This window comes from Pseudocercospora fijiensis (genome assembly GCF_000340215.1).
Source record: "Pseudocercospora fijiensis CIRAD86 unplaced genomic scaffold MYCFIscaffold_10, whole genome shotgun sequence".
Taxonomy (NCBI): domain Eukaryota; kingdom Fungi; phylum Ascomycota; class Dothideomycetes; order Mycosphaerellales; family Mycosphaerellaceae; genus Pseudocercospora; species Pseudocercospora fijiensis.
This window is the reverse complement of record NW_006921541.1, coordinates 183790-255006: the sequence shown is the minus strand read 5'-3', so window position 1 is coordinate 255006 and position 71217 is coordinate 183790. Positions and strand designations below refer to the sequence as shown.

Sequence of the window (71217 nt, the reverse complement as noted above, 5' to 3'; positions counted from 1 at the left end):
GAAGACTATTTGTTCTAGAAGGTAAGAAGCATTAATATCTCCTTACGATTATATACTTATTAATTTTCTAGGTCCTATCGATATACCCTCGTCGCCTAAACGCGTAGATAAATATCTTTAGAGGCTAAAGGGCAAAGGTAAAGCAAGCTAAGTATAGGGAGACCGTAGCGAGAACGAGATATCGGAAGAGTAAGGCTCTCCGTAGTATATACGAAGGAAGGGGGTTCCTCGGAAAACAGTACCGAAAAACAAGAAGGCTATAGATAGATAGGAGAAGGCTAAAAAGAGTAGGCGGACGAAGACTATCGCGAAGAAAAGTTATCTTTCTATTAAAAGAAAGGGAATAAAGCAGGACTCGACGATAAAGAAGCGGCGCTTTAAACTAGATACTATTACCCTTCGCTAGATCCGGCTTTTCTAAAACAAAAGAGGGACCGAGCTTTTAATCCCTAAGACTCCCTTCTAGCGACTCGTCCGAGAAATTATATTAGATTTTCGGTCTAGTATACGATTTACGGCTAAGGCGATTAGTGCTTTTTAGGAAGCTACGGAGGCATTTCTCGTAACCGAGCCTAAGCTTTTAAACCTCCTTACTACCTATACGAAGCGGGTTACTCTTTAAAATAAAGATATATAGCTTCTAGCTAAAATTCGGCGTCGGTTTATAGCGGATTAGTTGGAAATTGTATTTAGTCGTTAGATTAACCTAAGAGGAGGCCTATTTTCGTATCCTTTTGCCGGCTATAGGTGCCGGCTATATTTCTGATTTTATCTCCGCGCCGTCCCTAAATCTAAGGTACGAAGTAGAAACCTAGCGCTCTATATTTACCCGGCTATTATAGAGACGAGCTATATTTAGATTAGTTTCTTCGTATATCGCGATCTAGCGAGTAGTAAGCGAAAGGGCGATAGAACGTTTATAATACGTCTCTATTTAGACCTAAAATATAAAGGTCCTAAGGAGCCCTAGCATCCTAACTATAAGGAGATTCTTTAGTATTAGTACTTTAATCCTCTATACTACGAGGTAGATAGCAAGCCTACGAGAGAGAAACTTTAACGAGAAATTCTCTATAATACGTAGCGCTATTATATAGCTATAGATACGTACTAAGTCCGGCAACTCGAAGAAGAATTAAGATAGCGTATTAGCGACCGAGGAGGAGATCGATAGTATACTAGTAGAGTCGAGGTCTTATAAGCGAAGTATAAGATAATATAGGCTCTTAGTTGTATAGAGTAACGTACTATATAAATAACTAGGCGTACTACTCTTATTTACTTACGACCTATATCCTAGGATACTCTTCTCGTACTTTTTATACTCTTTTCTAATACCTTACCTATAATCGCTCCGCGATAACCGAGTAAATGTAAGCTATAGGATTTCCGCTCGGTACCTTAGCCTTCGAGATACGGCGGAGTTGATTCTCTATAATACGTAGCGCTATTACATAGCTATAGATACGTACTAAGTCCGGCAACTCGAAGAAGAATTAAGACAGCGTATTAGCGACCGAGGAGGAGATCGATAGTATGCTAGTAGAGTCGAGGTCTTATAAGCGAAGCATAAGATAATATAGGCTCTTAGTCGTATAGAGTAACGTACTATATAAATAACTAGGCGTACTACTCTTATTCACTTACGACCTATATCCTAGGATACTCTTCTCGTACTTTTTATACTCTTTTCTAATACCTTACCTATAAGCGCTCCGCGATAACCGAGTAAATATAAGCTATAGGGTTTCCGCTCGGTACCTTAGCCTCCGAGATAGGGCGGAGTTGAATTTAGAGCGATAGCCGGCACTCGTAGCCGGCATATAGAGACGGTAGTAGGCCTTTTCCTACTAAATAACTAGCTTGTTTAGTATAGCCTATCTAATATTTCTTATATTTACTAGCAATAGGCCTAGGTTACTTATAAGATTACTATAGCTAGTAAAGGCATTACTAAAGAATATCTATACTATAGTAGGATACTATTATTACGCCGGCTATTTATTAAAAGGAGGCTTTCGCCTATTACTATACCGGCTATATATACCGGCTATATTTCAAAGTCTACCGTACCTGCCTTTTTTAGCCGTACCTGCCTTTTTTAGCCGTACCTACCTTCTTTCCTTGCTCTAACGTTACTATAATGTAGGCTTACGCGAAGCTTACTCTATTACCTAGCGATACCGCGATACTACCGCTATATTCAACCTTCGTATCGATACCTATACCTCTACGCTCTATATCTACTACCTCCGTAATACCCTCGCTCCGCGCGCGCCTTCGTATACCTTCGTAACGCACTTTTTTCCTCAATTCGACGACTTTTATAATAGCGAGTCTACTTAACTAAGTTACGACGCCTTATAAGAAGGGACCTAGTACTTCTACGGGTCGCAATAAGACCGGAAATAGTAGAACGAGTATAGTACATTAACTTAAGAGAGCTGCTACTACTACCGCTAGCTCCGGTACTAGAAAGGGCGTCGCGAGTAAGGCTCCGCGTAAGACAACGGCGGGCAAGGCTCTACGTAAGACGATAACTAGCGCTTCTGCTACTAGTAGTAATCGTGCGAAGCGTCGATAGCGCCTAGGAAGTAAGTCCTATTTATAACCGGTAGCGTAGCCGGCAGCGTAGCCGGTAGCGTAGCCGGTAGCGTAGCCGGTAGCGTAGCCGGCATTCTTACTGTCTTTTTACTAATCCTTCTTTAGCCGTAGCCCTCCGTTAGATTCGGTAGTATTAGAAGAGTTCTAAGCTCCTAATCCGCAAAGCTCCTTTCTAACGACTTATTCGCGAAATTGCCTAGGATTATAGAACGGACCTTCGCTTCTAAGCCTCCGCGATAGGCGCCCTTTAAGAGGCTATAGAAGCCTACCTAGTTCGTATCTTCGAATATATATTTCTCTTCTACCTCTTTTCGGACTATACTAATACTATTTTAGCGGTTAACCTTATAGCTATCTACGCGAAGCGTATAACGATTATAGACAAGGATTTCAAAGCACTCGATTAGATTCTAAAAGGCTAGAATGTCTATATTCGAGACGGTACTAGATAGGATAGATATTCTAGTAGGAAGGATATTCGTAGTATTATCTATAAGCTTTTCTATATACGAAATAAGCCGCTGTTATACGGCGCTGTATACCGCGCTCTAAATACTCTCTAAGCATATATATATAGTATAGTATACTTTATTAGCCGTATAGAATAGAAGTCTCCTAAAATCCCGTTAGTACTAAGGAGTAAAAAGGCCGGCTACGCTGCCGGCTACGCTGCCGGCTACGCTGCCGGCTACGCTACTAGGTTTTTTAAAGAACTAAAAGAAGATAGACATTCCGGTTAATTTGTATTAGTTTAGATTTTTATAAAAAGAAAATAGGGAAAAATAAGGAAGGTTGAAGAGCCTAATAGTTATAGTTATAGGCACTATCCCTGTTTTCTAGAGCATATTATATATCTGCCTTCGCAACTCTACCTAATACTCCCTCTAAATATCCTTATACTCTACCTACTAGAAATTCAACTAGGTACCTAGACCTGCAGCTACCTCTATATCTTTTACTATCTTCTATAGGTTAAAGGCCTCTTCTATAGCAGCCTCTACCTCCTTATATAATACGAAGTTACTACCTGCCCTACCCTTTATATCTCCTAAATAACTAAGAGTTCTAAGGAACGAACTAGTATTCGGCCTTAGTATAGCGAGTAACTAGTAGAACGTTCTATAGAGCTGCCTTATAGCTCTTTTGTATACTGTGCCGATACCGAGGGAGGAGCTGTCCTAGTACTTAATATTATCGAATAGTTCGGTAGGAAAGCATTAGAACTTCTTAAGGAGGAGGACTTCTAGGGAAATCGATGAGTTCTACCTAGATCTAGATAATAATATTCTACCGAGCAGTTAGGGAATTGAATAGCGAGCGAAAGAATAAAATTCATACCTAATAAGTACAGTTTCTAAACTGAACTATAATAGCTTATATATATATATGCTTTTAATTAGTTAGTGCCCTTAGCTAATTGTCTATAGATTTAGGGTTATATAAGTACCTTCCTATAACTGAAAAATGCCGGCTACGCTACCGGCTACACTCTCGTATCTTATAAAGGGCTTGCTTCGAGTTACGTAGACATTCTTATACTTCTAATAAGTGCAGTTTCTAAACTAAACTATAATAGCTTGTCTGTATATATGCTTTTGATTAGTTAGTGCCTTTAGCTAATTGCCTATAGATTTAGGGTTATATAAGTACCTTCCTACAACTGAAAAACGCCGGCTACGCTGCCGGCTACACTCTCGTATCTTATAAAGGGCTTGCTTCGAGTTACGTAGACATTCTTACACTTCTTAGAAACCGATAAATTCTATAGTTCGAACCAGCTACTCTTATAGTTGCTTAGCAAACCAACCTAAACCAAACTAGATCTTCGGCTTAGCAAACTAAACCAAACTAACCCGAACTACTACGGGGTCTAACTAAACTAAACTAACCCGAACTACTACGGGGTCTAATCGTAGAAGCCTTTAAGTATTAGCGCTACTATCTCGATAGTGCTTAGTATACAATTTAGGTCTGTATAGACTATAACAACCTGCGTAGTATTACTAAGATTATAAGGGTTATAGGTCGACAGGCTAGATAGGCCGTCTACCTCGCCGGGATCGATTTTAATATATTATATCGGCTAGGCGTAAGTAACCCTACTAATAGCCTACCGAGGCGACCTAATTACGATAGCGAGACTTAGTATATTAATTTATTATTTCTAATCCTATAGTATAAGATTGCTATAGCTCGTATTATTAATAAGTAAGCGTAGGATAAGCGGACTTCCGGACCCTACGGTAGCAATAAATACTATAGCGGAGTTGTCGTTCTTCTAGTACGCGTTAGAAAGGACGTAGATCGCTCGAGCTATAACGACTCGATTAAAGATATTGCTATCTATAGCGATAGCACTATAGAAGAGGTTATAGTTATTCCGGCTGCTAGTACTATTAGATATATATAATACGTACCTCGTTCGATAGTAAGGATACTATTAAATAACCTTACAAATAGGGATAATTAATCGTTTATAGATAAGCTATTACGTACTTAGCAGAGGGACGCCTTTGCTATTAAACGTATTAATAAGCTTGTAAGTAGGCGAACGACTCGATCTAGTAAGAGTAACTAGTCGATCGATAATAAGGGTTACTTAAAGTTTAAGGGCAGATACTATATCCCCGCTAAACAATCGATTAGATAAGAGCTTTTAAAGCGGCACTATAATAGTAAGCTTGCTAGTTACTATAGTATAGAGAGGTCGTACGAGCTACTATCGCGTATATACTACTAGCCGAATAGTAAACGGTATATAAAAGAATATATATAGACCTATATAGATAGATAGATATTTCATTTGCCTGTTGTAGTGCCTTTCGGCCTATGTAGGTCTGTTTCTATGTATTGTTTTGGGTAGGAAACCAACTTAGTTAGTAAAAACCTCTCTCCTGTCCTATTTATAAGTGTTAATCTTCCTCGTTTCCTTATTTTCCTTCCTCTAGGGTGCACTAGTGTTATAGTTGTTACCCTCTAACTACCTTGCCTACTGCCCTGCCCTTCTTTCCCCCTCTTCTTCCCTCCTTCTTATCTACTCCTTAGTTTCCCTTGCTAGTACGAATTGTTGTACAAATCCCTGTTTAATAATCTACTTTACTATCCTCTTTAGGTCTTCTTTGCTCTAGATTAGCTTATCGTATTCCCTTTCTATTGCTTTTAGTCTCTAATCACTTCTACCTTCTAACTATTAAGGGCAGACTAGCAGCATATACTTAGGGTTCTGAGATTAGTAGCTATATTAGTAAGCTCTGCTTTCAATTCCTAAGACGTTTCTTCTAAATAGGTAAGATCTAAGTCTAATGTATTTAGATCTAATTTAGATAGCTAGGCTTGCCTCGGCCCTATTTAGGTCCTTATAGAGCTAGTAGTTATATTGACTAAATTTGATTAGTGCCTTTAGGGTTCCTAGTCTGACTTGTGTTTTGTTCTATTCCTGCTCCTATAGGTGTTTAGCAATTGATTCTGCTAGGCTTTGTTTCTCTCCCTTTAGCTTATCTTCTTTTAGCCTTGTATTTAGTCCCTAAAGCTCTTTCTCTAGCATTTCTCTTGTTAAGACTCTATATTGCTCTAGGTCTTTAACTTTCTAGGGAGTCATTTGTAGTCTATCTCGCCTCCTAGTCCTAATGTACTAGGCTTTTATCTTGTCTAGTACCTTTTAGATAGTCTATTAGGCTAGGTATTCTATTGTCTTTACTGCATATTAGTATCTTAGTCCCTTAAAGTATTGTTTAACTAGTAGGATCCCTAATTCTATTTCTACTACCCTTGTTAGTATAGTTTTATATACTCCTAGGATTTTCTTTAGGCTTTAGGTTTAGGACCTGCTAACTAGTTGCTTAATCCTCTTTAGTGTTTTCTCTTAGGCTATCTATATCTGTGCTCTATATAGCATTACTAGCTTGACAATTGCTTTGTATATAACTTTAGCTTTCTCGAATGTAGCCCCCTATATAGAGGCTATAAGCCTATTAATAGATTATATATTAGTATCTGCCCTCTGCTTTGCCTTCTTTACTTGTAGTCCCTAATTCAGTTTTGGATCTAGCTAGATCCCTAGTACCCTAAGCTCTACTAATAGTTAGGTTTTAAAGCCTTAGATAGTAATTGATTGCTTTATATTGTAGGTTGATTTAGCCTTACTAAAGTGGATAAGCTAGTACTTTTCTAGGGCGAATTTTGCTCTATACCTCCTTGCCTATTTTTTATATTCCTAGTGCTTCTCTTCTAGGATCTTGCAGTTAGTTTCTGTTGTCTTAGACTAGGCTAGGATGTTTGTATTATCTATAAACCCTAATACTAATATGTTTTTTGATTCTAGGAGTAGGAGTAGGTCTACTATAAAGATAAAGAAGAGGATTAAGGAGAGTGTTAATCCTTAGGGGATTCCCTTTTTAGTTAGCATTAGGTCTAATTTGAATTTGCCTAGAATAAGCTATATTGATCTTTCCTATAGGAAGGACTAGATAAATTAGACTATCTAGTTTAGTATAGCTTTCTGTTTAAGTATATATAGGAGCCTTTTATAAGAGATATTGTTAAAGGCTCCTAAGATATCGAGGGAGAGGAGGGTTGCTACCTAGTTCTAACTATAGTACTAGATATGCTTGATCTGTTCTGTAATTAGTTCTATAGCTGTTAGTATTAACCTCTTCTTTCTTCCTCCTATCTAGCCTTTAGGAAGGATGTTCCTTTCCTCGGTAAAGGTTATTAGCCTTTTAGCGACAATTTTTTCTAGTACCTTGCCTATTATATTAAGTAGGGCTATTGGTCTATAGGCCTTAAGCTATATATAGTCTTCCTTCTAGGGCTTCCTTAGTACTACTGTTAGGGACTTCCTAAATAGTCTTAGGTAGTATCCTAGTACTAGGCTTTATAAAAAGATATTAGCTAGTGCTAGGGCTAGCCCCTTCCTATATGCTTTTAGAAGTTTGTTGTAGATCTTGTCTTCTCCTAGTGCCTTATTGCCTAGAATTTTCTTTAGGATCCTTTTAATGGTTTCGGGTTTAACCTAGGTATCTCTTAGTATACCTAGCAGTAGAGTCTCTTATTCTTTCTCCTTTATGTCTAATAGGTCTGCTTGTACTTTTTTATAGAAGAAGTGTTGGCCTAGGGCTCTTACTTTCCCTTCTATTATAGTCTGCATTTGTCCTTGTTAGTCTATAATGTCCGGGAATTGTAGTAGTATATCCTTGTCCTGTTTAGGTCTCCTTACCTATTTAGCTATCCTCTATATCTCCTCTAGTTTCTTTATAATCATTCCTATTATAGATCTCTATTCTTATATCTTGTCTTTCTTAATCTAGATCTTCTTTTCCTAGTAGGCTTTGTTATAGTTGTCCTATGCTTCCTAGGTATAGGTTTATGTCTACTGCCTCCTAGCCTTCCTTGCTACTTTAACCTTCCTTATATACTTACTAGTCTAGTATAGCTGCTAGTATAGTAAATGTTTCTTTGCTAGAGTATGCTTCCTAGCTACCTGTTTTAGGATTCCTATTAGTTCTTCTACTGCCTTATTAATGTCCTCTAGCCTTAGTAGGTGCTTTGTTAAGAGTTCCTCTAGTTTTAGGTCCCTTTCTAGTTCCTCCCTAATCCTGCCCTATTAGGCACCTTTCTAGTTAAGCTTCTCCTCTAGTTCCCTTTCCTAATTAGCTTAGACATTCAGCTTAATCTATACCGGGAAGTAGTCTAATAATTCTTCTAGTTCCTAGTTAACCCTATATCTTGTAATCCTATTCCTAATCTGATATAATATAAAGTATAGGTCTAGTGTGCTACTGCTTCCTCTTGCCTCCTAAGTAATCAGTCCCTTTAGGATAACAATTTCTATTCCTTCCCTCTCTAATATGTTAATTAGTCTTCCTACTAGGAAGTAGTAAGCTAGGGTAAAGTCTAAGCCCTAGAGGGGGTAGTAGAGGTTGAAATCCCTAAGTAGGATTTGATAGGTATTCCCCTAGATAACTCTAGGTAGTCTTTCTAGGGTTTTTAGTTAGGTACTGCTTCTTGAGTCTAGTAGTGGGTTGTATATATAGTAGACTTAGAGTGTACCTTAGGATGTCTCTACTTAAACTAATATTAGGTCCCTATCCTCCTATAGTATAGCCTACTAGGTTTCTGTATCTATCTCCTTACTAATATAGATGTATGTCCTTAGGGCTCCCTAGTTGTAGATAATTGGGTAGTATCTTAGGTCTTTAACTATTGCTAGTCTCTTTATATATAGGTTGAGCTAGGGCTCTTAGATTGCAATAATATAATGTTCTTTTAGGTTTAGTGCTTAAAGGAAGCTCCTCTATACCTTATCTTTGCTCTTATTGACATTGTACTATATAATGTTTAGTAATGTTGCAATGTTTATTAGGTTTTATCTATTTCGTTTCCCTATAAGTTTTCCTTTAGTCTTCCCTTACTTTAGACCAATATTTAACTAAGCTTTATCTACCCTGCTTCCTTTCCTACAATATTAAGGTATCTTAGTCTCCCTAGCTGCTAGTAGCTCTCTTATGCTAGTGAAGCCCTAAATGTGAACCTATTATCTTACCTAGACCTCTTTTATAGCACTTAGCTAGGTTGCTTCTATACCTAGCTGCCCTAGCTTGTTATGTATCTTTTTAGTATATTGATTCTAGCTTCCTTTGCCTTCCTAGCTGCCTGTATTCTTACTAGGCATTCCTTCGCCTAAGAAGGGTGTCTTTTAGTATAGTATATATATCTTGCTTCTCCCTTGTATACTTTACATTCTTTAACCTAGTAATCCCCTATATAATAGGAGCAGGTATCGGTTGTCTTTGTATACTTAGCTACTAAGTATCTATAGTATTAACATTTGAAGCATTGCATTATCCTATAGTTGCTTCTATATATCTCTGTTTCTAATCTTTTAAAGTCCTAGAACAACCCCTAGTCTAGCACTATATTAGCTTACTCTACACTCCCTACCTAGATAATTAGGGAGGACTGCTTCTTAGTCTCTTCGATTTTCCTTTTAATCTATACCACTTTTATAATCTTTAGGCCTAGGCATATAGCTTGGTTTTGTCTCTATAGGCTCTTAATATCCTATTCTTCCTTGAAGCTTCTTATTATACTATAGGCTATAATTATGAATTGCTATTAGGAGACCTTTGCTGTTTTCCCTATCTTAGTTGTCTATTCTTTTTGTGTTTCTAGCTTCTTTTTGTCCTGCTCTTGTGCTATAAACAGCTTAATTACCCCTTTGCCTTCGTTCCTAGCCCTAATTACCTCTTTAACTGCAATTCTTTCTACAATCTCTTTCCCTATAAGTCCTTAGATTTCCTTTTGCTCCTATAGGTCCGTAATGTAGACTCTAACTACTGTCCTCGGGGGTTTTAGCGCCTCCTAACTAGCTACTACTGCCTAGGTACGGTAGTTTAGGCTTATCTCCTATTGTTTCTTCGTAATCTTTGCTACGACTGTATTAGCTACCTTTGTAATTACGTAGCTTGCCTAGTTGTAGATTGCTTTCAGTCCTCTAAGGAGTTCTAAGATTATTATCCTATATGCCCTCTTAGGGGTTCTTCTATCTTCCGCCTTTAGTACCTCCTCTACCCTCGTATATAGTGCTTTCCATTCGTCCTCCCTTCCTTCTTAACTATCTTCCCTTCGTCTCTAATTGTTCGCTGCCATTCCGTAGGACCTTTCCTTCTTAGACTATTATAGACCTATATAGTATACTAGCGTATTAAAGCACTAAAGCACTTACTATTTAGCGAGTTGTCTTTACTTCCTATTCTAAAGAAGCTATTTGTAGAGCTTATAATAGACTTTATTATAGGCCTTCCGCCTACTAAGCGTAGGGGTAGCAAGGACGTCTTTAATGCTATTCTTATTATAGTAGATCGGTTTACTAAAGGCGCTCGATATATCCCGGCGCGGAAGGATTAGACTACTATTAATATAGTAGAAGCGCTATAGAATAATATCTTTTGTACCTATTAGGGGACCCCTAAGGGAATAGTGTCTAATCGTAGATTAATACTAATATCGCACTATTAGAGCGAAATATGCCTATAGCTAAGACTAAAGCATCGGCTATTAATAGCCTTCTATCTATAGACTAACGGTTAAATAGAGAGGCAGAATACTACCCTATAGTAGTACCTACGCAGCTATGTTAATAAGAACCCTAAAGACTAGGTTAACCTACTATAACCTACAGAATTCGTATACAATAATAGCGTACACTTATTAACTAAGGTTTCACCCTATATAGCTATAATAGGCGAAAACGCTGCCTTACTATAAGACCTACTAACGCTCGAGGCCGAGCGTAAGGAGAGGGAAGCGCGTTAAGTACTAGAGATACTAGCGGCAATAGAACGTATCTAGAAGATGCGAGAAATCTATACTAAGATAGCTAAGAAGCTAACAAAGGCTTAAGAGTACTAAAAGACCTACTACGATAAGCGCTATATACTAATAACCTTTAAGCAAGGCGATATAGTTATACTTAGTATAAAGAACCTCCGTATCCATAAATACCTATTACCTAATAGCAAAACAAGGCCTAAGCTCGCACTAGGATATATTAGCCTATTCCGCATTCGAGAGGCTAAGGGTATATAGGCTTACTAGTTATAGCTCCCTCCCTATTATGCTGTCTGTAATACCTTCTGTATATCCCTCCTTAAACTATACTACTAGCGCGAAGGCGATAAAGCGCCTACTAAGTTAGAAGAAGTCTTAGCCGATAGTAAAGAGCTATAGTCTATAGAGCGTATACTAAAGTATCGGACTAGGCAAAGCAAGAAGGAGTACTTATTAAGACAGCAAGGCTATTTACCTAAATAGGACTTATAGGAAGCTAAAGGCTCCTTTAAGGATATAACTAAGTTGTTAGATAAATATTAGACTAGTATAAAGAACAAGAAGAAGGCTAAGGGCCTATAATATCGCTAGAATCGCTAGAGAGACCTAGGATTAATGCTACCCCCGGGGTGCTGTTAGCCAACCAACTAGAGGCAAGCAGTTATTAGCGAAGGACAATAAGGCTATACTATAATAGCGAACGCGTACCGAATGTTAACAAGCGCGCTATACGCGTTAATTAATCGCCTGCTCTTTTAAGAGCTTTACCTCTTTACCGGCGTATCCTATAAGGCTCTTCTCTTAATGCCTAAACCCCCTCTTATTCCTAAGTCCTATCGAGGCCTCGAGGCCTATACGGTCGGCAAGGCGCGCGCGTAGCGAATAGTGCTAGCAATAATAATAATAGCGTCGTAGTACGAGCTAGCGATATACCGGAAGACGGCGCGGTCGTATTAGTAACAGTATTGCTAGGTATATTGCTAGTTAAAGAAGGAAATAAGGAACAAGGTAAAGTTAGCGCTAATACGGCTAGCACCGCTATTATTAATATTACTTATTCGCCGCTATTATTAATATTACTTGCTATCGCTACTATATCTATAAAAACAACCTTACCTATACTACGGCCTAAGGCCGGAACGCACTATATTAACTAGGTTAAAAGATTAAGCTATTCGAAGGGCTTAAGGCTTAAAAGATTGAGCGATTAATAGACTAACTAAGGGCAAAAATATAGAGCTAAGCTAGCTAGAGTCGATCTTACGGACAATAAGTTACTCCTCGATCTTTCTAATCCTTTAAGCGAGGCGAACCTTAACTACTACGCTTATAATAGCCTTTACCTATAGAAACTAGACGAACTGTGTTTTAGAAAATAAGGTTAATAATTAAAGGCTGCTAAACCTAACTAATTAGGGCTAGCGAAACTACGAACAATAAATAGCCCTCGTAATAATAAGAATAATCCCTCGGAAACGAATATTGCTAGGTCTTTTAAGAGTAGACGCAAAGAACTCGAATAATATTACTTAGAACGGAGGTAGTACTATAATACCTCGTACGTCTACCTATTATAGTAGGGAAGACGCGCTTATATTATAATTAGTCGATAGCCCTTAATTCTCGTAGATATATATTACTTTATTATATACAAGGATAGCGCAGTTAGAGTTAGATATTATATTAGAAGGTAAGGTTTAATATAGTTATATAATTAGGTAGTTAAGTGTTTAATTTAGCGCGGACTAAGCAGCTTATTAGACCTACTAAGTTAGTAGCGATAGAGGTTAAGAATAGAATATAGACCGGCTACGAGGGCGCGGCCTTTAGAAGGGAAGCGTATATTAGGACTATAGAGGCTATATATAATTAGTATATAACTATGCCGAGTAAAGCCCGGGTCTTAATACCTTAGGTAGGGCTTAGCGCTTAGCGTTAGGCTAACTTCCCTACTTTCCTCCCTCTTCTCCTAGATCCTTATCGAATACTACTTATACCTACTACTACCCTATCTACCTGCTAATATACCCTTCTTACAATTATACTACTATTACTAGACTCGTAAGCGGCCTACCTATTCTAGCTTATAAAAGGGCCTAGACGCTCCGAGGTAGGGATTTAAGTACTACTAACCTACTTAGAACTCTATATACTAATACTACTATATAACGATTCTATACGTAGTTTTCCGATTTCGCGTAGGATATATTATAATACTATTACCGAGACTTAGTCTAATAGTAGAGATAGTATTAATATAGAATCTAACGATTTACCTAGTAGTATATCTATAGACTCTTCCTAAATTCCTAACCTTACCCTACCTATATAACGCGAGCTTAAATACTAGTTTCTATAGTAATAATATATACTATTTCCGCCTAATACTATTCCGTTTAATAAGTAACTATACTAACGAGAAGTGCGTCTTTTACGTATCTAAGAAGTATTCGATAATCTATCTATATAGGACCCTAGACGACGGCGTACGGTTTAGCTCGTAGCTTAACTCTTTATATAATAAGAATAGTAATTACGACGACGATAAGAAGAACAGATTACTATACGAAGAGACAAGTACAGACGAGCCTATAATATATATACGGTCGAAAGAAGCAATAGAACTAGTACCTTCTAACCTAGAAAGGACCTTCTAAATACTACCTCTGTCTACTATTTCCGAGCCTTATATTCGTAGGAAAACAGTTCTACCGAGGCTATTAATCGTACTAAAACTAGCGTCTCGTAATACTAGTATACCCGCTAAGGGGGGTTAGTATTATATAATAGAGAGTATTAAGAAGGACTAGTCGCCTATAGAGGCGCGCTGCGCTAGAGATACTAGCTACGGACGTAAAGCTAGCTTCTTCGTATAAGCGGAAATCGACCGAGGGCAAAACAATAAGAAATAAAACCTATAAAACATTATCTAAACCGGTAGGATAATAGCGCCGATTTATCTAATAAACCCCCTACTAAGCTATTATCGATATCTAATAGTATTATTAAGTTAAGAAATCGTACTTAGAAGCTAGCTCGGGACGCCGACTAACTTCGCGTATACCTAAAGTAATACTAACGCTAAAGCTACGAGCGAATAAAAAGCCCTTTAGCGTAGATCTTATATAGGTCGTTTAGTATCGATTATACGGCAAGTAGTATAATATTATAACTATAAATAATATACTAGAAGATAATAGTATAGACTTTATCTACTCGAGGCTAAATAACAATAAAATAGCGTTGTTAATATAGAAGGTTAAAGATAGAGTAGCCTTATAGGTTTTTTATAGAAGGGCTTAGTTTATAATAATAGCTAGGCCGTATATTTACTATCTACTATATACGGCTATCTCTACCGAAGTACTTAAAGACCTTCTATAGTATTATCTATAAGCACGACTATTATAAAGAGGTAGCTAAGTTCCTATGCTATTACGCTAATACTAATACTTACCGTATAATTTAAGTCCTTAAGAGCTATAAGCGCGTTGCTATACCTAATCGACTATCGACTCTACTAAATAGTAATTAGTTTATTAAGATTAATAGCAATCTGCTAGAGCCGCTATAAGTAGCCTCTTAGGTTAAGAATAGCTAAAAGAATACTAATAATAGGACAAAGGAAGAATACCGTAAAGACGACGAGGTATTCTCGATAGTATTTAAGCAGTTTAAATATAATAATTACTAGTACGATAATAAAAGGTTAGGTCGTAGACTCAGCTATTATAAGCGCCGTAGAGTCTATTATAGTATTATAGGCTCTTACGTAAAGGAATTTGCTAATATAGGCTAAATAAATAGCGGTCTTCTATACTATATACCTATAGAAATTGCCGACAAGGTTATCGCTTCTTATAAAGAATATATATAGGCTAAGACCGCCGCTTCTACGAAGAATAAGGCTTCTTAGTAATAGTATACAATCGATAGTCTTATAGGCGCCCTTACTACTAAGTAATATTAACTAACTAGTAATAGTAGTAGTAGCGAGTCTATCTTACTTATAGCCTTACTTTAGTAGTAATAGTAGTATACTACGATTAAGACGATAGGGTTAGCTTCGACGTCTATATCGTAGTAGACTTTATAGTAGTAGAGACTATATAATAGAGAGTAAGGTAGGAATCCCCTAGAGATACAAAAGATATATCGAAAGTATTAAACTTTCTATAACTATACTTTCGATCGTATTAGGCTATCTATAGTACGCGAGTTACTATTACTATACCCTATAGGTACTAGTACTATAGAGTCGGTATTAGAGTACGAAAATTTAATACCGAACTACGCTACTTATTAGAGGCTATACGTAATTGGTATATAACTAGCTCGAGTAAAGCTAGGGTCTTAGTGCCTTAGGTAGGGCTTAGCGCTTAGCGTTAGGCTAACTAGCCTACCTTCCTCCTTCTCCTCCTAGATCTCTATCGAATACTATACTAATCTACTACTACTCTATCTACCTACTAATATAACCCCTCTTATATAGTATTTAATCTACCCTTTTAGGGCAGTAGCTAGATAGTCCTTATTTTAAGCTTTTAGTAGTATAGCTACGAAAACTATCGATTTAACTATATTACGCCCGATAAACGGGACCTATACGTACTACTCTACTAAAACAACCGTACTAATTATTAAGCAAGGCCTTCTATACGGCCTATTATACTAAGTTAATCGTACTAGGCCGACATCCGCTAATTCCGCTGTATCCGCACTGTAAGGGGCTACGGTATATTATTAGTATTACCCCTTATTATAATAGCCGGCTTATTACGAAACAATAATAACAACCGCGGCGCCGCTAGCAGCGCTAGCAATAACAACATTAGTAGTATAGTGCCTACCGATACTAAAGAGCCTACTAGAGGGCCTACTAAAGAACCTATAGTTCTAGGTAATAATCTAGAATTGCCTATTGGCGACATTCTTAATGGCATTATTAATCGACGATATAGCTAACTAGCCTTTAGCCCCTAGCTAATAGCGAGACTTTAAGAAGCTACTAAGAACAGGCTTACTGCCTTACGTTAAGAACAATAGCTAAAGGATAACCTCCTCGAAATTTATCGCCTTTAGGAAGCCCTAGCAACTAATACTAAGCTAATAGCAGGGCCTTCCTTACTATCTGTTTTAGTCTAAAAGAAGGATGCTAAACTTAAGGACTATACTGTATTTAATAGCTCTAGTCGAAAACAATATAACGACTATATCCGTAACTGCAAGCTTAATTAGCGAAACGCACTAAGGGCTCTTCTAGACGACTATTCGTTAGTCGTCTATGCTATATAGTATATTAATAGAGACCTAAAGCGCACCTAGGATAACAATTTTAACTCCCTTAATAATTAGACCGCTATTTAGTAGTAGGACTATAAGACTATTATACTAAATACCCTTAGCAACCCTATATTGCGATAGTAACATATATAGGACTAATACCTACGTACTAAACAAAAGGCCGACTAATCCTCTCGGTCCTTCGAGGCCTATTTAAGAACCCTTAAGGATAACTTGCTAGCTAACACCGACCCTATCTAGATCTCCGAAATACGCCCTAAATTAAGATAGGAATTAGTCCTTAAATTAGACCGCCGCCGTGTGTTCGAATAGGCTAATCTAATACGCATTTAATTTATAGTCGAAGTAGAAACAGCTAAACGAGCTGTCTAACTTTAGTAACGACTAGAATCGAGGATCCGACTAGCTAGTACTAACCGCGGCAATCGTAGTGCCCGTAGAGGCAATAGCTAAGGGTCCTACTAACGCAACAATACTAACAATAATAGGAATAGTAACAATAACCGTAGAAGAGGCCGTAGCCGGCGGCTATATAGAGGAGGCCGTAATAGGGGCTATATAAGGGGCTCGTATCCTTATAACGCTAACCGCTTAACTAACAATAGCAGTAGCTATAGCAACCTTCCGACCGGATTAAAATGCTTTAATTGTAATAGCACTAGCTATCTACTAGGCTAATACGACAAACCTAGGGATTAGGCCCGAATCGACCGTACTACCGCTAAGTACCGAAAGCACCTTTTAGTAGCTAACGCTACCCCTATAGGCTAACCTTCGAAAAAGGAATAAGCGCCGCACTAACTGTTAGCCTTATACGGCGTAAAACCATCGATATTGTGCTAGCTATTACACGCACCTGCCTTATATAAGACACCTAGGGCACTAATTATAAAACTAAGGTTACGCTAGATCTAGGAAACTTAGTTAGTGCCCTTATTAGCTATCGCCTAGCTAAGCAATTAGACCTTCGACAATTATATAGGGCTAACCTACTAACCCTTGCTTAGTTTAATAACGCCCGGCACTTAACCTATAGGGCTTACTATATTCCTATAGTTCTAAGAGACGACCTCGGCAACGAGCGCTTGCTAAATTTTACTGCCTACGTAGTAGACATAGACAACCTTCTATCAATATTATTATTAGTAACCCTATCCTTAAGCAATACGCCGTAGCTATAGACCTAGGCAGCTAATAGTAGCGATTTAAAATCGCTAGGAAAGAGGATATTAAGTATATCGACGTTAGCGAGTGCCCTAACGATATTAGGGTCCTATTTATCGGCAACCTAATACCTGCCGTAGCTAACCTAATAGTCGACCTATTAGGTAATAACGATAAGCCTATGCCCCCTAATAGTATAGACCCTAATTAGCTTGCTCGTATACTATAGCCTGTTCGAGAGACCTATATTAATATGTTTAAACACTACCTAGCATCGACATTGCTTATATTTAAAGAGACGGACTATAAGATCGATATTATATAGGGCAAGGAGGTTCCTTTTAGGCCCCTCTATAACCTTAGTAAACGAGAGCTTACTATATTGCGTAAGTACCTAGATAAGAACCTAGCTAATAGTCGAATTTAGTATAGTAACAGCCCTACTAGTGCACCTGTCCTATTTGTACTAAAGAAGGATAGTAGCCTACGCCTATATGTCGATTATCGTAGGCTTAATGCTATTACTATTAAGGACCGCTGTCTACTTCCGCTTATTAACGAGACCCTCGACCGCCTTTCTAGCGCCTATTTCTATACTATACTAGACATTAAGGATGCCTACTACCGCATCTGCATTCGTAAGGGCGAGGAATAGAAAACAGCCTTCTATACTCGCTATAGCTATTTTAAGTACTTAGTTATGCTATTTAGGCTAGCTAACGCCCCTATAACATTCTAGTCCTACATTAATCGGGCCCTATTAGGCCTACTAGACTACCTCTGTATAGTTTACCTAGATACTATCCTAGTTTATACCTATTTACCTAATATTATAGAGCACTAGGCTATAGTCCGTAAGGTGCTCGATCGCCTAAGAACCTATAAACTATATTACAAGCCCTCTAAATACACCTTCGCTGCTAAGGAGGTAGCCTTCCTTAGCTTCCTTATATTAACTAAGGGTATTAAGGCTAATCCTAATCGGACTAAAACAATTACTAAATAGCTAACCCCTACTAGTATTAAGGAGCTTTAATTATTCCTAGGTTTTGCTAACTTTTACCGCCGCTTTATTAAGGGCTATTCGAGGCATGTAATACTATTAACTAAGCTTACTAAGACTAAAGCAAACCCTTCTAGAGAGTTTAAATAGACTAATAAAACATAAGCCGCTTTTAACGGTTTAAAGCAACGCTTTACTAAAGTCCCCTTATTATACTATTTTATACTAAGCAAACAGATCCGAATTGAAACTAACGCTTTATAGTTCGCTATATTAGCTATTATGTTATAGCAGGCTAATAATACCTACTAGCACCCGATTGCCTTTATCTTACAAAAGATAATCGATATAGAGCGTCGTTACGAGACCTATAAGTAAGAGCTCCTAGCAATCGTAGAAGCCTTTAAGTACTAGCGCTACTATCTCGATAGTGTATAGCACACTATTTAGGTCTATACGGACTATAACAACCTCCGTAGGATTACGAAGGTTACTAGAGTTATAGGTCGATAGGCTAGATAGGCCGTCTACCTCGCTAGGTTCGATTTTAATATTCTATATTAGCTAGGCGTAAGTAACCCTACTAATAGTCTATCGAGGCGACCTAATTATAATAGCGAGACTTACTAATCTATTAATTTATTGTTTCTAACCCTATAGTATAAGATTGCTATAGCCCGTATTGTTAATAAGCAAGCGTAGGATAAGCGGCTTACCGGGCTCCGTAACGGCTTAAAGCACACTAATACTCTTACTGTATTAATAGTGCGTATTAAGGCAAGGGCTAACGACACTAATAGGAAGAGCTATTAAAGGACGGAAACTAATACTACTACTACTACTACTAGCAGTAATAGTATAGGCAACCGAGGGTAATATGACCTATAATAATATAGGCAGCTATGTTTAGTATAATAGGATAACAAGACCGTTGCTTAGGCTAATAACTAGAGCCCTGCAATATAGGCATTATAGAAGTGTAATATAAACAATGTACTATACGAGGTTAGTAATCTGTCTATAGTATAGAAGGAGGCCTCTTATATAGGCTTAAACTTTAGCCTATATATATAGGGCCGGTTACTAGCTAATATCCCTCCCTTTCTTCGTATCTAACTAGACACGCTTTATATTACGCGCTTGAAAACAAACAAACAGTTATATAGTTATCTTAGGTATCTTAGCTAAGGCTATTTTCAGAAACTCCGTAATAATACCCCTAGGGTAGTATTATTCCTAGATTCTAGCAATATATAGAAACAACTTCCTAAGCAACTAATCTACTACGCCTTACTATTGCTTTAATATACCGTAATCCTTACTAGTAATAACCTTATTAGCTAGTCGATTCTCCTAAACTCCTCCGTAGGCATTAAAGCTATTAGTACCGAAGTACTCGGCCTCGTAGTAAGCCTAATTAACGAGGAGGTTAGTAGCCTTATCCTACGTAGCGTTCTCCTACTCGTATAGATATTCCCTAAGCTCCTCCTTACTAAACTAGAGGATTTGTCTAACTTCGTTCTAAATAACGTAACTTAACTAAGGAATTCTACCGACTAGGGCATCGGAAATATAACTAAGACCTTCGACTAAGATAGCCGTAGGGAAGGCGAATAGTACGAAGGTATTCGAACCTAGAAGGGCGGTTAGATTGCGGTGCGCCTTAGCAACCTTAGAGACGGTTAAGTTATCGTAGCCTTTAATCTTAGTACCGTCGATAACGCGAGAGTAGCCTAGGTCGATTAATATATAGTCGCTCTTAGCCTTTAGATTACTATATAGAAGGTATAGTATCTAAATAGAGACTTCGCATTCCTTTAGAGGGTTAAGGATCTACTAAGCTACCTCGCCTTCGTTAGGCTTACTATCGAATATATAGTCGAGGTCGTCGGTAGTAAGGTACTTTTTAGTAAGCTTACTAATCTTGCTTAGTAGAACTAGGTTACGGCCTATAAGTTTCTTAACCTAGTTATCGAAGACCTCTAGTTTATATATACCCTCGATAATAGTTTAATAGGCGGTCTTATCCTTAGATATAAGAGAAACCTTAATACGTAGATAGCTAGTACCCTTACTAGCTACGAGCTTAACTATATCTTATCCGAGACGAGAAGTCTCCTTAGTAGGGCAGTTTTTATAACTGCCTTTACCTACCTTAAAGTACTTAGTAGGCTTAGGGACGGAGATAAGCTCGTATACGTAATTAGGTCGAAGGGTAACGGCTAAGAGCTATAGGGCGGGATACTAACGGACGATTTAGTTGCTTACTTTATAGGTTTAAAGGGCATTGCGGCCTTCCTACTTAGACTTAGGTAGCTTACGTATATACTAAAAGTATATGCGAAATTCCTCCTATATTAGGTCGACGATAGGAGAAAGGTACGCTCTACGAGGCGATTGTATCTAACTAAAGACTCGAGGGAAGATAGTATTACTAGTCTAGCGAAAGCGGTCGAAGGAGGTACCTTAGCCGAGAATGCTAGCGACTAACTTATACCGACGATTAGTTAGCGTAAGATCGCGAGTAATAGCGCTAGTAGGGTTAAATACGTAGAGTCCTAAGGAGGTTAGCGCGGCAGCAGGACGTCTAGGAAACTAGTTAGTATAACTAGTCTTAAGGGTAGTAAAGGCATCCTAATTAGCAATCTCGCGTCTAATCTTTAATAGGCAGCTAATAAGAATACTCGTCTTAGTACTAGCGTAGAGACTAAAGACCTTAGCGGCCTTCTTAATATAGTTAGCATATATAGCAAACCGCTCTTCACCTAGCTTACTAAGGTCGTCGAGCTATTAATAGATAGATAGGGCAGTAGGAGCTTTGCCTATATCGGCCTTAGGAACTATATCGATCTTAGTAATAAGATGCGTAATAGAGTCGCCCTTGTAAGATCTATAGATGTTCTTAGTTAATAGAATCGGCGAGAGGCCTCTATCCCTACGCTCGCTAAAGGAGCCTTCGGAGGAAATATCTTCTAGTAGCGTATCTAGTATATTAATATCCGAGTTACTATAGTTAGTGCTAGAAGGAGTGCTAGACTTCTTAGTAGCCTTACGGAGGGCCTAGCGAGCGTATAGTGCCTTCTTACGCGCTGCTTCGGCCTTAGCGCGCTCGTCTTTAACTTCTTAAGAGACCTTATAGTTGCGGATCGAGCGACGATCTTTAGCCTATATTTCTATAGCGAGCGTAAGACTAGTAGCCGTATCGGCCTCTATTTCTAGGCAAAGAACCTTACGTTTAAGAACATTAACGATAGGAGCCTCTCAACCTTTAATAACAAAACCTACACTAAATACGATAGCCCTTCTCTTTTAGTAGATCCTTAGTAGTCTATATATTAAGATTAACCTAGACAATTGCATCGTTATGCCGCTTCTAGTAGGCTATCGTAAAGTCGTTAAGCGTAAAGGACAGGTTAAGTAACTGCTTGCCTACCTTCTTACTAGCGGTAGATGTACGATAGATTATAGTATAGGAAAGGTACTTAGCGCCTTAGCGACGGACTTTGTACTTATTAACGAACGAAGAGACCTACTTAGTACGCTCTTATCTACTATAGGCGAAGTTAATAAGGCTCTTAGAAAGACTGCTTAGTCCTCCCTAATATTCGAAGGCCTAATCGAGGGTCTTAAAGCGTAAGCGGATCTAGGTACCGGCTATTTCGAGGCTATAGACGATAGGAAAGGCTTGTTAAATATCTATATCGTTAAGAACGTCGCGCTTAAAGATACGCTTACCGATAGACTAACGCAAGTTGTTTATACCGTACGCAACTAAGATAGTAGCCTTCTTAATGTTTCTGTTAATAATGCGTAGTAGGGTACGAGCGTTCTCGATCTTCTCTTAAGAATCTTTAAGGGCGGTAACGATCTAAAAGCAGTGCTCGAGACTAGTTATAGTAGCTAAGGCGCTATTAGATAGGGCTTCGATTAGGACTAGGGCGGCTAGGCTTAGGTTAATAGGGGCAGGTAGGTCGTTACTACTACTAGCGCCTAGCGGATTCGAGGCGCTAGAAGATATCTAGTCGACCGAAGCGGTTTAGAAACGAGTTTACAAAGTATGTTCGTTGCTTAATAATAATAATTAAAGGGCTTAGATAGAAGGGGGGGGGGGGTAGTTAGGCGGTAGCGAGTTAGTTAGCGATCGAGTAGAAGAAAGAGCTTAGAAAGCTCGCTTTAAATAGGGTACGAAGGTAACGTAGTCCGTATATTCCGCGCTAGTAAAGCAAACGGATAACGGCTGCATATAAAAGTAAAGCTATATACGAGACTTCTTTATTATTAGGGCAGGCTAAAGTTTAACAATCGGTCTAGCTAATTGCAAGCGGCGACTACGCGCCTTTATTAACCTTTAGCTATCGTAGATTCTCGCGCGCTCGAAATGTGGCTAGTTAGTTCGAGTCCTTAGTAGAAATCTATAGTAGTAAAGCTAGCGGGACTAATAATACCCCCGGGGTAGTATTAGCTTTTCTCTAGAGATACTCGGTAACGAGGAGTAAGTCGCCTAGGCCTAGCGTAGCTAATTCGTTAGTATATTAGCCTATAGCACTACCGTTATAGATGTAGCATTACCTTTTATATTAGCAAGTACGTAAAGGTAGTCTATACGTTTACCTTCTTCCTTCTTCTAAACACTAAGCTTAACAGCCTAAGGTCCCTATTCTTAGAGGCTATAGGCCTAGGTTACTATATCTATCTAAGCGGCGGGAAGGGAGAGGGATAGGGAACCTCCCTTTCTTAGTATCCTACGTAACTAGTACTAATTAGGGTAGGAACATCCTCTAGTAGAGTATCTTATTATCGTTGTTACTTAAGGGTAGTCGCTAGAGTCTAGGAATCTAGAGAGAAGTAGTTCTAGAAGGGTAGAGGGTTAGGTTCGGCTATCTTCCTAATACTACCTCCGGAGTATTATTAGGAAAACACGCCTCGTATAGTTCTATCTAAGGAAATAAGAGCAAAGGAATAAAGTTATAGCAATATCTATCGAAGGTAAAGGCAAGGCAAAAGGCAATAATAAGATAAGCTAAAAGTAACAAACAACAAATAAAAGTATAAACATTAGTAGGAATAGACAGTAGGTAAGGACTAAAGGTGTAGGGCGGTACTGCTTTAATAGCGCGGAGAACGATTAGTAAGAGCAAGGAAGTAACGTAGTAGAGTAAGGAAGTAAGGATAAGTAAGCAATTATTTAGTCTCGGGGTCGTCTAATACCTATAATTCTAGGCGGTCTTCGTCGCTAGACTAGTCGAGTTCCTCCTCGGAGTTAGAGTTAGATAGCTAGAAGTCTAGTTTACTATCGGAATTAATATCGGAAATGCTCTACGCGTAATTAATACGTATATAACCCTCCCTTTATTTATAAGTTATTCCTAATAGCTTACTAAGACGTATCTAGGGATACGTATAGTTGTTAGGTAGAATAGGATCTATAATCGCGGCCGGATCCTCTTCTCGATAGGTATCTAAGGTCGGTAGAGGGTCTATAGAGGCACTAACTTCCTCCTCGGTCGGGGGAGGGCGAGTAGGCTCTCTTAATTCGACGATCTTCTTTAGGTTAGCCCGGGGGTACGAGTGCTTTAAAGTAGCACTATTAAGTTCCTAAAGACGGTACGTAGAACTATCGTAAAGGACCTCCTATACTCTATAAGGCCCTTTCTATTTAAAGGCTAGCTTATAGGAGTAACTATATTCTAGCTCGGACCGGTATAGGAGAACTATATCGCTAACCTTTAGAGGCTCCTAATTAATAGTATTATAGTTATCGAAATACTGCTTAGCCTCTTTACGAAGACGACGTTATCGAGTAAGTCCCTTTTAAGAAGTTATAGTTATCTCCTTAAGAGCCTTAGCGCGTAGGGCAAGGAGATCTACTCTAGTACGAACAGACCCCTAGTCGTAAACGCTATACTTACGGTAGGACAACTCAATTAGAAGAACAGCGTCTCTTCTAATTATAAGCTCCGCTAGTATAAGCCTAGTAGTATCGGTAATAGTCGTTCGGTCCGCCTAGAGAAGGGTAGGGACGTAGGTAGAGATTGCGACTAACCTATTACTACTATTAGTTAACTTAGACAAGGCATCTATTAATAAGCGATAGCTACGCTTAACGATAGCATTAGATTAGGGATAGTACGGGGAGATACGAACGTTCTTCGCCCTATATAAAACTAGTAGCGCCTAAACTTCTTTAGCTATATTAGTCTTAGCGTTGTCTAAGATAATTTTATAGGGCGCTAAAGAGGTACATTAACTATCGCTTATCGCTAAAGGATGCGATCTTTAACTAGGAACCGTCGAGAATAGCGAATAACCCGACGGTATTAACTCTTTAATAGACTAGGCGCTTTCTTCGTATAGGTTAGGAAGTAGGCGATATAATAGGAGTCGTCGGAGTAGACCCTATTAAGGATATTATCCCTGTCTAATTTATCTATCTTAGCTTTAGCCTAGTTATTACCGTTAGTAGTAGGGTTCTCGTTAGGCTAACTCTTAGGCTGCCCGTTAGGTTTATTAGGTTAGTTACTAGGCTAGTCTTCGGTAGTAGACCTAGTAATTGCTAGTATAGCATTAATATAGAAAGTAGTAAAGAAGGTACGGTTAATAACCGCGTCGATATCCTCTTCTTCTATTATTTCGGCAATGTCCTCTTCTATAGTAGGCCTTCTAGAAAGGCTATCTAGTCTAGTATACTTCTTCCTAGGAACGTAGAAGACGTCGAAATTAAACAAATAGATCTAGGCAACCTACCGAGCTATCGTAGAGTTTAGCAGGTCGGAGGCTATACGGTTAAGCTAATAGACTAGTATCTAAGTATCGATTTCTAGGCGAAAGAATATACTAAAGAGCTATAGTCGGAACTTCTTTAGAGCCTTATAGACTCTAAGGCATTCTCGCTTGCTAGTATCGTACTAGGCCCCGATCGGTTTCTATAGCCCTAAGTCGTATCGGATAGAGTAACGTAAGGATAGCTCTTTACGGTTATACTATATTAGTATCTCGCTATAGCCTTCCCCGCTCGAGTCGATAGTAATAACTATTAAACCCGCACCCTCTAAGTAGTTAATAGATGTAAGCGTAGGTACGCTAACGAGTGCCTTAGTTACTATATCCTTAGCCGCTTAGTAAACGGAAGTCTATTCGAACTTAGTATCTTTCTTAAGCAAGGCGTATAAGGGCTTATATACTAATATAAAGTTCTCGACCTAGATACGGAAGTAGGAGACTACTCTAAGCTAGGTTCGGACATCCTTGTAATAGGTAGGATCCGGCTAGGACACTATCTTTAGGACCCGTATATTATTAGGATAGCGGCTGTTTTTATCGGTTACAAACCCGACAATGTTTATTCGTTTGTATAGGAGCTAAAGCTTCTCCCTATATACCGTTAGGTTAGCTCGCTCTAGGTCGTAGAGGATACTATCGAGGTTCTAGATATATTCGAGAAAGAACCTACGGATTCTAGGCTCTACTTCTTTATTATCGTACCTAGTTTTAGGGCCCTTAATGCCGATATCGTCGAGGAAAGGCATCGCTATATAGGAGATATAGGCCGCTAGGACTTAGTTTATAATACGAACGAACTAAGCTACTAAGTTAGTCGCCCCTTAGGGAAGAGTAGTTTGTCTATATAGCCTAAGAGGCGTTTCGAAACTAGCAAGGTCCTAGCTATTAGGGCAGAGAGGAATCTAGTCGTAGCCTAAGAAAACATTAACTAGTAAGGCTATAATACAGTTAGTAAAGGCTTCCGAGAACCTATTAGTCTCCGGAGGAAGGTTAGTATCCCTAATCGTAACTATATTAAACTTTTGTATAGCGTTAATTAGACGGTACTTCTTTAGTTCCCTAGGAGCTGTCTTCTTCTAAACTAGGAAGTATAGATTACGATACGAGGCATAGGAAGGCTCTAACGTACCGGCCTTTACGCGCTGCCGTATTATATCCTTAACTATACCTCGTAGGCTTAGGTGTAGCTTAAAACCTAGGTAGGCCTAAGGCTTATATTCGATCGTTCGGATCTTCTACGGAGGGGCAACCTCTAGATTAATTCTACCTAGGTAAGTGAAGTTATATACTAATACGGCTTCGCGATTGTATAGAAGCTCGTATAGTAGGTCTAGCTCAAGTTCCGAAAGCTCTATACTAGGTTTAATCTTCGCAAGCCTTTCCGGTATTAGCCTTAAACCCCTAGGAATAGTAGAGAACTTTTTAGTAATATATCTCTAATCGTATAGGCTATCCCTAGGTAGCAATATTGCTTCCTAATTAAGACACTTCTATCGCTAGTTAGGATTCCTACTAGGATTCGACCTATCGGTAATATATACGCTGCCCTTTACGGGCTTAATCTTATTAGCAACCCTCTTATATAGGGTATATATACTAATCGATTACAGAACCCGAGCTCTCTCTCTTTATCGCTAGGCCTAGAGATTAGCGTAATAAAACAGCGCGTAAACCTCTTTAGAAGTTTCCTTAAGTCGATAGATACACAACTAGTAGTCCTAATTTATAACGCCGGCGAAAACGTTAGATTCGTAATAATACCCCTAGGGTAGTATTAGACTCGCGCTCTAATTAGTTAGTTTAGGTAGACCTGCGTCTAGTAATAATACCTCTAGCGACGATATATAAGATAGCACTATTACCCTAACTCGTATAGTAGGTAGTCGTTATATTATACTTACTATCGCTTCGAGCATTCGTCTCCTTAGTATAGAACCTAGAAACTTGCCTTAACGTACGGAGCGGCGCACTTCTAGATATAACCTATTTAAGCTATACTAACTTATAGCGTAGATTGCCGGTCTTATAACTGCGCCGTAGCGTTTCCTAAAGACCGTTTAGAAGTAGCAAGGATATCCTCGTAGGACTTGTAGCTAGTGTTTCCGATATAACTAGTAAATACGACTCGGTTGCCCTTCTAGTTAGCGATAGTTCCCTTCTAGGAGCTATCGTCGCAGTTGCGCTAGATACCCCGGGTTATACGAGACTACGGTCGACCTAGAATAATTAGCGTATTTAGGTCGGTAGCAATCTAGAAGGTAAAGGAAAAGCATATGCCGAAAGCGTCTACTATAACATTATAGTAGGTACCTACTAGAGCAACCTCCCTATTTACTCCCTATATACTAAGGGAAATGTCTTTATTTATTAGTAGCCTAAGTTGTTTAGCCTAACGCTTACTTATAATAAGTAACTCTAAACTATTATTAAGCATTGCTAGTATCTGCTAACTATAGCTTCTAATAGTAACTTAAATATAGATAGTAGGAACGACGGCAAAGGAACGGGTAACTATAGAAAGGTCTATATTATTAGGGATAGAGTAAAGTTCCTTAAGTCGAGGAGGTCCTACTCGACCGATTTATTAGCTAGTAAATCGGATAGCCTTAATAGAAACTGAAACTAAAATAGGGTCGGTATTATTACTATCCCCTCGGCCTATCTCCTTAACCCCCTCTTTGTTAGTATTATCGATAGTCTCCTAGTTCTCGTAGGTTACCGATTCGCCTTCTACTAACTCTTAGGTACCTAAAAATTTAGGAAGGAACTATAGGGAAGAGATATCGATATAGTCTTCTCGCCCCTATTTCCTTCGAAAGGTAGCGAGGTCTTTTATAAAAGTAGTATCGTTAGGAATCCGGCTCTAGAATAGGTTAGTAGGCAAACCGTATACTAACAGCTCTCCTATAGATACGTTAGACTTAAGGTCTAGGAACTATAAAGCCTAGAAGAGAGCGTTTGCCTTTATATCTAAGGAGTTAGCTACGCTAGTACTATACTTGTTTATATCCTTATTAAAGCGAAAGCTCTTCGGATCGGATAACTTCCGCTTATAGGTAGGTAGGTTAGCTAGACCTAGGGTACTACTAATATCGGTAGCAATATCTTCTATATCGACCTCTAGAGTCTCTAGGACGACTAGGCTCTCTATAGGTATAGTGCTAGCTCGGGTAGCGCGGTCTCTAGCTGTCTAGAGAGTCTTAGTTTTAGCGGTTAACTCTCGCTATTATTTAGCCTTATCGGCCGCCTTATTCTTTAGTACTCTAGTAGGGGCTGCCGTACTAGGGCGAGTAGGGTTCTACGGGCTCTTGCCCTTGTTTTAGAACTAGGTTTAGGACCTTATAGTAGCGTAGACATCTATACTATTCTTAGTAACCGCGTAAACATTAGTAACTGCGTCCGGGTCCTAAGAAACAAAGTTAACTTTAACAGGCTCGGTAGTACTATTACTGCTTCGCTCCTTAACCTATTTAGCCCTAACCTTCTAAGTTTCTCGTTTAGTAATAGCGGCGAGGGTACTATTCCTAGTATACTTAAACTCGATCTTGCCGCTATACTTCTTCTCTAGAAGGGTCCTTAGCTAAGGCAGTTTCGGGGCTCTCCGATCCTATTCGAAGTTAATCTTATCGCTAGTGTCTATATAGTAGAACCGACTATTTACTTGCATAATAAGCTTCCTATTAAGAAGCTCTTTCTAGATAGGGTAGGACGATTAGATATATTTAAAACCGCTATATATCTAGCACTTTCTATCTAAGTTAGAATAGATCTTCCGTATAGCGTAGATATTAACTAAAGGGGCTTTAGGGTAGTTAGGATCTAAAACCTAGTAGACTAGTAGTATATCGCCTAGTATAGTAGCATTAATAACTTCCCTAATCCGCTATAATGCTTTCGTATTAAGGTTAAGTTAGGCTAGGGATTTAGCTAAGTCCGTAACGTCTTAAGAGTGTTTAGTAATAGTAGGAGTTACGGTCTTAGGACTACTCTACGATTTAGGAAGGAACTTAGGTCCCCTACTTCCTATAGCTTCTTTCCTAACCTACGCTAGGTTATTCCTATCTTCGCTATAGATAAACTTCCTCGTATCGGCGGTACTATTAATATCGGCCTTAATATATACTAGGACCTCTTTGCATCTCCTAAAGCTCTTAGGATCGGCCTCGCTAAGCTTATAGCGACGGAAGATACGCTAAGCTATAGGCTACGGCAACCCCTAGAGGAGTAGCCTCGTTCTCTAAGAGTTTTCGAGGTTACTCTAGTCGATACCGTCCGCTAACTCGACAAATTCGTAGATATACCCCTTTAGGTCGTTATCCTTAGTGCGCCTTACGAAGTAGAGAGCCTCGAGCTACGCGCGACTACCTTTAATACGACGGCTATCGCGCTCCCGATACTCCCTTAGAAAGGCTAGCTTAAAGGTCTCCTAGTTAGTATTAGACTTGTCGTCCCTTTCTAGGTAGCTAACTAGGATTCTAAGGGTTCGGTAAAGCTTAGTAATAGTAGTCCTCTTAAGAGACCGGATCTTATACTAGTCGGATTCTCTATCGAGCTTATACTTAATTAAGCCTTCCTTAAAACGCTCTATATATACTATAGCGTTCTACCCTTTAAATAAGGGGTTTATACTACTTCTAGGTTCTAGCGGGCGACGCTTATTCTATCGGAGAAGCTTAGTTTGCTTCTCTATTATCTTTATAATAACATTATAGAGTGCCTCTAGCGTAGAGGGTATAGGAGGCTCGCTTATATTAACTAGTCGCCGCCTAATTTCTTCGTTAATAGAATTAGGGGCGTTTTCGGATTTAGAAGATTCCGCTAATTCTTAATGCTCGTTTTCGCTAGAGCTTATTCGATTGTTTATAAAATAGTTAAAATAAAATGCTATATAAAGTGTTTTTAGTATATCTAGTTTGTTACGATATTGCTACGCGAGAAAATTAGTATACTAGGCTGTTTTCTCCTAATATTACCCTCGGGGCAGTATTAGGATTTAGCCTCCTAGGGGTCGCCTAACACCTCTAGGAGCTTAATTTAGTAAACTTAGACGAAAGCCGCTCGGAGGAAGGGACTACAATCTCTGTTTATACCTAGATCCTAGAAACTAGCTCTTATTATCTCCTTTAGCTAGGTAGGGGGGCGGTAGCCTTCTTTTCCTAGTAGAAGGCTAAGTACTATCTAAGCGAGGCTGCGAATCTAGGAACGCCCTACCCGATTAATAGGGGACTCCCTAGCTATCCGACCTATAATCTAGAATTTGCTATCGATTAATAGTCTTAGTAAACTAAGCAAGGCCGATAGGTAATTAATCTATCTCTTCCTTAGGCGGGGCTTATCTCGAGCAAGCGATACTAAATAGGTCTTCGATCTAGAGCCGAGTCCTTAGAATCTAGCTATAGTTATAGACTAGGCCCTAAGCTATAATAGTCCTAAGGGTTTGCAGCTTTTCGGGGTTAAAGAGATGCCCTTATTAAGAGGCTTCTTCGCTTATCGTAATAGCCCCTCGAGATACTTCTAAAGTTCTATATCGTCTATATTATAGGCTCTTATCGTACCCTCGCTCTAGTTATAGCTATTCGTGCCCTAGGACTACCTTCGATATACCCGAACCTATTAGATATAAAGAGATAGCCCTACCTTCGGCTCTAATAGAGGACGGAAACTAATACTACTACTACTACTACTACTAGTAGTAATAGTATAGGCAACCGAGGGTAATATAACCTATAATAATATAGGTAGCTATGTTTAGTATAATAGGATAACAAGACCGTTACTTAGGCTAATAACTAGAGCCCTGCAATATAGGCATTATAGAAGTGTAACATAAACAATATACTATACGAGGTTAGTAATCTGTCTATAGTACAGAAGGAGGCCTCTTATATAGGCTTAAACTTTAGCCTATATATATAGGGCTAGTTACTAGCTAATACTATAATAACTCCCTAGTCGATATCGCTATATATAGTAATAGCGATAAAGGTACTACTATAGTTAATCCGGCTGCTAGTGCTACTAGATGTATATAGTACGTACTACGCAAGATAGCGAGGGTACTATTAAGCGAACTTATAGAAGGCGATAGGCGAGCGTTTATAGATAAGCTATTACGTACTTAGCAAAGGGACGCTTTTACTATTACTCGTATAGATTAGCTTAGAAGTAGCCGTAAGACTAGATCTAGCAAGAATTAGTCGATTAATACCGATAGCTATTTGCGCTATAAGGGCAGATTGTATATCCCTACCGAGCATTCGATCCGACAAGAGCTTCTTAAGCGATACTATAATAGTAAGCTTGCCGGTTACTATAGTATAGAGAGGTCGTACGAGCTACTATCGCGTATATACTACTAGCTATATAGTAAGCGGGATATAAAGGACTACGTAAACACGTATGCCGTATACTAACGAGTTAAAGCACTAAAGCACTTGCTATTCGGCGAGTTGTCTTTACTTCCTATTCTAAAGAAGCTATTTATAGAGCTAATAATAGACTTTATTATAAGCCTTCCGCCTACTAAGCGTAGGGATAGCAAAGACATCTTTAACGCTATCCTAGTTGTCGTAGATCGATTTACTAAGAGCGCTCGATATATCCCGGTATAGAAGGATTAGACTACTATTAATATAGCTAAGGCGCTATAGGGCAACATCTTCTATAGCTATTAGGGAACCCCTAAGGGGAAAGTTTCCGACCGGGGTTCGATATTTATATCGTATTATTAGAGTAAGATATGCCTATAGCTAAGACTTAAGCATCGCCTGTCTATAGCATTCTATCTATAAATAGATAGCTAGACCGAGAGGCAGAATGCTACCCTATAGCAATACTTACGAAGCTATATTAACGAGGACCCTAACAAATAGGTTAATCTCCTATAACTAGCCGAATTCGTGTATAATAATAGTGTCTACTTATCTACTAAGGTGTTACCTTATTTCGCTATAATAGGAAGCAACCCTACGCTACTATAAGACCCTCTATCGCTCGAGGCCGAGCGTAAGGAAAGGGAAGCGCGTTAAGCCCCTAAAATACTAGCGGCTATCGAGAGGGTTTAAAAGATGCGAGAAATCTACGCTAAGATAGCTAAGAAGCTAACAAAGGCTTAAGAGTACTAAAAGACCTACTACGATAAGCGCTATATACTAATAGCCTTTAAGTAAGGCGATATAGTTATACTTAGTACGAAGAACCTCCGCATCCGCAAACACCTATTACCTAATAGCAAAACACGCCCTAAACTAGCACTACGGTTTATTAGCCCCTTCCGAATCCGAGAGCCGAAGGGCAATAGCTAGGCCTATTAGTTATAGCTCCTACTATACTATACTATCTATAATACCTTCTATATCTCCCTCCTTAAACTATATTACTACTACGGAGACCCCGATAAAAAAGCCCCTACTAAATATAAAGAGGTACTAGCAGACGGCGAAGAGCTATAGTCTATAGAGCGTATACTAAAGCACCGGACTAGGAAGAGCAAGAAGGAGTACCTATTAAGATAGCAAGGCTACTTACCTAAATAGGACTCGTAGGAAGCTAAAGACTCGTTTAAGGATATAACTAAGTTAGTAGATAAGTATTAGACTAGTATAAAGAACAAGAAGAAGGCTAAGGGCCTATAATATCGCTAGAGAGGCCTAGGATTAATGCTACCCCTAGGGTGCTATTAGCTAACTAATTAGAGGCCGGCAAACTAGGATAATAAGACTATACTACTATAGTAGACGCGTACCGAGTATTAACAAACGCGCTATAACGCGTTAACTAATCGCCTACTCTTTTAAGGATTTTACCGCTTCGCTAACGCAATAAGGCCCTTCTCTTAGTATTTAAGTCCCCCTTTTATTCCTTTATTCTATCGAGGCCTCGAGGCCTAGGCGATTAGCGAGGGCGGCGCGCGCGCAGATAATAATAATAATATAGATGGCGTCGCGCTACGAGCTAGCGATAGTTAAGGATAGCGCGGCTATATTAGTAACAGTGTTACTAAGTACGCTGCCGGTTAAAGCGTTACTAGTTAAAGAAGGAAATTAGGAGTAAGGTGAAGTTAGCGCTAAGACAGCTAGCGCCGCTATTATTAACATTACCTACTTGCTACTATTATTAACCTTACTTGTTATCGTTACTATATCTGTAAGAACAACCTTACCTATACTATAGCCTAAGGCTAAGATACTAGGTTAAAAAGGGTTAAGCCGTTCGAAGGACTTAGGGACTAAAGAGGTTAAACGATTAATAGACTAACTAAAGGCAAAAATGTAGAGCTAAGCTAGCTAGGGTCGATCTTGCGAATAATAGGTTACTTCTCGATCTTTCCGACCCTTTAAGCGAAGCGAACCTTAACTATTATACTTATAATAGCCTTTACCTATAGAAACTAGACAAACTGCGTTTTTAGAAATAAGATTAATAATTAAAGGCTACTAGACCTAACTAGTTAGAGCTAGCGAAACTACGATAGTAAATAATAGCCCTCGTATAATAAGAATAAACCCTCGGGAGCGGACATTTCTAGGTCTTTTAAAGTAGACGCAAAGAACTCGAAATAATATTACTTAAAGTAGAGGCAGTGCTATAATACCTCGTACGTCTACCTATTATAGCAGGGAAGACGCGCCTATATTATAATTAGTCGATAGCCCTTAATTCTTATGGATATATATCGCTTTACTTTATTATATATAAGGATAGCGTAGTTAGAGTTAGATATTATATTAGAAGGTAAGGTTTAGTATAGTTATATAATTAGGTAGTTAAGCGTTTAATTTAGCGCGGCTAAGTAGCTTAGTTAATATGCTAAGTTAGCGGCTATAGAGGTTAAGATTAGAATATAGATAGGCTACGAGGGCGCGGCCTTTAGAAGGGAAGCGTATATTAGAGGCTATACGTAATTAGTATATAACTAGCTCGAGTAAAGCTAGGGTCTTAGTACCTTAGGCAGGGCTTAGCGCTTAGCGTTAGGCTAACTAGCCTGCCTTCCTCCTTCTCCTCCTAGATCTCTATCGAATACTATACTAATCTACTACTACCCTATCTACCTACTAATATAACCCTTCTTATACTACTATACTACTAACTATCTTTACTCGTAGTATCTCGTACTTCTAAACTACTATTATATACCCTTCCTAGTTAGGCAAATACCGCGCCTATATAAGATATAGGTAAAATTTCCGAATTAGATAGATTCTACTAGTATAGTAGAGTTTATAGTACTAGTACTAACTATAGGTTTTCCGCGATTAAGATATTAGTAGGTAGAAGTACCTAGTCGGCAATCGATAGACTTGCGGGATATCGTTGTAATAGTGTAGTAGGAAAAGATGCAAGGGGTTAGTAGAGGTTTGAGCACAGACCTCTTCGGATTTCGGGCAGCATCCTAGTCGAAAGCCATTATCGTCTTCGCTATCACTTCATCCCTCCTTTTACCTTGCTACTCAAGGCCCAGTCTGTCTCCCTGATCTTGATGTAGGCGAGCGCTGCAGTGTGATAAATACGACCAAGTACTCGTGGCGCGCAAAGTGCCAATAATCCATCTGCAGCGCATTACCCGGACGACGCACCAACGACTCCATTCACTCACCAATACATCTTCCATATGACCGCGACGCCGACACCCCTATCTCTGTCCTATGCGCTTCCAACGCTCCAATTTACCCCTTCCATGCTCGAGAGGAAACGACGAACACGCGTCAATGGTATACAAGCAAGTGAATGTTTCGCACAGTCCATTCCAACGGGCAGTAAACCGAATCAACACTTTTACAAGAGTTGTCGTCAAAAACGTTTAGCCAGCGTATACTGGTAGGGAGGGTCATATACTCTGCGTAGCGGGGCGGACCAGTTTCAAGGACTTGCATCCGAGCATGAGACATTGCACGGATATCAGATGGCAGCGAAGTCCACACGCTATGAAGTTGGAAGACACAGCAAAGCAATGAGCACGGCAACGCAGGTAACCACCCCACCAGAAATAACAGCCAAATTCCTATACGCCCTCTCGGTCGCCCGCTTCCTCACTCTCGCCCCCCTCTCAGCACTCTGCGCCGGCGTATTCCCACTCGGAAACTCCACATCCGGCACATCCTTCCCAAGAAACCCACAAAGCGGCACCCACCCATCCCGAACCCTCCACTCCAAAAACCCCCGATCCTCCCTCTTCAAAACCTCCCTCAACCTCGCATAATGCTCCGCATGAACCCTCTTCCCATTCCCCAAAATCGAGCCCCGAAAAAATCCTCGCTCGTACATCACAAACACCTGTTGCAACCAATACAACGAACCGTCGAAATACGACAGGTATTGGAATTCCCACGTGTTCATGTATTTCCCGAATGTATTCCCGATCGATTCATACCACCCCTCAACATCCCGATAATTGAGAATGACTTTTGCGTCGGGATACGCCGTGAGCAACTAATACACGAAATCAGCCACACTTCCCACCCCCCCCTTTCTTTATATTCCAGCATTTCTGTTTTCTCTTTCAAAAAAAAAAAAAAAACTCACCTCCTCCCCAAAACACCCACACGGCAAATCCGTCACCGCCACATACCCTCCAAGCAACCCCTCAAACTCCTCTTTTGAGATTTCTTCTTCTTTTTTCCTCGAAAATTTCTTCCTCCCGAGTTCCGTCCACGCCCGACTGATTGCAGGGTTTTCCGAAGTGGGGACTTCGAAGCCGTGGTAGACGGGGGCGTAACCTAGGAGGATGAGGGCGTTGCGGAGGGAGTCGGTGCCGGAGCGGGAGAGGCCGAGGCAGAGGAGGAGCATGGGTTTGGAACGGGGGGTGGGGGTAGGGAGGGGCTGGATTGTTGTGTTTTGTTAGATGGGAGGTGGGTTGGGAGGGGGGCGGGACGAGGAGGTACTTTGGTTGGGTAGAGGGTGTTTTCTAACCATGCTGGTAAGGTTGACATTTTCGTTCTTGGGTCTGTAAGGTGTTGGAAGGATGGATTTTGTAGTTGACGATGATGGAAGAAGATTTGGAGGTGTTGGGTGAGAAGTGGTATGGTGATCAACTGGTATGCGGCACAAGATAGAGTTTCGGAGAGTTTTTGCCAATCAGGCCTCACCAGGTATTACAGCGAAGACGCGGGAGATGCATGACTTGTTTCGTAGAGGTCGTGAGCTGCTGGCATCCATTGTCTGTCCAAACCGGCATGTATCGAACGAAATTCATAGCTCAAATCTTCAAAACCTCCTGAACAGCTTTCTCAACCTTTGCCTCACGGTCGTTTATTCCTGGGTCACCCTTAGCTTCCAATCTCTCCATCAACCCCTCCAACCTCTTTACTATATCCGCCTGAGTCTTTGTAGCAGCAGCTTTGACATCCTCCAACTGTTGAGCAAGATCCTTCGTCTCATGACTAGCAGCAGCACTAGTACTGACATAAAGATCAGGGTAATTGGCCTGCTGATCGGCCTTTGCAGTATCAAACAGCTTCTGCAATCGAGCCATCTCGACTATCGGATCCAGTGCGCCGGCAGAATTGTTACTGCTGTCCATATCGACGAACGATCGCTCGGTCATTTCAATTTCGAGTAACAGGGCTTGATACTGGTCCATGGCTTTTCGATAGCGCTGCGGCACACCTTGGCCTTTCTGCCATGCGAGAGAACTTGATCGTACAGCATCAGTGGACGCAGGATCGTTGGAGAGATGTTTGGCAATAACAGCTTACCCAGCCACGACCGTATTAAGCGCTCCAAGGACCGTCAGCGTCACAGCATTCGAGTCCTTGTACGCAGAAAGTGCTGTAAAAGTCGCGGCGAGCAGGATCTGGAGCATGAAGAGGAAATTCGAAATGTAGCTCGTGAGGATATATGCGATTCTACTTCGTCGCTCTTCATCTTTGGCTCTGTGATATAACCCGACATTGCCGCGGTGGGAACGGACGTAGAGTGGCTGCGCATGGGAATTTCTTGCACGGTTTGCTTCGGTGTCGCAAACATCTTGGGTCAGCGAACGTGGCGTGTGGATGCCGACGAGGATCTGGAATAGCTCTAGAGGTGTGTGAATATGTGGGCCGCTTGCGACCGTCATTGAAGCGACTGAGACGTTCTCGGGATTGATCTCGTTAGTCGCCATGTGGATGGGATGTTTGGAGTGGTGCGGACATGAGTCTTCTCATGCATGCTTTGTATTGCTCTGGTAATCAGTGGCGTGATGGGAAAACCTGTAGTACGTCCAGACATAGGTTATGGGATGCAGAAACTCAACTGTCGTCGATGATGTCGATAGGCTTCGCTACTGAGTGTGTATGCGGTCTCGAACTCTGGTATAGAGAGATGCAGTAGCTCAGACTAGTCAATACTGGTGTGGCGTTTGGTGGCGTAGCTGAGGTGGTGTGACACAAAATCACAGCAAAGCTGAAGCATTGCCTAACGAATTCTCTGCGGAGATGTGGACAGCTTAAAGGTTGGATTTTCGTAAAGGCAAGGGAGTCAACACCGTTTATATCGGTCTGCTTGTGCACATTTGTGTCTGGAAAGTCGTCGGCATCGGCTTGCTATGGCACTCTTTGCGAAAGTCGTGAGTTTCGAGCGATGCATTAAGAAGCAACTCGTCCGCCACGACATTTGCCCACGTTGTCTGAAAGAACGAGAAAGAGGGCAACGGGAAACTCCCACTATCATCGACTCCTTCAAGGTCTTTGGTTTTAGCTCGCCAGGATGCAACCTCTGCCCACGCGCGATAGATTGCTGGTTTTCTAACCTCCTTGTGAGCTCTGAATTGTTGCAGATATCGTGTAGCAGTCTGTAGCGAAACCACTACGACATTTTAAGAGCGCCACCATACCACCGGCTGTCGTTCTCTGGTTCCCAACTCTTGAGGGATTATCGATTTGATACTATTCAGTCAGAGAGGACTGCGGGAATTATCCACACTGCCATCTGATATCCGTGCAATGTCTCAAGCTCCAATGCTCGTGGAGACGTCCTTCGTGTATCCTAGATATCATTTCAGCCGCCTCGCATTCACCATTCAAGCCGAGTTGTTATCTGCAGTGGGAGTCTTTTGCTTCTTCGTCTTGAAAAAGAACCAGCTGCCAGAAGTATCGGGAACTGACTCCATGGTCGCAATTGCGAGCTCCGTGCTGAACTCGGTCGGCGCTTTGTCTTCAAAAGACTTCAGCAGATCAACAGCCCACCTCTTGTCGCGCTGGCCATCCCACTTCCCGCGGAAGAGATCAACGAGGAAGCGCCTTCCTGGCGAGGATGACGTTGTACCCTCGTAGATGATGGTGATGAGTTCCAGGATCGTCTCCGAGAGATACGGCTTGCCTTCTCGCTCTTTGGAGGCCTTGGCTTTCATGTGCTGTAAGATGTCTTCCTGGAACTCGTCTTGAATAAGCGCTTCTCCGAGCACGTAGGCATGTGCTAGCGACATCCACTCCTGTAAAGCGAATCGGTGGTCGGTCTGCTCGACAATCGTGGTGTGGCCTGTGTAGAGCCACTCCACGAACAAACTGAACCCGTCAGGATGCTGATCGGGGAGCTTGCACACATCCTTTTCTCTGTTTTTGCTCCATTCCTCTTTCAGTCGAACTCGGAACCAGTTGGAGAAGGAGGTCAGACAGCCGCGATGAACTCGGAATACTGCTTCTTCGACGCCTTCGACATCAGCGCCCACTCGGATGGTGAAGAGAGGCTCGCGCGCGCTTCCGTCAAAGTCAGAGTGAAGTTGCATTTTGATACAGAAGAATTACTTACTCGAAGCGGCGGAGTGGCTTTGCCATGATTGCAGTGCCAGCTGGTCGTTCCATTTCAAGACTGTACTGTGATGTGGGATAGCTGTACTTCGCAACAGCCAGAGCGATCAAGAATGTCGCGCACGGGCAGCTTCCGGACCAGCTGCACGACCGTTAGCTTCCACTTCACAGCATCCGCATCTCACTTACATTGCGACCAGCACGCATATCGAAACGGCATTTGACTCCACCGCCATGGCTACCAACACGGAAGGACTCGCGGTTCCTGCAAGATTCATTAGTCGCCTTGCGAGCACCTTCGACACGGAAAATGGCACCGATCTGGCCATCATATGCGGTAGCGCTCGTTGGCGCGTGCACAAGACGATTCTCTGCCAGCATTCATTAGTGTTCGAGGGCATGTTGCAGGGCCAATTTGCGGTAGGATGAGCTGAACCTAGTGCCGTGTTTCGCAAACCTCTGATCGAGCCCATTCCAGGAAGCGACGAAGAAGGAGCTGGAGCTGCCCGACGACAGCGAACATGGCATGAAAATGCTGCTCAAGTACATGTACAGCTTCGATTATGTCCCAGAGCATTCGGGCCACTCCTACGTCGCGCCAAGGGAGAAACCGGGCCACTTGTGGGACATTCCAACTCACATGGAGGTCATCAGGCTCGCAGACAAATACGACATGACCGAGCTGCTCAAGATAGTCGTGGACTACCCTGGGCAAGATTGCGACGACTACGCTGGCTGTCAGATGGTGCTTGACGTGATGGAGGACGCATACAGCGGAGACTGGCCAGACTGTCTGCGAGAAGAGGTCGTGAAGGTTGTGCTGAATAACCTCAAGATGTATTGCGACGAGGAGGAGGAGGACGACATCGACTTCTTTGGCATGGCCGAGAGGGTTCCCAAGCTGTTAGTGCATGTCATGCGCGCGGGTAAGTTGACGACCAGGAAGCAACTGAGCGACTGGTGAAAGCGGCGGCACGAAGGAGATGGTGCTCACGGTGCAAGAGCAGCTCTGAAGATTGTGTATACACTCGTGCCGGTGGGTTCTATCCAGCACGCGGCAGTGATGCGATAGCCTTCAATCTTTCCCCCGTTGGCGCTACCAATACACAGGTCCCTAAGAGTCGCGCGTCGGACGTTTTGAAGCATGAATGTATCATCGAAAATATTTACTCCCTCTCCACATGTCACGAAAAGGCAGGGGTAAGCAGATGAAGCGTTGCTCTGACCTTCCATTTCCCCTCGTATCAACCGTAGGGCAGTGCGATTGGCAGAGTGAATAGGAAGGTGTCGTTTTCATGGGGAGAGAAGGAAGGAAAGACTTCTGCGCGTCGAAGCGTGAAGTTGTCCGTCTATGGCGTGTCTTGGCGCGCAGGGATGCACTGACTTAATTTTGGTGGGGGCGGGTATTTTGGGCAGCGACGCCGCGACAAATCACATGCGAGGTGAAGGTTATCATAGTCATTGTTATTGCCAGCGCCTTCACAAGCTCGACTTTGACTCACGTTTGCAGGTGGTGAAGTGAAGGAGCCTGAGGACAATTCTCCTGCATATCTAACAACATACTCTCGGCCTCGCCTCCTTTGTCCTGCATAATTAACAACCGCTACCGCCTTCAACCCTCGACCTCGACCTCGACCTCGGCCTCTACCCTCGAACACCCCCACAAACAAGACCGCCAACATGTCGAGCTCCAACAGAGGCCGCGCAGGCAAGTACCAGAAGGCCAAGCGAGGTGGTAAGCAGAGTCCAAAATACTACACTATTGCGACCGAGTCTGACATTGTTGTGCAGGCGGCCGACACTTTAGCAAGAACCTTGCACCCCTCGATGCAGATGGAGCAGAGCGCTCCATGTGGGCAGAACCAGTCGAGAAGGATAGCGACGACAGCAGCGAAGAAGAGTCTTCAGAGGAGGAGTCGAGCGAGGACGATGAGCCCAAGAAGGCAGGACAGGAAATGACTCGTGAGGAGAGACGGCAAGCAGCAAAAGCCAAGAAGGAAGCTGCGATCAAGAAGAAGCAAGGAGTCCCACAACCAGGCGACTTGCCCAGCGACAGCGAGGAAGAGGACGACGATATGCCTGTCAACCCCAACCACAGCTCCGCCGCACGCAAGCAGGCCGCAATAGGCGCAGGAGATGCCGAAAAGGCCGTAGCGAAAGCGAAGAAAGACGGAGACGTGAGCCAACTCTCACGGCGCGAGCGCGAGGCTCTGCAAGCACAGCAAGCCAAGGAACGCTACCAGAAAATGCACGCCGAAGGCAAAACCGACGAGGCACGTGCCGATCTCGAACGACTGAAGCTCGTGAGACAGCAGAGAGAGGAGGCTGCTGCGAGGAAAGAGGCTGAGAAGCAGGAGAAAGAATTGATTGATAAGGAGAAGAAGGAGCAGATGGCTAGACTTGAGCGTGCGCAAGCTGCTAAGGCGGCGAGAGGTGCTCGGGGTGGGAAGAAGGGGGGCAAGTCTTGAGGTTGGCGCACCGCACCGGTTGTGATTGAGGATGCATATGGAGTTTGGAATTGCATATTTCGAAGCGCGCGATCGTTTTATTATAAGTGCATAGCGCAGCGAGTAATGCTAGATGCTGACGAAATCAAGAGGGCTTATTCCTGGAGATTTTCCAAATTCTTCATCTGGAACACGACGTTGTTGCTAGAATTTTAAGTCGAGGGATTACTTACTGTTGACATGCCTTCGAATCTTGGCGACACTACTTCTAGCTGTGTCTCGTGCAGGTCGAAGCAACCGTTTGCGCTGACGGACTCCCATTCAAGCATCGAAAATCTCGAAAGACTCTCACATTCGGCCTCACATAGTACCTTCAGTCAACCAACATGGCAAAGTTTGACGAGATGTGGGATATTCTACTTACCGCTCCCGAAAGCGGCAGTCAGTGACTCAAGAGCTCCCTTGTGGGATTATCAAGACAACAAAAAACAAGCTCGCGCTGGAAAGAAGTCAAGGTTAAAGTTGTAGGCGTATGGGATATCGTTGGAGCATTGGTATGTTGAATCTATTAGACGCCGACTATCCGCTCCTGACTGCGTCCAGGGAATTCCTCGATTGCATATTGTACGCTGGTTACAAAAATTCGGGTGTAGCATTAATAGGCATCATGAGTTCTATGATCAGTACGTATCGCGTTTCCGTGGCGTAGGTGGGTGGGATGGTTTCTGATGAGGCCATTTTGCAGATATCGAGTAGAATTTGCGTTCCAGGTGAAGGCGCTTGATAGCATCAGCTTCTCACCTTTGCGTGGATGCAAAGACATTGCGGAAGGCTCTATGAATTTCACTGACAATCCGCGGAAGCCTAGGCAGAATAGACGGCGTCTCGAAAATGCTTATATACCGTCGAGAACGAGGCCATCGACAGCATCAGTCTCCGCTTGAGCGGAATGGCATTCCCAACGGCTGAGGATGCGCCGAGATTCTAGACAATTTTGGGAGTCTCCAAGGCAGATTCTTCCAAGTGCTGGGCGCAGCAATACGGACGCCTGGTCGCTATGTGCCGGACGCTAGAAGTAAGATGCTGAGAGCCACGTATCAATCCATGCATTCGATGGCACGAATTCGCAAGCCTCGTCTTGGTCGAGTTGGAACCTGGCGGCGCCACGAGACTTTTCCGCATCGCAGCTGAAGGGGTGGGAAGACAGGAATGATGGTGCTCCAGCCGTTCCGGAGCACAAAGCAAAAACGATGACTACTTCGTGCGCAACAGAGGTCTCGCTCGGGTTCGAGACTAGGAAATCTCTGTCAAGAACGTAGATAGTGTCCGCCAGAGCTCGTGCCATAGATATAGCAGGGACGACGACTCTGGCTCCGACTCAGGAGAGGAGTTGATCGACTGTTCCACGAGCCTGGCTATGCTCTTACGAAGTCTTTGCCAACCGCTCCATGATCTTGTTGTTCCCGTGCGTGGCATGTGATAACTGTTGTTAGTATCATCTTCCCATGCGGTGGGAGCTGCGATGCATGGATTTCTTGACGTGATTTCAGGTATGGTGGTATTCTGACTCGATTCTAAGGCGACGCCCACGGACACTCGATCGTGCTGTATTAGAAAGCTGTCGAAGATAGCCTGTTGTTATAACTGAGCACATGCGAGGCGGAAGAACGCCTTGGCGAAGGCGGAGATCTTTTCCTCTCCCGTCTTGCAACAACTCAACTCACAGTTCATCACACACCTTCTACATTATTCTCTGCAAGTGTCGACGCGCATCGTGACAGGTCGACCACGCCTCATTCCTGACGAATCGACGCCTGTACGCGACGCGCGACGTGCGGTATGAGAAGCAGATGGCTGGAGGTGAGATGGAGTGAATATTCTTAAACCAAAAAACCCTGAGCTTTTGAGCCGCAACCCCTCAGCTTCACTTTCTATACTAATTAGTTAGTAAATGAAGCATTCTTGTTCGCCATAGTCAGTCAGTCGTTCCACTATATCGTCTGTCTATATTATTGCTATTGCCGCTGCCTTCTACCGAGTCCGTATTATCGCCCGCCTTATACCTCGCCGTCGCCGCCGCCGCTTTCTACCTATAGCTCCTTTTACTAACTAAGACAAGGCGGTTATCGAGCAGCTATTGAAGGATAGTGCAACAGCGAAGGATATATAGTTGTCGTAGCGTAAGCAGTATAGAAACGGGTCGTTTGCCGCGGTTAAGAGGTATAGTACGAGTTTTAAGCGATATAGTACGGTTTTTAGACCTAAAGGCAAACCTAGCCGCCTAAAGAAGATACTGCCGCATATAAGAGACTTTATTATAGACGTCCTAGTAGCGAAGGGCACTACCTAGTCCGACGAGTTGTAAGACTAGATAGTAGCGGAGTTTAGTATATACGTATATCTATAGACAATAAGAAATTGCCTAAAGACATAGCAGATAACTAATAAGATTGCTTAGCGCTAGGCGTCTTAACGAGACTCTTAAGCAGAGCTAGTATACCTTATAAATATAGCTAGTTAGCGCACGGATTAGATTGTCTTTATAGACAAGACCTATTATAGCGAGAGGTCTACTATTCGAAGGCGTAGGTAGGTACCTAAAGGCTTTCCTTATATAACTAAGGACTATCTATACCGACTACAACGATATAGCGTGCTTCCGGTATACTTAGTCGATAGTTAGATACCTAGAGCAACACTTATTAAGGAAGGCAGTGTTAATAGCTAGACATTTATCGCATAGATATAGGAGAAGCTCTTACCCCTTTGTAATCTATATCTAGGCCTAAGGTCTATTATTATAATAGACAATTGCTCGACGTATAGCCGACGACTCGTACGCAATATCTGTCGCTAGTATAGTATTATTACGGACTTCCTTCTACTATACTTACTACATTTAAATCCAATCGAGCTATCCTTTAGGTTATTTAAGCACTAGATTAAGAGGCACTAGAGTGCTATGCCTAAGTATAGCACGGATAACTGGCGAGCTAATTTTAAGCGTTATATAAGGCTAGCAGTAGATAGTTAGGGTAAAGGTATAGACTATAAGAAGTTATTTAAGCACGCTAGTGTAACAGTATAGCAATTTGGCTTAGTATACTGCAATTCAATAGTCCGATTCTAGCTCTTAGACACGCAAATAAAAGCGCTTTATCGGCGCTATAACAGCATATAAAAATCCTATCTATCCGACAAGGCGTCGCTAAGTAGTGTCGCTTTAAAGATAGTAGGTTACATACTGTAACAGGTGCTAAGACTCCGCTTTTAGCTTATCTACCTAGAAAGCCGAGTCTATTAACTTCGAGTATATAGAACATAGCGTATAGAGTACGTGTCGACATGCAATTTTTTTATAAAATCTATAAAGGCATTTAGAATATATTAGGAAATGTATATTATATATCCGATATAATTGTAGTATATAGTATTAAGATAAATGCGAAAAAGCGCTAGAAAGCCGAAAGGGTCTAGGGTCTAGGGGCGGGGGCTTAGCGGTAGCATATAGAGAAGCAGCCTTTTGAAATGCATATAGTATGTACTATATAGATAGTATATAGAAAAACTGAATAGACAGAATCCGAGTATAATATATAGACTAACTTATCTACAATTTTCGTAAGCATATATTGCGTAGTAGTAGTGCTGTATTGCGATTACAAACCTATTCTCCTCGGCTTGCTATAGCTTAGCCCTCTGCCTCCTCTACTACTAGCGCGCCTTCCGGTAGACTAGATATATTGGCTAGAATACGACTAGCTCTGTATTCCTTTAAGAACCTATTTACCTTAGACTTAATCCTAAACCTAGCGCTATCGGTTAATACATTATTTGCCTTTAGCTCTTTGAACTTAGTCGAGTTTTTAATAATCTATAGACACTAATCTTCCTTTACTATCTAGGTTTGTGCGTCTCGAATAGATATAGCTATTGCTAGAAAGCGCGTACGAAGCTAGCGGCAATAGACAATAAGAACAGCTGTCTTAGTCTTATCGTTAGCAATAGGCGGACTCGAGCGTAGAGCGCTTTGCTAATACTACTATTGCTATAGAGCGACCGGAGCGCTATAATAGCTATAAGGCGGCGGAGGTTGTAGATATATCTATAGAGCCGGTTAAGGCGTACTATAATAGTAATATTGTTGCTAAACCGAGGGCTCCTATTCTTGCTGTCTCTTGCCTCTACCGCTGCCCTTGCCTTGCTCGTTCTTATAAGGATGCTTAATCTTATAGCACCTTATTATCTCTTCGATAACCTGCTTGTTTAGTGCCTCGATTGAACACTTGCTATCTAGCGCTATTTAGTCTCTCTAGAAGGTTATAATTTAAGCGGTTAGCTTATAGTGTCGACCTATAAGAATATAGCAACCTAGAACGCTAACCTAAGCTCTAAGACTGTACTATAGATTAGTACAAGCGTGTGCCTTGCGGACGGCTTTATATTAAGCAATCCGGCTATTAGTCTCGTGCAATGTAAGCCTATTTGTGTCTCTCTTCTTGCTAGAGCCTTCTTCCTTCCGTAGAGCTAGTAGTAGACTAGAAGGAAGGTTAATATTAGAAGACGGAGGGTCGGATAGTAGTAGCTTGCTATTGCTATTGCTATTGCTATTACTATTGCCCTTCGGTCTAATCTTCTTAAATAGAGTGTCCGCTCTATAAGACTAGTACTTAGTTATAAAGACCTATATAGATACAGGCTTCATTGCACGGTAGAACTAGACAATAGCATTACTACGGCCTATCCAATCGTCCTATTTAGACATCTCGAAGGCCTTAGATTGCGGCCTACCGTTCTTCGTAAGCAGGCATTAAATCTTATAAGTGCGGCGTATAAGGAAGTGCTAGAAACCTCTCGAGTTGGCGTATTCTATAGCCGTCAAAAGAGCCTAGTCTATTAGATAGCGGATATTCTTTATACTGTTCTTTATTAAGCCGAAGTTACAGCCTAGGTTCTCGCGATTGAACTATACTTCTATCTCGAGGGCAACTATCTATAGTTCTTCTATAGTAGAAGATGCTATAACTAGTGCTAGCGTTGCAGCAGTAGCAGTAGATAGCTGCTAAGGAGGCGTCTTAGCAGATAGCTGCTTAGAAGCCTTCTTCTTAGTCGGCTTCCTAGCCCTTTAGCTAACCTTCTTCTTAACCTGCCGCCGTTCTTCTGCTTCTATAAGGTCACTTATTAGTAAGCCGAGATTACTTTGCTATATCTCTTAAACCTTAAACTAGATAGTCTTCTTAGTCTTCTTAGTGCTTTAAGTGCTTTAAACACTAGCATTTGAACCTGCCCGAGAGCTCCTCTTTTTAGCCGCAGATTAGTTACTCTAAGGAGCACCTACTAGCTCTTCTTCTAGCTGTTTTGCAGCGTTAATAGCCGCCTTAGCGCTCTGCCGCGTATTACGTTAATAGCTTATTAGAGGTATAGTTAGGGCTTGCTAAATAGGTTGTCCTTCGTATTCTCCTTTAAGCTAGCTTCGAGACCTCCGTATCCGTCCTATCTACCTTTTCGCGTCTTGTAATAGTACTATATCTACCGGATCTCTTTACGCGTGTCTAAAGCCTTCTTCCGCCGCTATAATATTACTAGTATTGTCGTATATTAACGCGTCGCTAGGTAGTAGCGTTTCTTCGAGAATTAGAGGTAAAGGAACACTCTAGATTTGCGACAAGCTAGGTAGTTTAGTCTAGTCCTATACGGCTATACCTTCGGGTAGAGACAATAGCGATAAGGATTCTTCTTATATTAGGTATTAGCTTAGTGCCGTACGATTATAGTATGTGTTAGTATATTATATAGACCGTAGAATGCTAAGAAAGTAGAAAACAGGTATTTAGCGGGTCGATGTTACGGATCTAATTAGTTAGAGTCCTTACATGATCTTAGAGCGACGCTAAGACTAGTAGGCTAAGCTATCGCTCTATCTTACTAGGAGCGATAGGAGCGGTCGAGAGCGATAGCGTCGCTTACGTCGCTTACGACTATAGACAAGATGTCTCCTTTGTATTTAGGAACGCCGGAATGCCCTTATAGCTCGAGGCGTTCAACTTATATTACCTACTTACTAATTAGAATTACCTTTATACTAATTATTCTGTCTCTGCCTTCCGCTTATATTAGCCTCTCTAAAGAAGCCTCGGCTTGCACGTAATAAGAAGTCACTTAACGATCTGTCGCGAGTAACCGTAACACTTTGAACGCCCTTAGGATAAGTGCCTTATTATAAGTCGGAAGGGGAACTCCTGCCCCTAGCGAGACAGGCAGTACTCGACGTACTACCTCTAGTGCTAGCAATGTACTAGGAACCTATACCGGAAACGATTCTCTTAAGATCGGAAAGCTAGACTTTTATTATAGCGACCGAGACAAGTTCGATACCTAGGTTAGCTAGATAGATATGTATTTTATATTTAACTAGGTTTAAGATAACTTAAAGCTAGTCTTCGCAACGACGTTTATACGAGGCAGGGCTTAGTATTAGGTTAAACCATTTCTTAGGACCTATCTAGATAGTAACGGGACCGACAATTCGGATAGAATCTTCGCAAGCTACGAAAATCTTAAGCGTACGATAAAGAAGGTCTTTAGATCTTCTAACGAAGTTGCTACCGCAGTTAGGGTTATCTAACATTTAACTTAGAAGGGGTTATATACCGATTACGCCGCTAAATTTTAGGAATACGCCTAACTTACGGATTAGGACGACGAAGCTCTTATAACAATATATCGGCGAGGTCTTAAGGATAACGTTAAAGACGAGCTTATACGCGACGGCAGAAAAATAGATAATATAGGAACATTAGTTAAGGTTACGATCGATCTCGACGATAGGCTCTACGAACGAGCTTTAGAACGACGTTACGATTCCAAGACTTCTAGAAAAGCTAGTTATACTTCTAGATACGATAATAGACGAAACTATAGTACCTACGATAAACTAAAGGGGAACAACTACTACGGTACGCAACTAATAGAGCTAGACGCTACCTAGAAGGGTTGGGCAATTAAAGGAAGAAAAGGCAAGAGTTCGCCTAAGAAAGTAGGAAAATTGACTTGCTATACGTATAGCAAGGAAGGCTATATAGCACGGAACTACCGCAGCAAGAATATAGTACGACGCGAATAGTTTAATATAATATAACGAAAGGACTCGGGTAGAGAAGGCTACCGAATAGTAGTAGAGCTATACTCTATTAATAACGCGCCGAGGACCTACGTAGAGGTCGTAAAGAAAGAGCTACGACAAATCTGTATAATAGCACGACGATAAGAACCTATATATAGAACCCTTTACTAGAGATTCTATTACGACGACTAATACCAAATTCATTATTCTGCTAAAGTAGAAGCAGGATTTTTCCCTTAAATTAGGCGACTCGTACGAGAAGATACGAAATCCTAGTTAGAAGAAGAAACGATTAATAAATCTTGCTTAGATACCGACGATAAAGAAAACTGAGATCCGGAAGCTTTATTCCCTTCCGGGGAGGAGTTAGGAGCTATCCTAGAAGTACCGGAGTCCCCTTAGTAAGAGGAGGAATAGCAAGAAGATTTAGAAGGAAGTCTAGATACCGAGGAAGAAACTACGAATAAAGAAAGTAAAGACGAATTCGGGATTAACGACGATACGATCCTTATATTTATAATAGATGCACCTATAGTAGCGCAAACAATCGCCTTATATCTAGTACGCAAATACGAGGAAATGTTTCTAAAGGTTAATAGACAACGGAAGGTCGATCCTATCTAATTTGATTATTTCTAGATAAGCTTACGGGCAAAATTCTAGAATTACCCCCGGATACCTATAGACTATACGTACTATAACTTTATTACGGAGCGAGTACCGATAGGAAGTATAATTACGCCCTACGGATACGTCCTACCCGACGAAAGGACGATTATTACTTAAGATATACGTTAGACGATTTAGCGATTAAATTAGTAATACCGAAAGGCTATAGTAGCGTAGGGACGGGACGCATACAACGATACCCTCGAGGAAAGATTATATACCGAAGAAGCACGAACGGTAGGACTACGGATCCGTAACTAGTTAGAACAACGTTAGGCTACTAATTAGTCGGGAAACGGACTAACTCTCTAGATTAGAGCGTTCTAAAAGAGTTCCTTAATACCGAAAGCGCTCAAGCATTAATAGCAGTCTTCCGCATAAAAGTTATCGTTAACGGGCACCCGACGAGTGCATTAATAGATTCCGGAGCGAGCGGGAACTTTGCCTCCGAATTATTCGTTAAAAGCCGAGGGATCGCAACCCGAAGCAGAAGAGAAGGAGCGTATAAACTTATAGCAGTAGATAGGTTACCGCTACCTAGTATAGAACGAGAAACGATACCGTTACTACTAGCTATCTAACAGCACTACGAGGAGATTGTCTTAGATATTACTAATATAGCTAGTTATAATATTGTATTAGGTATACCTTAGTTAAGAAAGTATAATCTAGTCGTAGACTAGAGAAAAGGAGTACTTACATTTAAGGAATGCGACTATATAATCGGTATTCAACCTATATAGCGGTAGCGTTCGTAGGCAGATAAGATTAATAAACGTAGGGCGACTCGTAAGACGTTTACGTCGACAGGAATTACGGAGAACCGTATTCAACCCGGATCGACACTACCGTTAGGTTAGGAGGGTTATAATAATGATTACGGGAAGGATAGAAGTTATACGCTATCGAAGAATAAAACTAGAATCTCGGACCTAGACATTCCTAAAGAGTATACTAAGTAGAAGCGACTCTTTAAAGAGGAGAGAGGCAAGGCAGCCTTACCTAAACACTAACTATAGGATTATAAAATACACTTACAGCCTAGGAAAGAGCCTCTATAGGGACCCTTATACGCAATGTCTAAGAAAGAGCTCAAAACCCTAGACAAGTAGCTAAAAGAGAAATTAGAAAAAGGCTAGATACGGAAGTCGATATCCTCGGCAGCCTTACTAGTAATGTTCGTTCCGAAAGCCGGATTAGACGAAGGACGGCTAGTAGTCGATTTTAGACGACTTAACGACATTACAATTAAGAATCGGTACCTACTACCGAATATCGAAGAAATACAAGACCGATTAACTAGATTAGACTAGTATACGAAGATTGACCTACGCGATGCGTTTTACGCAATACGTATAGCAGCTAGATACGAATAGATAATAGCATTCCGAATAAGATATAGGCTTTACGAATTCTTAGTTATGCCTATAGGACTTACAAATGCCCTAGCGTTATATTAAGACCTTATAAACGAAGTCCTCCGAGACCTTCTAGATATATGCGTTATCGCATATATAGACGATATCCTAGTCTATACTAAAGGAGCTCTCGCGGACTATATACGAATAGTATAGGACGTCTTTGAACGATTTACTTAAGTAGGATTTAAGACTGCACCTAAGAAATGCGAATTCTATAAGAAGGAAGTTAAGTTCCTAGGATTTATTATTAGTACTATAGGAATTAGGATTGATTTAGAAAAAACTAAGTTAATACAGGAATAGCTAACGCCTATATGCGTTAAAGACGTACAATTATTCCTAGGATTAGCTAACTATAATAGGAAATTCATCGAGGGCTATTCTAAGACAGCGGCACCCCTTACGGAGCTTATAAAGAAAGACAAGAAATGGAACTAGAGCACGAAGGAAGACGAAGCGTTTAGGTAGCTAAAGAAGCAATGCGTTTCTACGCTAACGCTACGATTATTCGATAGGAATAAGGCGGTCTAGATAGAAACAGACGCGTCGGATAGGGCTATAGGAGCATGCCTTATATAGGAGCATAACGGGAAACGATACCCGGTAGCCTATTACTCGAGAAAGATATTACCCGCGGAACAGAACTACGATATCTATAATAAGGAGCTACTTGCAATAGTTGTATTACTACAATACTAGCGAGTATACGCGGAAGGAGCACCAAGTCTTACGATTCTTTCTAATTATAAGAATCTAACTTACTTTACTACGACTAAAGTACTAACCCGAAGACAGGCCCGCTAGTCGGAGCTACTAGGACAGTACAAGTTCGAAATCCGCTATACCCTAGGACGCGAGAACGGACGAGCCGACGTACTAAGCCGCCGTAGCGACTATATAGAGGGTTACGAACTAGTGCAGTAGTAGATATTAAAAGCAAACTAAGACGGAAGCCTTAGTGCTAATACAAAAGAATTCAACTACATTATACGAGTTCTTTAGGATATAGAAGAACAGTTTCTAATCGAATATAGGAAATACTAAGTACCTAAGGATCCGGTTATAGGACATAGCTACGACATAATACTTGTTATAGTCGATAGGCTTACGAAATATATATACTTCATTCCTACTAATAAAGCAAGTACGGTAGAGCAACTCGGATACCTCGTACTAGATAGACTTATACGATACTACGGATTTCTAAAGACCTATATTACGGACAGAGACAAGCTCTTTACGTTAAACTACTAGAAGACGCTTATAGCGACGCTTAGAATTAAGCACAAGCTATTAACGGTATACTATCTATAGACAGACGGCCAAACGGAAGTTAAGAATTAGGCCTTAGAAGTATACTTACGGCACTACGTCAACTACGTACAAAACAATTAGGCATCGCTACTACCTATAGCACAACTTATACTAAACAACTAATAATCTAAGACTACGAAAGAGATACCATTCTTCGCTAATTTTGGGAAATATCCGTAGCTGTTCGAGGAACAGTATTTATAGTATCTATACGCGGATAAAGCGATAGTCGCTTTAGAAGACTTAAAGCAGGTGCATAAGGAATTGCAAAGGGCAATTGCCGAGTGTTAAGAAAAGATTACGGGATCATATAATGCTAAACGAAAAATAGCACCTTAGCTAAAGAAGGGGGATAAGGTCTACCTCCTAATAAAGAATCTAAAAACCCGGAGATCGACTAAGAAACTAGACTACGTTAAAGTCGGGCTATTTTTAATTGATAAGCCTAAAGGACTAGTTAATTACCGACTTAAACTACCGGACGACGCAAAAATCTACCTAGTATTCTATATCTCTATACTAGAACCTACAGACGCCGAAACACCGTGTTAAGAAACATTTTACTTCTAACCTAAAGAAGAAAATGAGTTTAAAGTCGAAAAGATCCTAGATTAGCAAGGTTAGAAATACCTTATCAAATAGAAAGGATACCTACATTTAGAAAACACCTAGGAACTAAAAGAAAACCTATAGAACTGTTAGCAGATAATCAAAAAATTTCAAAACCGAATAAAAAAGAAATAACTAGTATAGGAATTAAACCTACGACCTCTTAGACCCTATCGATTATAGCGCCTTAGAGTTCTTAACGACCTAGGGCAGTATAGCTCGAGGAGCGGGGACTCTAATAGCGTACCTAGTAACTATGTCTTTTGTAGCTAAGAATCATACTACTAGACTAACTAGCTAGAAGATAAAATAGATAGGAAATATTAAAAATACATACCTTTAGGATACTAGACTCTCGGCACTCCTACTAGGAATTTTAGAGGTAGGCTAGGACGTCCTATCTAGACGACTCTAGTTATAAGGCGACATCTATAATCGGCTATCTAGGGGAAACGGCTCGTTAGTAGGCAACGAGAATATTATCGGCTCTATAGGCGAAGAGCCTAGCTCTCTTTCGAGCTCCTCCGCCTATTAAATAGAGGCTTCCTCTGCCTTAAGAGCTTGTACCTCCCGATCTTCCTTTATACGTAGCGACTTGCGTAAGCGACGGACCTTTACGTAATACTCGAAAAGCTTCTGCGTAAGGAGGTCCTCCTCCTCTTCGGCCGCTTCGAGATCTTTAGCTATCTTTAGGCGCGCCTTCCGGATTTTTTTATACTCTATATAAGTAACTTATATATTATAGGACTAGCCGTATAGGGCGTACTCGGAGTAGCGACCGGAACGGAGATCGACTTTATAGGATTTATCGGCCTATTCGTAATAAAAGTAGCGGATCGGTATTTCGAGGCAGTCGGTAAGGATATTATTTGCGATATTTTCCTTACGCTAACGAGAAGACAAGTCCTTTAATAACTTTAGTATAGCAAAGAAGTTAGAATTAGAAAGTTCCGGAATAAGGGACTATCCCGCTTAAGGAGGGGGATAGTGTTACGGATCTAATTAGTTAGAGTCCTTATATAATCTTAGAGCGACGCTAAGACTAGTAGGCTAAGCTATCGCTCTATCTTACTAGGAGCGATAGGAGCGGTCGAGAGCGATAGCGTCGCTTACGTCGCTTACGACTATAGACAAGATGTCTCCTTTGTATTTAGGAACGCCGGAATGCCCTTATAGCTCGAGGCGTTTAACTTATATTACCTACTTACTAATTGGAATTACCTTTATACTAATTATTCTATCTCTACCTCCCGCTTATATTAGCCTCTCTAAAGAAGCCTTAGCTTGTACGTAATAAGAAGTTACTTGACGATCTGTCGCGAGTAACCGTAACAGTCGACTCGGTAACTCGCTATACGCCCTATTATCTACGCTATATTCTTACGTAATAACAATACTACTAATTAGGTCGATATCTACGTTAAAATAAAGCTGCGAGCCTATAGTATTTATTAGGAAATTAATGGAACGTATTGACACGATGTTTAGGGAGATGTAGTAGAATTAGTGTAGTAGACTATATAGCGGAAGCATCGATGGCCCCGCGGCTCAAAAGCTCAGGGTTTTTTGGTGTCAGAATAAAGAAGGGATAACAGCAGCGCCCCCCAATTGAAGACTACAAATAGCTGCGGGTTCTGCTAAGCATGAATGGTGATGGCACAAAACAGATGTGAACTCGCTGGAAAGGACAGAAACGATGACAACGACACTGTTGATGCCGTCGATTACCGCCTCGTTGATCTGCTAAGCCCGAACGACTTGGTCGCCAAGAGCACGGACGGCTGCTAAGCATTTTGCAGCGACATATCCGATGAGACCGCCGTCGTAGCCTACTCTGCAGAGATTTCGCCGTGCCTGCTCATAGGCGCACTGGGAGATCGTACGCAATCCGGATATCACTGGGCTGAATCCTACAACTTAGGCGAGGGTGTCTCGAGTACAAGAGAAGAGGTAGGACATCGAATTCTTTCCCACGTCTTGTTACTGCTCTGCCTTCATCTACCACTCCAGCGACGTCAACAATCATGAGATTCTCTTTTAGATACCTTGCAGTCCATGGCCATGGCTTAGCCATAAGCCTCGCTACGGCTGCAACAATTGCATCGCCACCAGCAGAACTTAGTCGGTGGCCGCACGAGGCAGCCGTACAGCTCAAGCGAATGATCGCAGGCAATGCCAACCAGAACAACTATGCTGTTTTTGATATGGTACGTGCTCACTCGCGTTCGAGACGTTTCCGCTCTCCGCTGACAAGGTGCGCGCGGCAGGACAACACCAGCTACAAGAACGATCTCACTGAATCGCTGCTTCCTTTCCTTGAGAACCGAGGAATCTTGACAAGAGAAAACTTGGACCCTTCGCTCAAGGTTATTCCCTTCAAGGATACCAATGGCACGCAGGAATCGCTGTTCAGCTACTACTATCGTCTTTGCGAGGTTGATGATATGATCTGTTACCCATGGATTGCGCAAGCGTTCGCGGGATTCACCCTGCGTGAGCTCAAAGTCTACGTTGATGAGCTCATGGCATACAACAGTACCATTCCAGTGAAGTACTTTGAGGATGGTCAGCCTGTGGACGACACCGTCAGCCCGCCCAAAATCTTCCGAGCACAAGCCCAACTCTACAACACGCTCATGGCCAATGGTATCGATGTCTATGTCGTGACCGCTGCAAGCGAGGAACTCGTTCGAATGGTTGCGTCAGACCCCAAATATGGATACAACGTCAAGCCCGAGAACGTCATCGGGGTTGCGACGGTTCTGCGAAACTGCACCAGTGGAGACATCACGGCATCTCGCAAGCAGATTGCTGATGGCGACTACGACCAGGACGGCAACTTGGATTTGATATACGGAACATACCTGTGGACTCCGGCTACTTGGTTCGCAGGCAAATGGGCTGCTATCCTGACCTACATTGATCAATGGAAAAGACCGGTCCTGGCTGGTGGTGATACTCCCGGCAGTGATGGGTACATGCTCTTGCATGGTGTTGATACCAGCAAAGGAGGCATCCATCTTTTCGTAAACAGATCGATGAGCAAATGGGAAGAGATGGAGGGAATGATCGAAGAGGCGAAAGAAGGTCAAATTGCGAACCAGCGCGAAGTTACGGCCGACAAGAATTGGGTGGTTGTTCGTCCGGAGGAGATCTTATAATTCGGCAGGTAGAAAACCCACCTTGGACATTTCGCGACCTGAGGAGCGCAACCTTAACTTACTCCAGCCCCTATTTCGGCGAACTTATTACCCATCACATGTCTTCTTCCAAAACGCTAAAGCTTCACAACGCTCGCCTACAAGGAGAGGCTCAAATCGTGACTCCGAGTCTCCCTGATAATGATCCAAAGTGCCTCAAAGCTTTACGATCTGTCTTGCTAGAGATTGTGCGCGGAAAACTCCTTATAGGTAAGAACACCGTCGGTACCACATACGCTGGTAAAATGGCAGACAGGCTGCAGCATCAGCGTGCGATGTGCATATGCAAGACATCGAAGATGCGTATCCATACACTCCTATGCATAAGGGCATGCTTGCTGCGACTGTGATGGAGGAGCAGACGGTCTATATTTAATGCAGAAGCTTTCTACTCCCAACCGTCGATGTACCTAGACTGTTTCGAGCACTTATCCAAGTCATTCAGGTGCGGTACACGAATCGTCGATGCGGGCGCGCCCGGGACCTATCAAGTCGTGCTGCGTTCACACTATTGCAGAGTATCCTTCCTCTCAGATTCGGACGAGGAGGAAGAGTAGGATGGGGTGTATAGCAAAGCACTGAACAGGTTCGTTATCACAGACTCCACTCTAATCTAGGTCTCTTATTATGCGGTGTACGATAGAGTACTAAAAGGTTTAATTGAGAGCGATATAGTAGAGGCCTATTTAGGGGGCAGTCTTCGTCGAGGCGTTTAATTCCGTAATTTTGTCGAGTACTTAAGCAAAGTCTTAAGGTAGACACGCTTAGAAAGCTTTCTAGTCTTCTTATCTAGCGCGCTAAGCTAGCCTTCCTCGACTGCGGTAACCTCTAGGAATAAGCATTGCGAGTTTAGCTACTGCAATTACAGCCTTTTTATAGTTCGCTCGGCCTCTACGGAGCATTCTACCTTTACTTAAGTTAAGCTAGCCTTCGTAATTCTGCTCTAGCAGTATACCGAGTCGGACCGTATATTATTCGTAGCCGTACTAGTAGGAAGGGAACCTACCGATAAACTCGGCTTAGATACTATCCTTAGCCCTATACTAACTACTTTACTAGTATATATAGAGATTAACGGTAGAGACGTATATATTATACCGTATAATAGCTCGGATCTAGGAAGCGGCGGTAGATATATTAGAATACCTATATATAGGCCTAGTAAAAATTATAGACTTCGTTCGAACTACGCTAAATTTGTCCCTAGAGATGCTTACCCTATTAGTCTTCTAACCCGAAGATAACGAGCGAGGGAAAATACGAGCGACCTTCGCTTAATCCGGAAGCTTAAACGATCTAAATATAAGATTTCCCCCTTATTATCGAAATAGGCGATTAGTTAACCTTATAGATTTATTATACTATAACTTTAATCTATCGTAACGAAGCAGCCGTATTTAAACTTTAGTTAGCTCTTATAATTAATATAGTACGTAGTAGTAAGCTAGAAAAAGCACTAGAGAGCTTAGATCTTATCGGCTCGGAGGAGAAAAGTCTACTCGCTAGCTAGTCCGTTACAAATATCGATAGTAGACTTGCCGAGCGCTTACGAGCGTCTCGTATCTTAGGCTACGTAATATCCTCGATCTTACTATTCTTACGCTATTTATACTTAGGATAGCGATCTTACTTACTTAGACCTCGTCCTTTAATCTAATAGGCTCTCTATCTATCTTAAATCGCGAGGAGTTCGGCTAGGGTCTATCGTTACTTTCTATATATAGAAGTCTAAGATAGTTATCGTGTTAATCTATACTATCTAGAAGCTCGGAGCTTCGTAGACCCCGTTAGACTTATAAGATCTTAGAAAGCGTTTTCGAGTATAAGAAGGGTTATATTAGTAGGTAGATAGGGTAGTAGTAAATTAGTATAGTATTCGATAGAGATCTAAGAGAAGAGGGAGGAAGGCAGGCTAGTTAGCCTAACGCCGAGCGCTAAGCCCTACCTAAGGCACTAAGACCCTAGCTTCACTCGGCCTAATTATATACTAATTACGTATAGCCTCTTTAGCTCTAATATACGCTTCCCTTCTAAAGGCCGCGCCCTCGTAGCCTGTTTATATTCTAATCTAATCTCTATTACTACTAACTTAGCAGTTCTAACAAGCTATTTAGCTACGCTAAATTAAACGCTTAACTACCTAATTATATCACTATACCAAACCTTACCTCTAATATAACACAATGTTTAACTCTAACTGCGCTATCCTTATATATAATAAAGTAATATATAACTAGTAGAATTGAGGACTATCGACTAATTATAATACAAGCGCGTCTTCCCTACTATAATAGATAGGCATACGAGGTATTATAGCACTGCCTCCGTTCTAAGTAATGTCGTACCGAGTTCTTTACGTCTACTCTAAAAGACCTAGAAATGTCCGCTTCCGAGGGTTGTTCTTATTATTACGAGGGATTGTTCTTATTATTACGAGGGCTATTATTTACTATCGTAGTTTCGCTAGCCCTAATTAGCTAGGTTTAGTAGCCTTCAAGTGTCAATCTTATCTTATCTTTTTAAAAAATACGGTTCTTCCGGTTTCTATAAGTAAAGGCTATTATAAGTATAGTAGTTAAGGTTCGCCTCGCTTAAAGGATTAGAAAGATCGAGGAGTAACTTATTGTCCGTAAGATCGACCCCGGCTAACTTAGCTCTATAGTTTTGCCCTTAGTTAGCTAGTCTATTAGTCGCTTAATCTTTTAAGCGGCTTAAAGTTTTAATTAAAGTTTTAATTAAACCTTTAATATAGCTATTCTTTTAACTTAATTAGTATAGCGCGCTTCCGGCCTTAGGCCGTAGTATAGGTAAGGTTGCCTTCGCAAGTATAGCGACAATAGCAGGTAATATTAATAATAGCGGCGCTAGTCGTCTTAGCGCTAACTTTACCTTCTTCTAATTTCCTTCTTTAGCTAATAACAATATTAGCAACACCGTTACCGATATAGTCGCGTCGTCTTCCTCCTTCGAATAGTAATACGCTCTATAACACCGTTACTAACATAGCCGCGCCGGTCGCGCTGTCCTTGCCGACCGCTTAGGCCTCGAGGCCTTACTAGAATAAAGGGATAAGAGGGGGACCTAGATACTAGGGAAAGGGCCTTATAGGGCGCATTAGTAAAGAGGTAGAGCCCTTAAAAGAGCAGTAAATAGTTAACGCGTTATAGCGCGCTTGTTAACACTCGGTATACGTTTACTATAGTAGTATAGTTTTATTGTCCCTTATACTAACAATTGCTTGCCTCTAATTAGTCGGCTAATAGCACCCCGGGGATAGTATTAATCCTAGGCCTTAATAGTAACATTATAAGCTTTTAGCCTTCTTCTTGTTCTTTACGCTAGTCTAATACTTATCTAACAACTTAGTTATATCCTCGAAGGAACCTTTAGCTTCCTATAAGTCCTATTTAGGCGAATAGCCTTACTATCTTAGTAGGTACTCCTTCTTGCCTTGTCTAGTCCGATGCTTTAGTATACGCTCTATAGACTATAGCTCTTCACTATTAGCTAAGACCTCTTCTAACTTAGTAGGCGCTTTATCGCCTTCGCGTTAGTAATATAGCTTAAAGAGGGATACGTAGAAGGTGTTATAGATAGTGTAATAAGGTAGAAGCTATAACTAGTAGGCCTAGCTATTACCCTTCGGTTCTCGGATACGGAATAGGCTAATGTATCTTAGTGCGAGCTTAGGCCTTGTTTTACTATTAGGTAATAGGTATTTGCGGATGCGGAGGTTCTTTGTACTAAGTATAACTATATCGCCTTACTTAAAGGTTACTAGTGTATAGCGCTTATCGTAGTAGGCCTTTTAGTACTCTTAAGCCTTTGTTAGCTTCTTAGCCATCTTAGTATAGATTTCTCGCATCTTCTAAACACGTTCTATTGCCGCTAGTGTCTCTAGTACTTAACGCGCTTCCCTTTCCTTACGCTCGGCCTCGAGCGATAGTAGGTCTTATAGTATAGTAGTATTCTAGCCTATTATAGCTATATATAGTAAGGCCTTAGTTAATGAATGTATACTATTATTGTATACGAATTCGGCTAGTTATAGGAGGTTAACCTATCTGTTAGGGTCCTCGTTAATATAGCTACGTAGGTACTACTATAGCGTAGCATTTTGCCTCTCTATTTAACCGTTACTAGTCTATAGATAGAAGGCTGTTAATAGCCGATGCTTTAGTCTTAGCTGTAGGCATAATTCGCTCTAATAGTGCGATATAAATGTCGAGCCCCTATCGGAGACTATCCCCTTAGGGGTTCCCTAATAGGTATAGAAGATATTAGTCTATAGCGCCTCTACTATATTAATAGCAGTCTAATCCTTGCGCGCCGGGATATATCGAGCGCCTTTAGTAAATCGATCTACTATAATAAGGATAGCATTATATACGTCCTTACTACCCCTACGCTTAGTAGGCGGAAGGCCTATAATAAAGTCTATTATAAGCTCTATAAATAGCTTGTAAGGGATTAGTAAAGAGGACAACTCGCTAAAAGGCTAATGCTTTAGTGCCTTAATACGTTAGTATACGGTATACGTATTAACGTATTCCTTTATATCCCGCTTACTATTTAGCTAGTAGTATATACGCGATAGTAGCTCGTACGACCTCTCTATACTATAGTAACCGGCAAGCTTACTATTATAGTGTCGCTTAAGAAGTTCTTATCGGATCGAATGTTTAGCGGGGACATAGTATCTGCCCTTAAACTTCAAATAACCTTTGTTATCGATCGACTAATTGTTACTCTTACTAGTTCGAGTCTTTCGCCTACTTATAAGCCTATCGATACGTTTAGTAGCAAAGGCGTCCCTCTACTAAGTACGTAACAGCTCGTCTATAAACGATTAACTATCCCTATTTATAAGGTTATTTAATAGCACCCTCGCTATTAAACGAGGTACGCATTATATATATCTAATAGCACTAGTAGCCGGATTAACTATATTAGTGCTTTAATCGCTATTACTATATATAGCGATATCGACTAAGGAATTATTATAACTTCTCCTATCTATGTCCTTAGCCCTTGCCTTAATACGTACTATTAATATAGCAAGAGCATTAATATGCTTTAAGCTGTCGCGGAGTCCGGTAAGCCGCTTATCCTACGCTTACTTATTAATAATACGGGCTATAGTAATCTTATACTATAGGGTTAGAAACAATAAATTAATAGATTGCTAAGTCCCGCTATCGTAATTAGGTCGCCTCGATAGGCTATTAGTAGGGTTACTTACGCCTAGCCGGTATAATATATTAAAATCAAACCTAGCGAGATAGACGGCCTATCTAGCCTGTCGACCTATAACCCTAGTAACCTTAGTAATGCTACGGAGGTTGTTATAGTCTATATAGACCTGAATTGTGTGCTAAGCACTATTAAGATAGTAGCGCTAATGCTTAAAGGCTTCTACGATTACTAAGAGCTCTTGCTCGTAGGTCTCGTATCGACGCTCTATATCGATTATCTTCCGTAAAAAGAAGGCAATCGGGTGCTAATAGGTGTTATTAGCCTATTATAATATAATAGCTAATATAGCGAACTATAAAGCGTTAGTCTCAATTCGGATTTGCTTACTTAGTACGAAATAGCATAATAAGGGGACTTTAGTAAATCGTGTCTTTAGACCGTTAAAAGCGGCTTATATCTTATTAGTCTATCTAAACTCTCTAGATAGATTAGCCTTAGTTTTAGTAAGCTTAGTTAGGGGTATTATATGTCTCGAATAGCCCTTAATAAACCGGCGGTAAAAGTTAGCGAAGCCGAGGAATAACTAAAGCTCCTTAATGCTAGTAGGCGTTAGCTACTTGGTAATAGTCTTAATCCGGTTAGGATTAGCCTTAACACCCTCGGTTAATACGAGGAAGCTAAGGAAGGACACCTCTTTAGTAGTAAAGGTGCATTTAGAAGGCTTGTAATATAGGCTATAGGCCTATAGGCGGTCGAGGACCTTACGTACTGTAGCCTAGTACTCTATAATGTTAGGTAAATAGATATAGACTAGGATATTATCTAGGTAAACTATATAGAGGTAGTCTAATAGGCCTAATAGGGCCCGATTAATATAGGACTAGAATATTATAGGGGCGTTTGCTAGCCCGAATAGTATAACTAAATACTCGAAATAGCTATAGCGGGTACGGAAGGCTGTTTCCTATTTATTACCCTTACGGATGCGGATACGATAGTATATATCCTTAATATCTAATATAGTATAGTAGTAGGTACTAGAAAGGCGATCGAGGGTCTTATTAATAAGCGGAAGTAGATAGCGGTCTTTAATAGTAATAGCATTAAGTCTACGATAGTTAATATACGGACGTAGGCTACTATCCTTCTTTAGTACGAATAGGATAGGTGCACTAATAGGACTGTTACTATACCGAATACGACTATTAGCTAGGTTTTCCTCTAGGTACTTACGTAATATAAGGTTATAGAGTAGTCTAAAAGGAACCTCTTTGCCCTCTATAATGTTAATCTTATAATCCGTCTCTTTAAATATAGGCAATATCGATGCTAGGTAGTATTTAAACATATTAATATAAGTCTCTCGAATAGGCTCTAGTATACGAGTAAGCTAATTAGGATTATTAGGGGGCATAGGTTTATCGTTATTACCGCCGAGCAGATCGGTAGTCGGATTAGCTAAGGCGGAGGCTAGTATTAGGTTGCTAATAAATAGGACCCTAATATCGTTAGGGCACTCGCTAACATTAATATGTTTAATATCCTCTTTCCTAGCGATTCTAAATCGCTACTTCTAGATACCTAAGTCTATAGCTATAGCGTAGTACTTAAGAATAGGGTTGCTAATAACAATATCGGATAGAAGGCTGTCTATATCTACCGCGTAGGCAGTAAAGTTTAGTAGGCGCTTATTGCCGAGGTTATCTCTTAGGGCTATATAGATATAGTAAGCCCTATAGGTTAAGTGCCGAGCGTTATTAAACTAAGCAAGGGTTAGTAGGTTAGTCCTAGGCAATTGTCGAAGGTCTAATTACTTAGCTAGGCGATAGTTAATAAGGGCGCTAACTGAATTTCCTAGGTCTAGAGTAACTTTAGTTTTATAATTGTTGCTATATATATCCCCTACGAGATAGGTACGTATAATAGCTAGTATAATGTCGATAGTCTTACGCCGCACAAGGCTAACAGTTAGTGCGGCGCTTACTCTTTTTTCGAAGGTTAGCCTATAGGGGTAGCATTAGCGGCTAAAAGGTGTTTCTTATACTTAGCGGAAGCACGGTCAATCCGGGCCTAATCCCTAGGTTTGTCGTATTAGCCTAGGAGATAGCTAGTACTATTATAGTTAAAGTACTTTAATCCGGTTAGTAGGTTGCCGTAGCTATTATTGCTGTTATTAGCCGAGCGGTTAGTATTATAGAGATACGAGCCCCTTCTACGGCCCCTATCGCGGCCTCCTCTATATAGCCGCCGGCTACGGCCTCTCCTACGGTTATTGTTACTGTTCCTATTGTTAGTACTATTGTTTTAGTAGGAACCTTAGTTTCCTCCGCGGGCACTACGGTTGCCGCGATTAGTACTAGCTAGTCGGATCCTCGATTCTAGTCGCTAGAGCTAAACAGCCCGTTTAGCTATTTCTACTTCGACTATAAATTAAATGCGCGTTAGATTAGTCTATTCGAACATACGGCGGCGGTCTAATTTAAGGACTAATTCCTATAAATCCTATCGCAATTTAGGGCGTATTTCGGAAATCTAGATAGAGTCGGTCTTAGCTAGTAAATCGTCCTCGAGGGTCTTTAAATAGGCCTTAAATAAGCGAGCCGATTAATTAGTCTTTTGTTTAGCTCGAAGGTATTAGTCCTAAGCGTGTTATTGCCTTAGTATAGGGTTTCTAAGGGTGTCTAGTATAATAGTCTTATAGTGTTGCTACTAAATAGCGGTCTAATTAGTAAGGGAGTCGAAATATTTATCCTAGGTGCGCTTTAGGTCTCTATTAATATACTATATAGCGTGTACGACTAAGGAATAATCGTCTAGTAGCGCTCTTAGTGCATTGCGCTAGTTAAGCTTATAGTTACGAATGTAGTCGTTATATTGCTTACGACTAGAGCCGTTAAATACGGTATAGTCCTTAAGCTTAGCATCCTTCTTTTAGACTAGTAGTAAGGAAGGCCCTACTACTAGTTTAGTTGTCGGGGCTTCCTAAAGGCGGCGAAGTTCGAGGAGGTCGTCCTTTAGCTATTACTCTTAGCGTAGAGCAGTAAGCCTGTTTTAGGTAGCTTCTTAAAGTCTCGCTACTAGCTAGGGGCTAAAGGCTAGTTAGCTATATCGTCGATTAACAATGTTGTTAAGTATATCGTTAATAGGCAACTCTAGGTCGTTACCTAGAACTATAGGTTCTTCGGCAGGCCTAGTAGTAGGCTCTTTAGCAGGTGCTTTAGTAGGTACTTTAGTAGGCACTATACTACTAGCGTTGTCGTTGCTAGCGCTACTAGCGGTAGCACGGTTGTTGTTGCTTCGTAATAAGCCGGCTATTATAATAGGGGATAATACTAATAATGTATTATAGGCCTCTAAGATACGGATGTAGCGGAATTAATAGATATCGGCTCGGTGCGATTAATTTAGTATAATAGGCCGTATAGAAGGCCTTGCTTAATAATTGGTACGGTTGTTTTAATAGAATAGTACGTATAGGTCCCGTTCTTTAGGCGTAATATAGTTAAATCGATAGTTTTCGTAGCTATACCGCTAAAAGCTTAAAATAAGGACTATCTAGCTGCTACCCTTAAAGGGTAGATCGAATACTATATAAGAAGGGTTATATTAGTAGATAGATAGGGTAGTAGTGAATTAGTATAGTATTCGATAGAGATCTAAGAGGAGAGGGAGGAAGGTAGGCTAGTTAGCCTAACGCCGAGCGCTAAGCCCTGCCTAAGGCACTAAGACCCTAGCTTTACTCGGCCTAATTATATACTAATTACGTATAGCCTCTTTAGCTCTAATATCGAGAGTCTATTCTACGGCTAGAAGCTACGATTTTTCTAACGAACGTACCGCCGTATAAGGATATAGTTTATAGACAGACGATGCTTCTTAACGACGTATAGGAGCTACTACCCTCGAGTTTTCTAACTTTAGCGCGATCTAATAATAAGCTTAACTAAAACTACGTAACGAATATCTTGTTTATATCCGGCTTAATAGGAACGCCTAAAGCCGTTGTCTTTTCCTAAAAGGCTCTAATTGCGTCTTTAGCGGCTACTAGCTTAGGCCTAGACGATACGAGACGAGTCGCGTACTATAGTCTACTCGACTAATATTCGACCTATTATTAGTAACCGAGATTACGGCTATACTATATTATCGAGGTTGTATATATATACTATAAGAATACGAATACGGTAATAACTTCTTCGCTACTACCGAACGGTATAGAGTAAACTAGATCGCGTTAACCCTAAGTATTCTTAAGACATACCCCGTTCCGCTTTCTATAGGCTTAATTAAACGTATAATCCTTAGAGGAGAGCAGGTTAGACTATCCGAATTATCGTCCTAGCTAGAATAGCTACTAGGATAAGTTCTTAGTTATATACGGCCTAATAGATACCTATATAGTAAACGCTTACGAAACAGTTCTCTATAACGTAAGCTAGAAATTCGATAGATCTATCCTCCCTCCTCGACTATTTTCTAGTAAGTTCTATATCGTCGACTCTACGTTTAGAGGCTTTCTAGAACTTATACTACGAGGATGTTCTACTAGGGAGCTTCTAATTAAAGGATCTATCTTATCGGATAGGTATTAGTAAGATAATATAAGAACGCAAGATACTTTTATTAAAGTCTCTATATTATAGCCGCTCGGCCTCTATTTACTAATAAAAAGAAGCGTCTCTTCTAGATAGGAGATTATACTAGATATCTATTAGATAGCTCTACTTAGCTCCCTAGCCGGAAAGAGTATTAGGTTAAGATTTCTAGCTAGAGCGTAGAGCTAGAAGAGATTAAGTAATAGCTAGGAAAAGCCTTATCTTACTTAACTACTATTATCGATATAGTCTACTATTGCAATATCTCTAAGCCTCGTCTTATAATTTTTTTAGTTTTAGATCGGCCGGAGGATAGTATTTAGGACGCTTGCCTAATATACTCTCGTAATACTTCTAAGATTATAGAGTAAATATAACTAAGTTATCGAGCGCAAGCTATAATAGGTTAGTATTTATCTCTCTATATAGTCCCTACTTGCTTATACTATATCTTACGAGTTCCGCTAACCCCTACTAGGAAGCGTAATTAAGCTGCCTTATTAGCCGCTTAGATACGCGAGATCGACTATTAGCCTATACTATAGCTATATCCTAATAGCGAGGATATTAAGTAGGATTCGATCGATAGCTATAAGCGAGATTTAAAATTACTTTAGTCCGAAGTCTTAGGAGTAACTACTAAATAGATTAGCTCTTACTTTATAGATCTAGGTAGCGATATATATATAGTATCTCTATAATACGTTTAGTATCTCTAGCGCGGAAATACGGTATAACTATACTCTTTCGATAAGTTCTCGCTACTCCTCGACTTTACGAAATAGTCTAGCTATCCTTTATATATACTATAGAAGTTAGTATAAAGGAAGATATCCGACCCTAGTATATATTATTAGATAATCGTATACGCGATCAGATCCGTAAGGTCGTCTAAACGGATAGTTAGCTCTACTAGGATACGATAGACAACGCCTACCTACTTACTAATAGGCAAGCTTATTATCTTCGTCTATACCTCGTAGTACCTAGTAGTAGCTATACTTAATTTTGCTTTAGGCTAGAGCGTAACTTTATCGATCTAAGTATTTCTTAGTTCTAGAGCGCTTATACGAGATTTGCTAGGCTTATAAAGTACTACGAACCCTTCTAATTAAGTACTTAAGTAGGCGGTATTATTAAATCGTTCTATTATAGTAGATACGGGAGGCCGGCCTAGTATATACTTCTATAGTACCGTAGATACTTCTATAATACTATACTATTATAGACCTACTAATTCGTCCCTTGCGTAATACGTCCTTAGCCTAGATATAGTCTCCTAGGAGCCTTACTCGGTTTATAACGGAGTCTCTTTATAAGAAGTATAGAAAGTCGAGGCAAAAGCTTTATATTAACCGCTAGGAACTCCGATATCTCGATTTACTATCTTTAGTAAAAAAGGCCGGCCTTAGTTACTTATCCTTACTACGAACTATATCGTTTATAATAGATAGTCGCTATAAAACCTCGCTCGAGTACTAAAATATACCTTAAGTTGTCTATACTCTCTACCTATCGTTTCTAAGCTAGTATATTATATATAGAACGTAGCTAGTCGAAGTATTTAATACTATACTTCTTTAACGTCTACCGACTTCTAGATATAATACTTAGCTTAAGTAGTACTATAGCCTTTATATCGATACGATATAAGTCTATACTATCTAATGCCTATAACTATAGCCTCTCTCTTATCTATATAGGCTATACTACCTCCTAGCGTCTATATACTCTCTACAATCCTCTACGCCTCTCTCGACCTCGCAACTTAAGACCTCACCTTTACCTCCGCATCGCCGTCGTACCTCTATGCATTCCCCTCGGCGGCGAAGTCGAAATCGATCTATAAAACGGGTTGAAAGATATCTAGCCCTTCCTTCACATTGACTGTATTCGTTATGAACTCTACGGAATGTAGAATATTGCTAAGTTGAATAAACGGACGAGGAAGGCTTGTGAGGCTGCGGTTGCGGTTTATGTTCATCCGGGGTGTTTTGGGATGGGTGGGGATGAGGGAAGTGAAGGGGGAAATTCTGCCAAGGGTATTCCATTGAGGTGTGCGAGGTTGATTAGGAATGAGAGAAGGGCATTAGTTGTTAAGTGTACGCCTTATAAGAAGGATGGGATGGTTGAGACTGAGATTCGTTTTGATCCGATGTATATTAATAGGAGGGATGAGCGAATGAGGGTTGCGTATCAGCGGTGTAGTGATTTTGTTGCGGGAGTATAGGGAGAGAGTATAACGGCTGATGTACTCTGATTCATACATCTCCAACCCCACCCCTCCTCCTCACAAATATCTTCTTCGCGGGATTCGTCGTCATCGAAAACCCATGCTCCACCAAATCCCCCTCCTCCCACTCCAACGGCTTCAAATCATACCTCAACAAAATCTGCATCAGCGCAATCTTGATCCCAGCCGCAGCAAAGAATCTCCCCGGACAAGCATGTCTCCCATGCCCAAACGCCGTAAAGTCTTCACTCGTCGCCACAAGCCGCTTATGAAGTCCCTCCCCTGCCTCCCCTCCACACCTAACCCATCGATCATATTTGAATGTCTCCGCCCCCTCATACCGCTCCTCATCCCACATCCGATGCGCGACACAGACATTCTGCCCTTTGTGGAGAAACACCTCATCATCCAGCCGAACATCGCAACTCGCTCGACGGAACAGAGCCGCCGAAGCAAACGGTTTCAGTCGTTGCGTCTCTTTCAAGAAACTGTCGAGGAGATCCGCATCGTTGAGCGCAGACTTGTCAATCATCCCATCGGCGTTCTTCTGCACCAGCCGTACGGTTTCGGCCCGGAGAGCTGGTACGATGTCCGGATACACACAGAGGTTGATGATGGCTTGAGTCAAGAGATCGGCCATGGTGTGCACCGACGTAATCGTCAGTCCCAGCTGGTTATCCACATCGCTGCAAAGTTTTCGAGTGGCGAAGTTTCGGATCCATTCGATGGAATCTTCGGGCACGGCTTGGTCTTGTGCCAAACTTTCTTCTCGGTTTTGAAGAAAGGGTTGCAAAATTCTTGCCGCCGTGGCGTATTGGGCTCGAGCTTTCCAGCACGCCGGTTCGAGGATTTCTGCGAGGAAATATAGGGGGCGAGGCCAGCGTTTTACGCGTTCCAAGGCGAGGAAGATGTCGACGGTGTAGTCGCTTGCGGTTTGGATCCATTCTGGGTTGGAAGAGATTGTTGGTCCGAGGAAGATTCGGGATGTTAGACGGGCGATGCAGGGGATGATGTTTTGTTTGATTGGGATTTCGTGCCAGTCTGGTGGGGAGGAAGGATTAGTGGAGGTAGAGTTATGTTGTTGCGTGTTGAGATGGGATTGACCTGGTGTTGTCTCCCACATTTCATCTAAGCAGTCGGAGACTTCGGAGGATATTGTGTTGATCAATGTAGCTGCTATGGTGTTAGCGGTCTCTTGACGCTGGAAGTATTCTTTTTGTTGAAACCACGTACGTATTTTCCGTGACAAGCCCTTCAACACCGGCTCAGGCAGGACACTGATCGATTTCGCGGCACTGAACGTCCACGTTCGAAAGGCCAGGTTGTCCTTCCCAAAGCATATCAGCTACACACGACCTTCAATCAAAGAACCTGATGTCGTAGAACTCATGATACTGTACATTCTGCGCATAGTCGCCAAAGCTAAGTGCAGGATGCTCGCTGACGGCCTTTGTGTATTGTGGCGGCAGAACGAGGACTGGTTCGCCGGTTGTAATAATGGTGAAAGGTCCTCGATACTGTACGTGGTGTCAAAAGCCCGACTGCCCTTGTATTCGTTTATCCCGTATGCTTACCTTATGTAAGCCTCTCTTTATGAGGGTTCTTGCTTCTGTGATGTACTGTTGCGTAGCTCGATGGCGGAACAAATCCCATTCTTCCCGGTTGATAGTCGGATATCGAGGCTTCTTCCACGGGCTCGTCCAATGTCGTGCTGCAGTCCATGCCCCGGCTAGAGAGAGACAGGCCACCAGGACACTGGTAGACGAGATCCAATAAGTACCATCTATGAAGTTGGAGATCAAATACCCCATTTCGACGTGATCGAAGTGTGCGGACCGTAGTCAATGCGGTCTAGGCGTGTCATTATGTGGAATGCTCTGTGAACTCTTCCTGTCGAACGCACAACTTTCGCTTCGAGTCGTGATTCGCTGTTGTGCACGGCAAGCCAAGAATGGATTGCCCAACCTTCGCCCTGCCCTGGTTGCTGCCCGACCCGAATTGGTCATTGAGTTCGGCCTCTCAGCCGGGGTAGTTCTGGCTCCTTGCAACGCGGCAATTCTCGAAGGTGCTTGTTACAGTCTCCAATGCTTTAGTCCTGCATGAGCTAGAATGGGGTCGACTAGGAGCCTTGTGGCCGTCTGCCTGACCTCTGTTGCTTTCTCTCGAGCTCCCTTGCTAACACAGAAGTTGACATAGGCATCTCCCACCAATACTTTGTGACCAAGCTTCGTGGCAGTGAACAGAGTGCTGTTATGAGCGTGCGGATTGGGATCTCAAGCCTTCAATCAGTTACTAGAGCGATACAGTAGATACACATGGAGCCGCAGCAGATCGACGAGATATACGATCTGGTTGTGATAGGAGCTGGATGGTCTGGTCTAGTCTCAGCGAAGACATTCCTCCAAGTCAACCCTGGGGCAAACTTGTTGATAATCGACAGCGACTCAAGCGTTGGAGGGACATGGAGCCGGCAAAGATTATATCCCAACCTCCGATGTGAAGCAGGATGGGGGTACTTCCACTTCTCGGATCTACCAATGGATCACGAAGGGATCGAAAGTGACGGCTGGATTCCGGGCGCTGCTGTCAACCGCTACCTGGAGCAATACGCTACTGCTTTCAATCTCCATCAGCGTACATTACTGAATACGACGGTCCAAAGTGTTCAGCGATGGAATGAAACTGGCCATTGGCAACTTCAAGTTCTCTCGACCGAAACAACGCAGACTTCAATCCGATGCAACAAGCTCATTGTCGCTACTGGCCTGACTTCGACGCCCAATGTTCCCCAACTTGACCGACGCAATTACCAACGCCCGGTTTTCCATTCCAAAGATCTCGGCCTTCCAACGACTCAAGATGTTCTCACTGGTCCAAAAGTCGAAAAAGTTACCGTCTATGGTGGATCGAAGTCGGCGTTTGAAGCTGTGTACTTTCTGTATCTTGCGGGCAAGAGGATCGATTGGATCATCCGACCGGATGGCGGAGGACCGTCTTTAATGACTCCATTGAAGATGCTCGGCATATTCTCCAGTTTCGACCTGAACAATACCCGATTCTTCGGCGTCCTTTCTCCCAATCCCTTCGACACAACCAGCGTCTGGCACAGACTTTTCCGCGGCTCCCAGAGACTCGCGATCGCGGATTGGTTTATCTTGACGTTCTGGCGAGTCACCACATGGATGATGGCTTACTCTGCAGGATATGGCCGGAGTTCCAATGGCGAAAAGTTAAGGCCGAAGCTGGGGAATGAATCTTCGTTCTGGAGTCCCGCCACGTTGGGAGTCATGACATGTCCGGGCCTGTGGGATGCGATACACAGTAGCGGTCAAATCACCGTCCATCGGAGTACAATTCAAAGGCTGACAGAAGGCGCCGTCGAGCTTGACAAGGGGACCAGGCTCACGAGTGACGCTGCCGTCCTGGCCACAGGCTGGCAAGCCAATCACGACATTTTTCCCGCAGACACTCGAGCGGCTCTTGGTCTCCCCAGTCCCTCAAAC

The 71217-nt window shown here is 41.6% G+C and overlaps 11 protein-coding genes across 11 annotated transcripts in view; 5 read left to right on the top strand and 6 right to left on the bottom strand.

Annotated features, from left to right (window-relative positions):
* Positions 1-25738: 25738 nt before the first annotated feature.
* MYCFIDRAFT_179062 (uncharacterized protein) lies at positions 25739-34942 on the top strand (the record flags this gene model as incomplete). Its single annotated transcript, XM_007933180.1, has 4 exons — positions 25739-25748; positions 34545-34704; positions 34738-34886; positions 34923-34942. The coding sequence occupies 4 exons, from the start codon at positions 25739-25741 to the stop codon at positions 34940-34942; spliced, it is 339 nt and encodes a 112-aa protein (XP_007931371.1).
* A 162-nt stretch (positions 34943-35104) lies between these two features.
* MYCFIDRAFT_145894 (uncharacterized protein) lies at positions 35105-36001 on the bottom strand (the record flags this gene model as incomplete). Its single annotated transcript, XM_007933179.1, has 2 exons — positions 35105-35611; positions 35705-36001. Coding segments are annotated over 2 exons (804 nt in total), but the record flags the coding sequence as incomplete, so codon positions are not given.
* Positions 36002-36377: 376 nt separating this feature from the next.
* MYCFIDRAFT_84385 (uncharacterized protein) lies at positions 36378-37283 on the bottom strand (the record flags this gene model as incomplete). Its single annotated transcript, XM_007933178.1, has 2 exons — positions 36378-36813; positions 36877-37283. The coding sequence occupies 2 exons, from the start codon at positions 37281-37283 to the stop codon at positions 36378-36380; spliced, it is 843 nt and encodes a 280-aa protein (XP_007931369.1).
* An 897-nt stretch (positions 37284-38180) lies between these two features.
* Positions 38181-38885, bottom strand: MYCFIDRAFT_179060 (uncharacterized protein; the record flags this gene model as incomplete). The annotated part of the gene is made up of 1 exon (XM_007933177.1): positions 38181-38885. One exon carries the CDS (start codon positions 38883-38885, stop codon positions 38181-38183), a length of 705 nt encoding a protein of 234 aa, XP_007931368.1.
* A 47-nt stretch (positions 38886-38932) lies between these two features.
* Positions 38933-39871, top strand: MYCFIDRAFT_179059 (uncharacterized protein; the record flags this gene model as incomplete). The annotated part of the gene is made up of 4 exons (XM_007933176.1): positions 38933-38980; positions 39010-39294; positions 39332-39351; positions 39376-39871. The coding sequence occupies 4 exons, from the start codon at positions 38933-38935 to the stop codon at positions 39869-39871; spliced, it is 849 nt and encodes a 282-aa protein (XP_007931367.1).
* Positions 39872-39897: 26 nt separating this feature from the next.
* On the bottom strand, positions 39898-40498 carry MYCFIDRAFT_179058 (uncharacterized protein; the record flags this gene model as incomplete). The annotated part of the gene is made up of 4 exons (XM_007933175.1): positions 39898-40128; positions 40157-40256; positions 40288-40435; positions 40471-40498. The coding sequence occupies 4 exons, from the start codon at positions 40496-40498 to the stop codon at positions 39898-39900; spliced, it is 507 nt and encodes a 168-aa protein (XP_007931366.1).
* Positions 40499-40587: 89 nt separating this feature from the next.
* MYCFIDRAFT_65505 (uncharacterized protein) lies at positions 40588-41375 on the top strand (the record flags this gene model as incomplete). The annotated part of the gene is made up of 2 exons (XM_007933153.1): positions 40588-40642; positions 40699-41375. The coding sequence occupies 2 exons, from the start codon at positions 40588-40590 to the stop codon at positions 41373-41375; spliced, it is 732 nt and encodes a 243-aa protein (XP_007931344.1).
* Positions 41376-42283: 908 nt separating this feature from the next.
* MYCFIDRAFT_179056 (uncharacterized protein) lies at positions 42284-44701 on the bottom strand (the record flags this gene model as incomplete). The annotated part of the gene is made up of 7 exons (XM_007933174.1): positions 42284-42319; positions 42345-42402; positions 42449-42721; positions 42754-42972; positions 43007-43073; positions 43122-43271; positions 44692-44701. 7 exons carry the CDS (start codon positions 44699-44701, stop codon positions 42284-42286), a joined length of 813 nt encoding a protein of 270 aa, XP_007931365.1.
* A 9948-nt stretch (positions 44702-54649) lies between these two features.
* Positions 54650-55651, top strand: MYCFIDRAFT_191041 (uncharacterized protein; the record flags this gene model as incomplete). Its single annotated transcript, XM_007933173.1, has 2 exons — positions 54650-54697; positions 54758-55651. The coding sequence occupies 2 exons, from the start codon at positions 54650-54652 to the stop codon at positions 55649-55651; spliced, it is 942 nt and encodes a 313-aa protein (XP_007931364.1).
* A 12091-nt stretch (positions 55652-67742) lies between these two features.
* On the bottom strand, positions 67743-69525 carry MYCFIDRAFT_44970 (uncharacterized protein; the record flags this gene model as incomplete). The annotated part of the gene is made up of 5 exons (XM_007933089.1): positions 67743-68755; positions 68819-68887; positions 68948-69041; positions 69115-69231; positions 69289-69525. The coding sequence occupies 5 exons, from the start codon at positions 69523-69525 to the stop codon at positions 67743-67745; spliced, it is 1530 nt and encodes a 509-aa protein (XP_007931280.1).
* Positions 69526-70029: 504 nt separating this feature from the next.
* MYCFIDRAFT_145864 (uncharacterized protein) overlaps positions 70030-71217 on the top strand; it is a gene marked incomplete at both ends in the record, with an annotated part of 1908 nt that continues 720 nt past the window's right edge. The window contains one exon of the mRNA XM_007933172.1: positions 70030-71217. This exon is cut by the window's right edge and continues 390 nt beyond it. Coding sequence (XP_007931363.1) covers positions 70030-71217 — 1188 coding nt within the window.